Raw genomic sequence first — 72,089 nt, 5'->3', positions numbered from 1 at the left:
TGTTTCATGACACTTCTGTAAATGTCTTGTGAATAAATTCATCCCCTTCAGACACGAATTATGATGCACTGTCTGCAAATGCGTCAAATGCGCATGGCATCATTTCAAGACGCTCACTATTACATTCCAAGAAAGAAGACGAAGCAATGTGCTGTTTTGTGCGAGTTTCAGTAAAAAAATTAATTAGCGTATAACTCATTATCTAATTATTCTGAAATCCGTCAGCTTCAATGCTTGCATAAAAAGAATCAACTATTAGGCCCGAAACGCATGCACACTTGCTTTTTCGGTTGTATTCGTGTCGACCGGAGAAAAAAAATACTCTTGACGTTGGTCTTGGAACGCGGCACGTCGAACGATTGTCTAACATGGTAGTGTCTCCAGCAAAGTGATCATCTGCAGCAATACGCAGGACAATGAAGTTAACTTACCGCTAGTTGTCCCATCAGGAAGCGGGCACGAATGTGCACACTGAGTTTTAGGTCATTTGAAGAAACACGTGGCGTGGGACGCGCATCCAAAGTTCGAGTCCCCAAACGAGGACGCCGTGTCGCAAAGGGTTATAAAAAGAGTCATCGCACCCGATTATTTCTTATTTTTCGAAATGTAACCACTATAGCAGCGCGGTGATTCGGGCTTTGCGCAGAAAAACCTGGGCGCAGGCGATCAAATCCCGGCCGCTACTGTCACTTAGCGATGGGGGAGGAACGGAAAAATTCTGCCTACTGACTAAGCATCTGTGTCCATGGCTGCCTCACCGCTCACTCACGCACTCACGAAAAAAAAACAGCGTGGCTACGCAAAAATAGAACTGATAACAGCCGAAGAATACGCTGTCTGATTACTTGTACTGATATTCTGCTCTCAAAATATAAGCAAGTAGCCCTGGCTAACAAAGAGCGCGTCACGTTGAAAGAGATAGGTAGAAAATATTTGCGCACAGTGCGAAAATAGACAGGCCATAGATTTAAGGAGGGATGCGTCTTCAACGTAGCGCTGCTGTCGATCGCTGGTGACGTAGCGTAAGTGTCGCGAAGAGGCTCTTGGCCACGCGCTCGCGTGGTCCGCAAACTTTTGTGGTTGACTGTACAATTACAACCACGGCGGCCACATTCCATTGGGGGCAGAATGCAAAAGCGCTCATGCACTGTGAATTCCGGGCACGTTAAAGAGCCCTAGCTGCTGAAAATTAAACTGCAGTTTCCCATTACCGTGTATCTCATAATAAGATCTCAGTTTTCGGCACATAAACCCTAAAAATTAAATTTTACGTCACAGAACTACATTTACATTCGACCCTGTTGAGTACATCCACTGAACTTGTTACCTTATTGATGTGCTCTGTTTAGTAGCCAATCCTTTTTTTTAGATTTACTAATGGTCATAATCCAGTGTGACAATTCCTGCTATTCCTTAACACAGGAAACCAGCTATCGCTTAAGCATGCGAGCTGTCAACAGAAGGAAAATCCACATTGCAGAACATGGGACGAAAGAAGTCGAGGTTTTGACGGAAGCCCGTCTGGTCGGGAGGCATCATGAAGAAGGGTAAAAAAGGACACCGACCACTGAAAGAATGCAAGAAAAGACGTTTCGGCTCCCGTGACGGAAGCCTTGTTCACAATCTGTAAGCCTTGTTCACAATCTGAACAACAGATTGTGAACAAGGCCGCCATCAGGGGAGCCGAAACGTCTTTTCTTGGATTCTTTCAGTGGTCGGTGTCCTTTTTTTACCCTTCTTCATGGGACGAAAGAGTGAGGCCTTGCATTACAACCAGGACATAAACCCTGAGGGTCTGCCTAAAACAGAAGCAAGCATAAAGCCAGAAGAAATTATCTGGTATTTCTTTCCTGCATTAAAATCTTTCGTCAATTGCTGCACACAAAGAAGTCGCGATCTATCACGACGACTTTTCGCAAGCCATTGGGAGTCAATTGACTCATGCAGAAGGGTTGACCCTTATATTGTGGCTCTACTCACGAAAAAGAGGATCTTAGCACAGAAAAAGAGAGTAACCTTGCTGTGACTCACTTTTGACCCTTTTTTTCTTAGAGTGTTGCTGAGCGCAGCAGTGTCATTCGCGAGTTTCTCGATGGTCGTGTAAACGGCCACCACGCATTGTTCGTTGAGAAACAAGGCGATCACGGTAGTCAATATGTCTGAGAAAACGGTGTGGATTCGTTTGGCCAACTCTAAGGCCGAATCGCCTCTCGCAGATGGCACCACCGATGAGATGCAACTGGCTATGTCTTCAGTGTCTAATGCATCGTCTTCAATTTTCAATGAGATTTCGAAAGAGAGGCCATACCGCTTGTCGGTCTTTAGGTCTGGCGTGAGGCCAAGCAAGGCGGGTGTCGCGAGGTTGCACTCTAATGAGATGCCCAATAGGTACTCCATCAGGTCCGAGTTCCGGGGAAGCGTTAACGAGGGCCACTCGAAGTTGAACTTTTTGAATACGTCGAACAGAACCTGCGAGGGTCTGCCTAAAACAGAAGCAAGCATAAAGCCACAAGAAATTATCTGGTATTTCTTCCCTGCATTAAAATCTTTCGTCAGTTACTGCACACAAAGATCACTAGCTCAGCTGCAGGCGTCAACATCTCTCCGTTTGCGTGATTCGCGAAACTCTGCTTTGGCTTAGGCAGCAAAGTGGGCAAGAATGTAGATACAAGAACAAATGCATGTTCGCTATATTCATGCATCTCTCTTCACATCTACTGCACTGCATAAGCTTCTATGTCTACAATACAACAAATTTCGATTATTAGCCCATCTTTGCTTATTAAAGTCAGCTGATACCAACGGCTCTCGGTGAAGGTAATATTTTAGTTGCATTGAAAAAATTAGCCCCATATACCAATGTGGTTACATTTCGCCTCGAAAGTCCCTATTGAATTTTGGTTAACATGCGGCTCCCGCTGGTGTTACAGGTGTATGTTTTGTGAGCAGAAGGGCTCCACCAAGTTCTCGAAACTTTGCTTTCTGTTCCCTTATCTGACCCGATGCTTTGTCACTCCCGAAAGTGAGCATCTGTCTTGAGCACTATTATCATCATGCTGACTTCTCTGCGTTCCCACAATATATTATCATCTCTCCGTTTTTCTCCATAAAAAAACTTTGCTAGCATAGCATATTAACTCTAACAAACTAAGCCTAGTGATTTTAAGATATTTCATATGTGGCAATAGCAGGACAACTAGAAGGGCGTCGAATTTCTTTTACCTTTACATTATCTGTGCTGCTTGCCATTGTCCATCTGCCTGAGCTACAAATATTGTCACGGGCGCTGCCAATGAAGACACTACCGACAGTGCCGAATGCGTAGAAACATACATTCCTGGACATTACTGACCATCTTGAATGCCGCTGAATCATATTATATACACTGTAAATAAAGTTCACTCTTTCGTTTGTCCTTAAAACTTTGGTAATCTTGCATGCTCTTCAGCGCGCTAGGCTGAGTTACGCAGCGGTTGCTCCGTGGCTAACTTTGCGATGCCCAAAAAATGCGAAAATTATTCCAAGATATTAGCATCTGTGCTTTCCGTCATCCGGATACAACCGCAAGATGCAGGCACCTTTCCCGGTAGTGACTGCACCGATGTTGATGAATGACTTCAGATGTGGTGGAGCTCGCACAGCCACTGGGACCTAATTCTTATGCTAATTACGTGGTCTTCTAAGTCGTCGATCTCGCACTCCCACTTCATCGCAGTCCTTCGCAAAACTAACGGCCGCTGCTCATGAATGAGGTTGCGATGCATAAGATGTGCTAATAAACCACACACACACATATATATATATATATATATATATATATATATATATACCTGCTCTTTCTGCGACAACTGCCTCTACCTAATAAATGTTGGGGATTCGAGAGAAAATGGCACCTCTCGCGGGCAAGACTTGCAGCAAGGCGGACAATAGTAAACTCCTCGTCGGGTAAATTTCTGGTCTAAGTAAGCTTGAACCGTCAGTAGCCACTAGACGTTTGTAGACGATAATAAGCTCGTAACTTGACTTCTCGAGCAGACCGGAAGGCTTGATTTCAAGCACGCTCGCACGAATACTTGTTGAATTTAGCTTATGAACCAAATACATCTTGTCCTTGTGATGTAAATACGACATATTGACCGTGTTTTTGTTATGGTTTTCGAATTAACCTTCAAAATTTTGAGCAAGACTCAAACTCTTTATGTACCGCATGTTGCTTCCTTTGTTCCAAGGGGGTGGCGGGGCTAGTCAAGCTGCAGCTATGCAGCGTTTACCCTGCTATCCTCACCATAAATGGTACATTATGCGGTGTTACAAATGTACTGATGTGGTGAAATAAAACAAATGTCAAACCGAGTACATCAGGAGTCCATCTCAATACGTCTTAAGGTCTCAATAAGTGACGTCGTGGAGGGACATGTGACATTCCATAGCAGGCTGGCCAGAAAGCCATGTCTGCCAGCGAATGATTGGCTATCTTGGCTAGAGTGCCGCGCATGCTTCGTTGCCTTCACCCGAAAAAAATGAAGTAACAGTGACTGTCCCGGTCGACAACGAATTAATATGAACCTGCATCGACGGACCGTATTTAGAGCCAGCTAGTCACTGCACAGTTTTCTTGCTTTTATTCCGTCTTTTTTATCATGTCATGTACATTTATGGCTGGGTTACGCGTGCTTCTGACGTCCTTGGCATGCGTATTGCGCTCCAAATAACTCGGACCTATTCATGCCAGCGTGCTTTAACTAAAGTGCGGTAGCTAGTTGGGCGAGTCGGTGCGTTTGCACCTTTACTTACAGTGCGAACGAATCAACAGGGACCAAGAAGAAAGACAGCGCTCGTGTGACGTCTTTTTGATTTGTCCGTGTTGATTGCTTTGCACTGTAAGTAAAGATGCTTTAACTAAGACTCTTGTTTGCGCTGCTAAAGGCAGCATAATTTGAGCGCGCCATTAGCTGCGAACGTCCACTTGTCATTGTCGAACGGGCTAATGATGATAACATGTTTATAGGCTGGTAAATTATACGAACAGAAGGTACCTCGTAGAGAATCCTTTATTCTGAGAGTATTATTCTGTCTTGACTAATCTCCAGTTTTTATTATTTAGAAGCATATTTTAGGTTTAGAAGTAGACCTAATTCTTTTATTAGGAAATAAAGCGCAACTGCATGTGGGGGTCAGGTTTCTTAACGACTAGATTTCACTGCCTATTATAGATACCGCTTAGACTGGAAGGGGGCAATAGCTGTCGGTGAGATGTCCTATAAGAAATTGGAAGGAATTTTTGGTTTCAGTAACTTGTGCCTTGTAAATCTCAACCAAAGGATCACAACAGCAGTCTGATAAGATTTTTATGAAATATGATATAGTTTCAAGAACGAGAAAGAAATATTGGCTCTCGAGTATGGCCTTTTTATTTACTCCGTGCTATTGGGTGTAATGCGAATAAGGTATACATTATAGCACATGCAATGTTTTTATTTTAGGTAGTGATTTATTAAGTTTTCTTAGGATGGAAGTATTCTGTTATTGCAGTGCACGTATTCGAGTATTAGATCTTCACTTTCTTGAGCAATTTTATCCAGAAGAATGTAATTATTGAGTCGAGATTTGGTGATCCTATGAGGAAAAAAAAGCTCCAAGCATGTGGGCAACAGGTCAGCTGAGATGAGCATTGAAGCAAAAAGAACGCTGTGGTAACCCTAAGATTTTACAGCGGAGCTCTCTATGGCTAGGGTTCCAGGCATTTTTCGTGTCCGTCAACACACCTGCGCGTGCAAAAACTCAGCTGCCTAATTTGATGCAAAATAGCTTTATTCTATGCAAAAGATTCTCACTTCTATATCATCACTTCGATATGCATTTTCAGGATATTAGTTATGTTCAAAATTATTATACTCTCATGTACGTAGATAATAAGGGTTTCTCAAATATTTGCCACTGTGTGACCCGCGTCGGCGATGTGTCAACCCTCTTGTCATTGTTCCAAACACTTGCGTGCCTTGTTTCCTTGCGCTCTCCCGGCGTGGCGGTCCCGTCGCGCGTGTCTACTTTCCGCCGGGTGGCGGTCCCATCGCGTGTGTCAAGTTTCCTACGGCTCCACGAGGTGGCGGTAGTTATCCACGCGAATATATGCCGCCTATCAAGACCGCCGATCAAAATAATAGTGTGTGTGCGTGTGTCTTTCTTCGGGATGACCACCGTCACCGCTCAAGAGATATAAAATTGGCCCATACCTGTGATCTAAATTCTGTGTCACCACAATGTCGTGTGCTAAACTGCTTCGCTAATAATCCACCATCACAGCAGTGCAATGGCGGGTAATTTTTTACGAAGCCGTCAGATTGACTTGAATATTGCCCAGAAGGCTCGTATCCCCGTAACGTGGTAACTAGCTAGAGGAAAATTCGTTCGCCGAATTCGGAAAAGCGTTAAAGATTTGTTAAGCGAAATGCGGAAAGGACAGAAAGCACATCCCTCAAAGCTACTGAAAGACGTGGGTGACGTCATTTCGCCCACGACTGGTGTTAGTCTTCACGTTCCAAACAAGAATTTTGAGTGAATCGATCATAACACAAAGATGGTGATCGTCTGCACATCTCGTGGCCTGTTACTGGCTCTGTGCATGCAAACCAAATGGGCGCTTCTATTGGAGCGTTATGAGTGCAGATCGCAAGAAAAGATACAGACAATGCCGTGGGCTGCGCCCTTTTTACCAAGAACTACGTGTCTCTAGTGGTACCGGTCATTTGGCGTTATATATATATATATATATATATATATATATATGTTGTGTGTGCGTGTGTGTGCGTGTATAGAGATGTGCATGCTGTAGTACGTGTGTGCGTGCGTGCGCGGGGTTGTCGTCTTGGCGTGTGTGTGCGCGTGCCTTAATATACACTCAGACATATATATTCTTGCCACCCGGCCAGCAAATAAAGAAAAGGCCTGCCGGCCTACAAGCTCTACAGCGTCCGCTCGGGCAGATAGGCCCAAAACAACTGCGCAGACACTGCGTGAGCTGGCACCCAGAGCCACGGCGGTGGCGATATATATATCAGAGGCAACATCGGCACCACCGACGCCCCAGATAGGCTGTAGGCCTACATCCAAGAGCCTACGGAGCTACAGCCTACGTACAGCCACCTTAGGCTGTAGGTAGGCTGTAGTTTCCTTCCGCTCTCCTGGCGTGGCGGTCCCGTCGCGCGTGTCCGGTTGCCTCAGGCTCCCCTCGGGGGGGGGGGGGGGGGGTAAACTTTAACGTGAATGTATGCCGCCAATCGAGACTGCCGATCAAAACAAAGTGGGTGTACATGTGCCTTTCTTCGGGATGACCGCCGTCACAACAGAAGGAAAATAAAAGTACCTCATACCTTTGATCTAAATTCTGTCACCCTTATGCCGTGTCCTAAAGTGCCCCACTGGTAATCCATCGTCACAGTAGCGGAATGGCGCACGATTTTCTTTCTTTCTTGCAAGATGCCCTGCCAGTCCGCACTGCAACTAGGTGGTGTTGCATGTATTCTAGGAAATTATTCGAATGGTTGTTGTAAGGCTTTCGAAGCCCTGTTACATTATTGTTCACATGTTTGACTTACGTGTTGTTGAATATGAAATTTAAGGCCCGCACGTTAAATTTATTACGAAGCAGGATTGTAAAATATCTGTTTTAGAACATCACTGACGAAACACTCCTGGTATTTGCGGGCTGATCATTTCTACGCTTAACAGAATTTCAAAAAATAATATGGGCTGTTGTAGATTACATAATTCCAGTTATTGAGCTGGATTATTCAGAGAGGGAGATACTACTTGCACAAGAAATTGAAACACATATTGACCTAAATAGGGAAACAATTCACTGACGATTATGATATGCGAAATTGGAGCGTAGATGTATACACGTTTTCATTTCGCGATATACAGCTAAAGCTCGATATAACGAACTTCAATATAACGAAATTATCGATGTAGTGAAGTATTTCACTTTTCATTAACTATTGTTCATAGAACACCATGTACATATAACCTTAACGTAACGAAGCATGTTTAAACAGGATTTCACTATAACTAAATTTCACTGCGGCCGCAAAGGAATACCGAGAAAATAGACAGTTTTAGTTGGGCGTCCTCAATCATCCACGTACGCAGCGCGCGAGGTTGCGCGAACGCAGAGAAACGCGTGCGCACGAAACGGCAATAGTTGGCCGGACGCAAAAGTTGAGAAGTGGATTATTGACTTGCACGCGCAGGATCCGGTAGTGTTCTACTCAGCGCCGCCATACGCCAGCTTCTGAAACTGTGTAGCCAATATGAGCCCCCACGAAGTCAAACCAAATGCAAGTCAAGCCACAATTGCCTATCTGCCACGAAAATCTCGCAGAGTCCCCCGAGTGACGCCATTATGGTCACGTTTTTGAGCACTGCAATGCAGCCAATACTGTCAAGCGTTCTCTGGGACCGTCACCTGCTGTCGGTTTTGTCACGGGGAGAAATCGATGACCTTATGTTGAGCAGCGAGGAACGACGACTTCTCAGAGGCGACGACTCCTTGGACGACCTCGAGTATGAACTGAGGCGCAGAAGGGAGCCAGAACTGTTGCGGTACCGTTCACGATACGGACTCCTCGACGTTGTGCGGATTGACGCTACGTTTTTCAAGCTGCACTTTCGTTTGGCAGAAAGTAAATTTCGGGGAACTGGCAAGTGCTCTTATAGTGTCGGGAGCAGTTATCAGCGCGCAGAACGTCACTGTTCTAGGGAGCACGGCAATGTGTCTTGCTCTTCGGCGGCTCGGGTATTCGAACAGATGATGTGACATAGAGGAAACTTTTGGCCTGCACCCCTCCGTGATGTCTTCTGTGGCGACAAAAATTTTTCGACACATTACCACCAATTTCGGCCACCTTCTTCTGTATGACTGCAACAAGCACAGTTGGTTATCTCGCCGCTGTGTTGGCGCACTTGCAGATGTAGATCCGCTTTTTTGCTTTCTATTCACACACTACTGCTTCCGAGCTTAGCACGCTGCAACTTTGACGTTGAGTCATAAGGCGCAGTTTGTCTTGCATATCTTGTAAGCAAGTTGATTGTAATGTTGATCTAACAAACTGACGCTTAAAAAACACTTTGGTACAATCTCAGCGCAACTTGGTACGTCGTGTTGTGTTTCTCTTTCGACCCTCGTCAGTTTAGTGCTACCTATTAAACCTGAACAAATAGTAACTTCTCCACTTCACTACTCTTCTAAAAAGAGGCGTCTTCTTTTATGATTACAGAATAAAAGCAATCAGTAACAAATGCACGAGTTCGTTTGTTCTTTTATTATTGCAAATGCCGGTGGTGTCTTGCCCATGAATATTTTTGAAATGAAGTGTTGTCCTACGTTGACACACGTTTTTTCAGAGCACTTGTTGGAACGCTGCAGCTTGTTTATGTAAGTAAAAAATAATTTTAAGTGGCAATCTCTTTTCATTGTTTTCTGCTGCAGGCAGTGAAAAGAAAAAGAGCACCTCTCCACAAATTATGGGGGCTCATCGACGAAACGGCTCGACCGATTTGCCGACCGAAACAAAACCAGGAATCCTACTACTCGGGCCACAAGAGATGACACTCACTGTGTGAAATACCAGTCTCTTGTGTGGCTGAATTGCATGATTTGCCTACTGAATGGGCTTTACCCCGGAAGGTGACACGATGCAGGCGAGTAAGCTTTCTGCTCTTATCACGGAGAAAAAGGTAGGTATTTACACCTACATTACAAGAACAACGTCACCCCAACAACATTACTACTCGAGTCATGGCAGTGGATTGTGCCTCTTTTTTTCGTGGAACGAATTACACGCCTTACGTTCTATCTCCCTAAACATTAGCTGACGCGGGGGGTTTTCTGTCACATTCTCACTTCTTGCATGAGTATTACACGAGGTGAAAATCTTTAACTTAATCTGCTTGTCAATCCTTCACCCATGCAGCAGTTTGAGTTACTATGGCATTTGGCTAAATTTTTTAGCCTTTCCTTTTTTTCGTTTTGGTGCAGAATTTTTTCAAAGCAGTGACATTCGAAGCTGAAACGGCTGGTTAAAGACGTGGATTTCGTCATATAAGGTGACCCAACGTATCCCCAGCTGCCACTCATAATGAAACCATACGGTGGAATCGTGCTCACACCAGCACAGCAAGCATTCAACCATGGGATGAGCGCCGTTCGCCAAGCCGTTGAGTGGGGCTTTGGCAAAAAAGTTGCAGAATTTGCATTGCTGGAATTTCAGAAAAATCAGAAGCTTTTGAGGCAGCATATAGCTGAAATGTACAAATCTGCCACAGTTCTAGTTAACTGCACACATGTTTGTATAGGTCCGGACAGGCCGCCAATGGAAACTGAACCTGGCAACGTTCAACACGCGCATCCTCTCGAGTGAGGCTAGCTTAGCAGGACTATTTGAGAAATTATCAGGCATTGCCTGTGATATAATTGGCCTTAGTGAGGTTAGAAGAACTGGTGAGGCTTACATAGTGCTGACTAACGGCCACGTCCTCTGCTACAGAGGTCTTCCTGATAGGAGAGAATCCAGGGTAGGATTTCTAGTCCATAACAACATACCGGACAACATTGATGAATTCTACATCACTGATGAGAGGGTAGCAGTCGTCGTAATAAAGCTGAATAGGAGGTACAAAATGAAGGTAGTACAAGCCTACGCCCCAACCTCCAGTAACGATGATGAAGAAATGGAACAGTTTTATGAAGATGTTGCATAAGCAATGAGAAAGGTGCAAACCCAGTATACTGTAGTCATGGGCGACTTCAATGCAAGAGTGGGGAAAAAGCAGGTTGGTGAGCAAGCAATTGGCAACTACGGCATCAATTCTAGGAATGCAAGAGGGGAGATGTTGGTAGAATTCGCAGAAAGGAACAGGCTCCGAATAATGAATACATTCTTCAGGAAGTGCAGCAACAGGAAGTGGACCTGGAAAAGCCCTAATGGAGAAACATGCAATGAAATAGATTTCATACTCTCTGCTGATCCAAGCAAAGTGCAGAATGTAGAAGTGTTAGGTAAGGTAAAGTGCAGTGAGCATAGGTTAGTGAGGCTTAGGATTTCTCCTAATTTGAAAAGAGAAAGAGTGAAATTAGTCAAGAGGAAACAGACCAACCTAGAAGCAGTAAGGGTAAAAGCAGACCAATTCGGGCTGGTGTTCGAGCGCGAACAAATATGCAGCTTTAGAACAGGAAGATGAAGATAACATAGACGTAATGAATGAAACCGTAACTAGGCTGATCTCAGAAGCAGCAATTGATGTGGGAAGTAAGGCACCAAGGCAACCAGTAGGTAAGCTCTCCCAAGAAACCAAGGACCTAATAAAGAAACGACAAAACATGAAAGTGCCCAACTTAAGAGATCAGATAGAATTCGCTGAACTGTCAAAACTGATCAACAACAAGAAAGTAAGGGATATTCAAAATTATAACGTGGGAAAGATTGAGGAAGCCGCAAAATATGGACGCAGCATGAAATCAGTAAGAAGAGAGCTTGGCATAGGACAAGGCAAGATGCAGGCACTGAAAGATAAGCATGATAATATCATCAGCAATTTCGATTATATAGAAAAAGGTCACAGTTTCGCCCTAAGGGCGAAGCAATGAATGCGACAGCAACACAGCAATGTCATACAAAGTAAGGTGAGCGGCTTTGGTAGCAATATGAATTGTAGTAAACATGAGCTGATTAAGTAAGCAGGTGTGCTGCGGCGTAAGTAGACCGACATGAAGAGAGACTCGATGACCACGAGAAGACGCGTGTGAAACGGTGGTGTTGATGAGAAGCGCTTCCCGTGGGCAACGCGTGCGAAGGGACACACCTGTAGCGCTGCACTACCAATCCGGGCAGCATTGCATGTGTAGCGTGCGTTGGAAAATGTCGCCCGACTAGTACTAACTGAATGAACAAGCGTGGTGTGAGCGCGCACAAACAAACATGAATAGATCACACTGAATGACTGCAGACAATGACTGTCAAAACGCTGGCAGCAAGCATACGCCGCAGCGGGCGAAGGTACGTGCGGTCTATCGCTTCCACGGAAACTGAGCGGCGAATGCACAGCGCATAAAGGTCAGAGCCGTGTGGCTTTTCTGTGCCCCGGAGTTGAAAAAAAAATAAATAAAAAGGGGCAAACCCGCACCACCAAAGAGGTATGGCAGGTATAAGACCAATAGGAAATAAATGAAAAGGGGTTACAGAAGCAACCCAAACAGAGATTTAAAGAAAGCCAATTAAAAGAGAAAAAAAGTGGTCTCGGAGACAAAGCAGTTCAAAATGAAAGGCGAAGTGCCGGCGCTCAGTGAATACTAAGTAAAAAGGCTGAACGCAGAAGGCTGGAGATAGAGACGGTGCGGACGAGCGACGAGCGCGGTTGTTGGCAGAGTAGTAGTGCGCCCCCTCCCCCCCCCCCGCTCCCTCCGGCGCTGGCTTCCTGCTTCCTTGCTTGCGCGTGGGAGATGCAGTGATTTCGCTCTCCGTGATAGCGCGCGTCCCGGCACGCTTCCGCTCGGGCATACGGCGCGCGGCGAAGATTTTATCTATACGGAACCTCACGGCGACAGGCGACGACGACGGCAACGGCGACGGCGACGACGACGGCGACGCCGACGGCAGAAATCCGGTTGAAGTGTCCATATAATTGCTATCGCAATAAAACAGCGGAAGAGTTCTATACTGACCTGTACAGTGCCCACAACAGCCAAGCTACTTTCATTCGAAATAGTGATGAACCGGATACAGAGGTTCCTTCTATAACTAGCGATGAAGTTAGAACTATTAGAAGGGCCTTGAAACACATGACCAGGCGAAAAGCTGCTGGATAAGATGGAATAACAGTAGATTTAATCAAAGATGGAGGAAATCTCATGCTTGAAAACCTTGCGGTTCTTTATACGCAATGCCTCACCACTTCAAGTGTACCAGAGAGCTGGAACAACGCCAACATTATACTTATCCATAAGAAGGAAGACATTAAGAATTGAAGAATTACAGACACATTGGCTTGCTTTCAGTATTGTATAAAATATTCACCAAGATATTTTTCAATAGAGTCAGGGCAACACTTGACTTCAGCGAACCAAGAGAACAGGCTACGATGGAACATATCCATGTAATCAATGAGGTAATCGAGAAATCTGCGGAGTACAATCAACCTCTCTATATGGCTTTCACAGATTATGAAAAGGCATTTGATTCAGTAGAGATACCAGCAGTCATAGAGGCATTGCGTAATCAAGGAGTTGAGGAGGCATACATCAATATCTTAGCAAATACCTACAAGGATTCCACAGCTACCTTGGTTCTCCACAAGAAAAGTAGAAAGTTACCTATCAAGAAAGGGGTCAGGCAAGGAGACACAATCTCTTCAATGCTATTCACTGCATGCTTAGAAGAAGTATTCAAGCTCTTAGACTGGGAAGGCTTAGGAGTGAGGATCAACGGCGAATATCTCAGCAACCTTCGGTTTGCAGATGGCATTGTCCTATTCAGCAACACTAGAGACGAATTACAACAAAGGATTGAGGACCTTAATCGAGAAAGTGTAATAATTGGGTTGAAGGTGAATATGCAGAAGACAAAGATAATGTTCAATAGCCTGGCAAGGGAACAAGCATTCAGGATCGCCAGTCAGCCTCTAGAGTATGTAAAGGAGTACGTTTATCTAGGTCAATTACTCACAGGGGACCCTGATCATGAGAAAGAAATGTACAGAAGAATAAAATTGGGTTGCAGTGCATACGGCAGGCATTGCCTAATCCTTAATGGGAGCTTGCCGCTTTCGTTGAAAAGAAAAGTGTACAACCATTGCATTCTACCGGTGCTAACATATGGTGCAGAAATTTGGAGGTTAACATAGAAGATCGAGAACAAGTTAAGGACCACACAAAGAGAGATGGAACGAAAAATCTTAGGAGTAACGTTAAGAGACAGGAAGAGAGCGGTGTGGATCAGAAAAAATACGGGGATAGCCGATATTCTAGTTGACATTAAGCGGAAGAAATGGAGCTGGGTAGGACATGCAATGCGCAGGATGGATAACCGGTGGACCATTAGGGTTACAGAATGGATACCATGAGAAGGGAAGCCCAATCGAGGACGGCAGAAAACCAGGTGGGATGATGAACTTAGGAAATTTGCAGGCGCAAATTGGAATACGCTAGCGCAAGACAGGGGTAATTGGAGATCGCAGGGAGAGGCCTTCGTCCTGCAGTGGACATAAATATAGGCTGATGGTGATGTTTGTATGGCAGCCAGGTGACGCAATATTTTGCCTTGCAGCCACCTTCTCTACAGCAGTACTTGAAACCACGCTTCACATAATTTATGGTGCGTGCACATTATTTATTTATACGCCAATTGCTATGTGCACACAGCTGTCTTAACCCAGGGTGTAGCATATTCTGTGATTTTTGTTATCTAAGTATGTGATCAAAGTTTACTTTTAATTTGTTCTGCTAGGCTTGTGTCAGCCCTGCGGTTATCACACTGGCTAAAAACACTTTGTATATTTTTGCTTCGTCTTATCATTGCGCAAAGTGGCACATTTATGCATGCAGGATGTAACTACACGACCACAATACCACCCTGAGTTCTTGCTAACAAAATAACACTAAGGTCATAACAGTGTGTATCCAACTGTGTGCCACTGCCTGAGTTCTAAGCATACATTATGTGAGCAGCAGCTGGCCAAAACTGCTATGCTGCTTTCATATTATCACCGCTCGCTGGATACAAGAGCGGAGAGCGGTATTTAATTCAGACAATTAGAACAGGTGCTCAGTTCAGGCTTCTTAACACCTCGCTCGCACACTCAAGGTCTTCGTCTTGGCCTTCAGCGTGGTTACGCACAGATAGCATCGTGGCATTTGTCCCCCTCCAGAAGGAGCATCGTCCCAATGCTCGGCGGGTAGCACCCAGTGTCCAGAAAACCAGAGAGTGTCCATGTCATTAAGAAAAATAAGGCTTCATGCGCACCACGTGAAGAGTCTCAGGTTGGTCCTGACAGCGTGTCGGTCAGGATGGGCTGTCAGGAACGACCTCATAGTTAACGTCGCTAAGGCGTCGTAGAACCTTGTATGGTCCGAAGTGTCGGCGTAGAAGTTTCTCCGCGAGGCCTCGGCGGCGTCATCATCATCATCATCATCAGCTTATCTTATGTCCACTGCAGGACGAAGGCCTCTCCCTGCGATCTCCAATTACCCCTGTCTTGCGCTAGCGTATTCCAACTTGCGCCTGCAAATTTTTTAACTTCATCATCCCATCTGGTTTTCTGCCGACCTCGACTGCACTTCCCTTCTCTTGGTATCCATTCTGTAACCCTAATGGTCCACCGGTTATCCATCTTACGCATTACATGGCCTGCCCAGCTCCATTTCTTCCGCTTAATGTCAACTAGAATATCGGCTATCCCCGTTTGTTCTCTGATCCACACTGCTCTCTTCCTGTCGCTCTCGGCGGCGTACTGGAGTCCAAACCCAGACTCTTTGGCCGGGCTGGTAGACAATGCATCGATGATGTTGATTGGAACGTCGGGCATCATGGTCCACCTGGCTAGTTATGGAAACGCGCGCGAGCTGTCTTGCTTCTTTGGCGCGCTCTGTAATATCTGTGGCGTCAGCCTCGAAATCGCTGGAATCATGAGGCAGCATAGCATCCAGCATTGTAGTCACTTCTTCACCATGGAGGAGTCTGAATGGCGCCATTCTTGCTGTTTCTTGCCGAGCCGTATTATAAGCAAAAGTTATATAGGGTAATATTTGGTCCCAGTTCTTGTGTTCCAGATCGACATACGAGGTACATGCACAGCATGTCTGCGAGAGTCTTGTTGGGGCGCTCCGTAAGTTCATTGCTTTGCGGGTGATAGGCTGTAGTCCTTCTGTGCGCCGTGCCACTGAGCGTGAGTACAGTTCGCAAAAGTTTCAGCCGTGAACGCGGTTCCCCTGTCGGTTACGATAACCGCTGCAGGACGACGTTTTCGATGAAGAATTGTGCGGCCTCGGCTGCTGTGGTGCTCGGAAGTGCCTTAGTTTCCGCATATCGCGTGAGGTAATCTGTCGCAACTATGATCCACTTACTTCCGGCAGCAGATATTGGGAATGGGCCCAAAATGTCCATCCAAATTTGTGCAAACATTTTTCCGGCACTGAAACGGGATGTAATGTCTGGCAGGTTTCGTATGTGGCACTTTTTGTCGCTGACAGCCAAGGCACGTTCGAACGTAGTGCTTCACCTGTGCTGCGAGCCATGGCCAGTAGTGCTTCTCTTTGATCCGTGCTAATGTTCTTGTTAATTGTCGGAGTCGTGAAAACCAGAGTCGGCAGAAAACCAGATGGGATGATGAAGTCAGGAAATTTGCAGGCGCTAGTTGGAATACGCTAGCGCAAGACAGGATTAATTGGAGATTAACCCTGTCTGGCAGCAAACAGTGAACCTGTTTGCTACCAACTTCGGTCAATGGGTATGCGCCTGTAGGTATGGGCCGCTCTTTGATGAAAATAACGACGCCAACTTGCGTAACTAAATATGTGCCACTGTTAATGTGCCAGTATACAATGATGAAAAAGATCCCTTCAATATTCTCCGATTCGGAGAAGAATCTAACGCTCTCGCAAGTGTTAGTCAAGGACAGCAAGCCGATGCTTTAGCAGGCTGCACCACAAGTGCACTGGGTATCTGCTGCTTTTCAATGAGCGCATTTTACGGAAACGCTTTTGCGAGCTCCGCAATGAATGTACTTGGCATAAGCCGCTCTTCGATGAACCATTCGCGAACTTGGGTCACTGAGTATGAGCTACTGAGTGTGCAGCAAGCGAGGTAACCAATGTCAGCGTCCGCCGTAGCTCGCCGCGCGCCGCATTCACCGCACGCCAGGCTTCTCGTTTCGGGCTCAGCATGCAGACTTCTGCTAATCTGTTCCAAATTTCGACATTCTCAAAGTAGCTTAAATGTTTTGTCACTGGAAGAGTTTCAGAGTCAGGCCCGTAGCCAGGGGGGCCCCCCGAAATTTTGATGGGGGGGGGGGGATGTTCTCCAGCAGAGCTCTCGCTACCCCGCTGCGCAAAGAAACTTGTCAACAGCTGCTCACCGTGTGCAAGACTGAGCAGATCTTTCCGTGCCCATGTCCTACAGCGCTGAGTACATTGGCCGAACGGGCCACTGCGTACGCGACCCGGAGCATCACTAAAGAACAGAGGACGCCGCACCCGACAGTCGGCGCCCGATAAACAGAGAGGGGCGGCTGCGCTCCCGACTTTGCCGCCACTGCGACGCTTCCGCCGTCCCCCCGCCTCTTTCTTCAGCCACCGTCGCCGCGTTTAGCCCCGGTACCAGCAGAATCGCGGTAGACAGCCTAGTAGCAACAGCCGACCATTCAGCGCCAGATGCAGGGTGAAGCTCTTCTTGAGTGTGCCTCAAATAAAACGAATATTTCCACTCTTCGTCTGTTTATTTTTGGCTCTGAGTAACGCTGTTTTATTTGGATAGCTATTCTATGGACGCTCCAAGCGGATTTCTGCCGTCGCTGTCAGAGTGAGGTTCCGTATAAAGTCCAAGGGCAATAACATCGTCGCCGCACGCCGTATGCTGTATGTGCGAGGGAGGCACATACAGCGCGCGAGGGAGGCGCGCTATCAAGGAGAGCGAATGCACGGCGCAGAGCCAACGCGACGTCTCCGTCGCGCGAAAGGCCGTAGGGGGATGGAAGCGAGGGAGAAGGGGTGCCGTTGTGCTCCGGAAATAACTACGCATTTAGTGACCCGGCGCGAGTGGATCTGGCGAATCAATCTCGCGTGCGAAAGGTGCAAAGTGGGAAGGCAGCGCGGGAGGGAGCGGTGCGGCTTCTATTTGCCAACAACTGCGCACTTGTACTTTCCGCTGCTGCGAGCGGTCGCGCCTACCGTATCGTGAAAGCGATCTGCTCACAGCTCCTATCTTTGTATAGACGAGGCAACCTAAAGGTTGCCCGCGCGGCACCAGCGCCGCCCACTCCCCTGGCGGAAGATGGAAATGTCGAAGGTCGCCGCCGGGCCAGCGCGCGCCCGTGTTCTCTACGGCGCGAGCGACCGCGTGCGTTGTTTTCGTGACGGCGAGCGCGACCTCATCAACCAGGAAAGGCGGCACGCAATACTGCTGTGTTGTTGATTGCCACAAGAGTCTCGAAAAGTCGAAAGCCGCCCGTGAAGTTCTACAGAATTCAGGAGAGGTGGTACGAGGAGGACAAACGACAAGCGTGGATAACTGCAGTGCGCCGAGTCAAGTAAGTCATGTACTTTCGCATTCGCGTGCAATATCACGGCCGCTCAATAAAAACGGAATAGTAATATGCCGGTATTTAGCGCATGGCCGTTTGTTTGGACATGTCGCGTAGTTGAATCGTACCGTGACATCCTCCGTGTTAGCTTAGCGGTAAATGCATACGTGTTGCGCCGCTAAGTTCGACGACGCGAGCTCGATTCCCGGCCACGGCGGCTGCATTTCGATGTGGTTGAAATGCAGAGAAAGCCCATGAAACCTAATTTAGGTGTAAGCTAAAGAATCCCAGGTGGTCCGAAATAATCCAGAGTGCACCACTACAGTCTGCCTCATAATCAAATGGCTGTTTTCGCACGTAAAACCCCATAATTTATTAGGTTTACGCTGCTGAGTAAAGGAAATTTAAAACAGGTATCAGATCAAGGAAAAACTTCAATGATTCAACGTGGCGGCAGGAAGAGAGAGTGGCAAGCTCAAGATTTCAAAGATGGGAAGCATTCAAATGGAAACCATTGGAGTATGGCTGTGACAACTTATGACAGAAAACTTGAGCTGAATTAGAACTCGTGGTTTTGGGGCGTAAAACCCCCGAATTTAATTGATTGTACTGTTCGTTCACTCGCGATCGGCAAGGATGAGCTGAAGAGAATTAAACGCTGCAACTTAAATTGCTAGTTGTGTAGGCAACAAAAGGGGCCGCGTGCTACTTTGTGTGGTAGCAATCTGTACTTAATGCAAGCTGCGGTCGTCGCGTGCGTCGGTAATGGTGCATCCAGACGAAGGACCGAATCCGGATTTTTAGCGGACGCGGACGACTATGCCACGGACCGTCCGGCTGCAGGCGCATCCACACGGCGGACGAAGCCCTAGCAGACGACAGCGCCACCGAGCCGGATTACTCTCGACCGCAGCCTCTGCGCTGGCTAGCAGCAGACTGGTTTGAGAGTTTCTTCCTACAAAATGGAGGCCAGCAAAAAGCGACGTTTGGCCGCGATGGCTGTTGTTCTGTTCGAGATTGACAAGGACTTTGATTTGTTTCCACGGAAACGGCGTTGTTGGCGGAAAGACTGGATGGGAAGGAAATAATTGGGGGGGGGGGGGGGGGTGCAAAACCTGCTCTACGAAGAGCTCCTGAAGACTGACCTCGACGAATACCGGCGGCTGCTTCGTGTAAGCAGAGAGCAGTTTCTGCAACTGCTGTCGCGCGTGGGGCCCCGCATACGAAGGGAGGATACTGTTATGCGCCGTTCTATATCAGCGGAAACCACGGTGCAAGAAATATACTCTTACACCGTGCTGCAGGTCAAACTGCGGTACCTTGCTTCAGGTAAGTATCACACGTTTCCAAGTTATTACAGAGATCGCCGTGGTAAATGTATATCGGTTGAAAACTGAGCTTGGTGCTGATCGAAGGCCGCTACACATGTGTCTTTAAGTGCGTTCGTGTGGTAGTGTACAAGCTCAATCGCGCCCGAAATATTCAATGCAGATCCAGAGGGTTCACGTTGAAGGGGTATCACGAGTGCGCACAAGTTTTGTATGGCCGTGCTGTCAGCACTGACTTTCTGCATAAACATGCATGAGATAATATTGATCTGTTTACACTAACTACACCACTGAGTGTGATTGGTTTTCGCTGATACTCTATTCATTTACTGCTCTGAAACAACCAGATATCAGATGTATTTGTACACGTCCTACTTTTTTTTGTAGTCTGCTAGCGAGCAGTTGACTGAGATTTTTTTTTTTCTTTGCAGGAGAGTCACTATTCCCTGATTGTGACGGTGTCCGCATAATCTGCACGGCTGAGGTCCCACAAAGTGGGAAACTCTTCCACGATGTGGTTGAAATAAAAGGCGGCATAATCGCACACATTCATTGCTCATAGAAATGAACGAAACCAGGAGCTATGAAGCACTGAAACCAGGTGCCAGCAAACAAAGTACTGATGCTGACTGCAATGCGGCTGTCCTCGAGCAGGAGAGAAGTGTACTGGTTGCCAGACACTGCGTGTTTATAAGCTAAAGCTGTGGCTTTACCCCGCCAGAATCCGGATGTGAAAAACGGCTTGGCATTATCCGTCCGCGCGCCTCCCGGACGAGGCGCGGACGAGGCAAATCGCTGATGTGAGGTCACGTGACGCGCCGTCCGGCTCTCCAAATCCGGATTCGGCCCTTCGTCTGGATGCACCATAAGCGGCAGATCGGAAAGCATCTGCCCGAGACGTGCGCGTTATGTTTGTTGCTTGGCCATGCTTTCTAGGTTCTCAATATCCGAGCATGCTTTAAAGTAATTGCCACCTTGCACATTCTTCCTGCTTCACTCTTCCTGCCAAGAATTTTGGTTTCGTGTAGTAGCCGGCCATCGGCGTGAGCTTACTTTAGCTGCGGGAGGGCATTCGCCCGACGAGAAACTAAATTTCCTTTGATGAGGCATGTATCGCTAATTCTTACGCTCGTGCTGGTAGTCCCAATGTAATCGCTGGTTACCGTGATCTGGGTTCGTTTTCATTTCGCGGAGCAGTTTGTGCGAGCGATTTCTTATGAGCAGTGAAAAGATACCTTGCTCACTAATGCAATCAGTTAACATGACTCTAACATCTGCATTAAATAACGCATGATATATATTAAATATTTATACAGCATGATATAAGGCATTATGCGTATATGTAGCAATTACATCGTTAATTAATTTTATTGGCTCATTGATGCCTAATGCATGTGTTCCTTCTGCGCTGACAGTGCTGATGCCACTCCCTGGGAGCCAAATTGACAGCAGCCGTGTGTGCACGCCCAGCGACCAACGAAACCAAGCGCAATCGTCACCATCTCTGCACAACTCTGCAAGCATACATGACCGCTTTCTGATTGCACAAAGAGAAAGAAACGTGACTAAATTACTGAACTCGCTTTGTACCTGTAACTCGATATCGTATACAATCTTGTTGGACACCTGCGACACGCACTTGGCTTTCATTGTCACATCACCGCCCACAATTTGTTCAACGCCATACACGTGTGGAAGCAGACGCTCCCTTTTCTTGAGGTCGCCGCCACGAAAAAAGCTGTTGGCGTCGGCAACCTTCTTGAAACCGCATTGCAGTCTCTGCATCGCTGTTCAGCAAGCAGGCGATCTGCCGCCGTCGAAAACGGAGCGCCGTGAGCACGAGCAGCGGAGGAAAGCGCGGGCGAAACAATGTAAACAAAGCGGAGACTGCACCACGGCGCGCCCGCGCTGCTGGACATTTCCACATTGGGGGTGCTGTCAGGAGGCGCAGTAGCGCCTTCTGGCGATCGTTTTCTCGTCTAAGCGCTGTGCTTTTGCCGCTCAGTTTCCGTTGAAGCCATAGACCGCACGAACCTTCGCGCGCTTGCTGCATCTGCGCTTGCTCACGCCAGCGTTTCGACAGCGGTTGTCTGCGGTCATCAAGCTTGATCCATTCATTTTTTCTTGTGCGCGTTGACACCATGCTTGTTATATCAGTTATAAGTAAATGTGCCCAAGTTTATAGAGCCGATAAAACTACTATTCTTACTACGTATATCTCTGTACTAATTTCCTATTGCCATTGATGATTCGCCTTTCGGGCGAAACAACTTTTTATTTTTAATAATGGAAGCTAATCAGATGAACCGTCCATATAAAAGTATTTTACTTTTAGGAAAATTCATTTCAAAACCAAAAATATAAAACTAATAATAAAATAGTACTTAAAGAGTCGCATAATTTACATACCGCGATTTTTTACCGAAAATGATCACTGAAAAGTAGGTGCTTTCCTCAAATAGTCAAGGCCTACGCGCTTGTTCAGAACCGTTTCGTATCGTTTTTGTAGAAGTAATCCTATCGTTGAAATCGCAAATAATTAAAATCGCCCTCTAAAAATAACTACTTTGTATATTGGGGATCCTAATAGTTTATACTTGCAGATGTTCTGTGCAAAGTGAAAATAGTGTTATACGTTAGCGCTGAGAAGTTCTTGCACGTTTTTTTAGTACGTTTGTTGTTTGCAGCTTGCCCTTCTACAGCATGAGTAATCCAAATATGTCATGAAATTTCAGAAAACTTCGACGATGACTCACTTGTAGGATGTTCATTTCGCACAAGCGAATAAACTGATAAGTAAAGATCATGGAACACATTGTTAACTTTCGAAGCGGCGACCTTGCTGTACGCCTGAAATAATATCGAAGAATGGTTCTTAGTTCTGTCATCGCGTGTATTTTTGCTATCACAGGCAGACGCTGTTATTGGTCCCGATTTTCCGAACTCTAGAAAAATACGACTGGATTGTTTCATGACTGTATTTAATTCTGATAGTGTATAAGAAGCTCATATGGTTTAGCTTTTGAGGTTACATTAAACATAAACATGGAAGAAGACATTTGACAATAACTACCATGAATTTGAATAATGTAACATGGAGTCATATGATACGGCAACTTCTGACGTCGGCAGTAAGACATGAACCAAGACATTTGGTAAAACATTTGGTTCGAATAAGTAGGCAGAGAAGCCTATGGCTCGAACAACTTAAACATGTGATTGCTGGCAGAAATAAAACACCAATGATTTCTATCACTTTTTGTTGAAAAACGATACACTGTCAACGCGGGGTGTTTGAGAGCCTTGAGGTATCGCTGGTAGTTACGCTACTTTGCGGATGTCATTCTCTTCTCCATGAGAAAAATTTGTTCAAATGTGACCATTTCATTACGTTTGACAAATACCATAGTACAATTATTACGCTCGCCAACATAGGCACTGAACATGAGACTTCCCCGAAGACAGCATCGCTGCACAAATTTTACAGCTATTGCCTATGCTACGTGACTTCTCAACTTGTTGAAAATAACAGCGTACCCTTGCTTAAAATTGCACGCGTAACGTTTAGGTAAGTGTGATAAAGTACCACAAAGCTTGTAGCATTAACAGTATATCTGTTTCAACCTATTGTGGTAAACTTTGAAAATGGAAATGAGGTTCTCTTCCTAATAACTCAGTATTCTGGAACTCTAAAACACCTCACAAAATGGTTACATGCGTAATATGTTGCAATCGTTGCGGCTGTCGGATTAGTTTTGTGATTTCAGAACACACCACAGCAATTCAGCCTTGCGAGCCAATGCTGGATTTTGCCATATTTTTAAAATGCGGCTCTATACTTACGCAGGTGTTATTTTTCACTTTTTGCAATGTTTCGGTATAACGTTTTTTTTTCAGACCCACCAATATCTAAGTCTCCTCGGTCCCAATTTTCATTCTAGAAATCTCCATTGCTATACCAATTTTCCCACACCAAACAAAAAAGAAAAAAAGATCCAGTACTTATTAACATAATATTTCTTGCTTTAAAGGCAAGCCACTCTGTCCAACTGGTTATCCATTTGAATAGTGCCTCCAACTTATTTTTCCATAATATTTGCAGTAAATAAACAAAGAAAAGTTACTTAATAGCACCATTAGAAAAAGCTATGTTTGTATTCCCGGTATAGTAACAGTGTGCCTCCTATAGTGCGCGCAGACTCTTGCGTCAATGTCGCCCTTTATATTTGACTAGGAATGAGAAGACTGTTTCTTGGAGGAGATATGTCAAGGGCTACCGAGAAATGTCAAACAAAGAGCCTTACGAACCGTGCGCTTATTCGCACACGTATTTCTGCTGAACCTTCTCTTCCTTAGCGACAGTACGGTGGTGCTGAAGGCGTTTTAAAATTAATACGCTGAAATGAACTTCCTTGGGATCATTTATGTGGTAACTGTTTTGTGTAATGCATCTCCTCTGCCATACGAAGATGATCCGAAGCATTTTAACATTCAACAGATTCGCTTCGTAAGTTCATTGCTTCTGTATTGTTCTCGAGCGTTCTAATTCCATCGTATATATATTAGTAAAGTGAGAGCAAGACACCGTTTTCAGCTATATTACACAAGATAATTTCTTGTGAACAAGGTATGCTAATACGTTGTAACCTCACCAAAATATTGAACCCTATTTTTTGCTACATTCACAATTTCGTGAATAAGTTCATTGGAGCTAGGGACAATATGCTGATAGCAATTTGCCGGGGGTTTTCTGCCGGCAATACCGGTGCATTAACTTATTGCATTTTTATGCACCATGCTTTATGATAGCGATATGTCGATATCATGGAGTTATTGTAAACGTCTGCATGTTATAAGGGATTAAGGCTACTAATAATTACCCTGTGCATATATTAAAGCGAAAGCCTGAGATTGCTCATTGGTCGAAAAAGCCAGCAGATCCTACGCCCTGTGGAAATCGATGTTATGCGAAGCAGTGTGCGGGGAGCCTACCAAGTTAACGAAACAACGTAGGCGGCTCTTTCATGTCCTACATTACGTCATGTCATGACATTCATGTCATGAGTCCTCAGGAGTCCCATTACTTACGCCTAAGAGACCTTAGGGCGAAAGCCTTAGTCATACTCGCGACTATGACTTCTACCACCATCCTTTAGTGTTTCGTTCACTTTAGTGTTTCGGTCCATATAAGCTTTGCTGCAACACGGAACGTAATTTATTCTGGTCATATTCTGGGCATCTACTGAAAGAAAGCCAATTCTCTGTGTTAATTTCGGATGTTTGTGTAACAACTCATAAACTGAATGACAGCTTATACTAGAGCACTGCACGGGCTCGGGCTTACCCAAAAGGCCGGGCCGGGTAGGGCAGTTTTTTTCATGGGCTCGAGCCAGGCTCAGTCATGGCATGTGCTTTTTGACCCGGGCCCGGGCCGGGCTCGGACTTTCTGGTGGTATGCATGTAACGTGCATCGAGTTATCCTCGCGCATCTCGACTCTGAAAAACATGTCAATTTCGGTTTCGGGCCGGGTTCGGGCCGGTTTCGAGCCGGGCTCGGGCCGGGCTCAGGCCTAAGGTGTACATGGGTGGCGGCCCGGGCCGGGCGGGTAACGTAGATTATTTCCGGGCCCGGGTCTCACCATAAAATTTTAGGTCGGGCTCGGGCGGGCAGCCGAACGTTAAAACGGGCGCGGACCAGGCCCGGGCTGAAAAAAACGGCCCGTGCAGTACTCTAGCTCATACTACTAGATCTGAAACTACAGGAGGGCACTCGGAGACTTTACGATTTAACTGTACCGATGGATAAATTTATTATGCCCGAGGTCTGATTGCATAGCTTATAAAAAGAGCTACTAGATTCTCTATTCGCGTTTTATTTATGCCTGAAAGTACGTTGTAACGAACCCAAAATGACCACCAGACAAGTGAGCATTTCATTGCAGAAAGTAATCACTGTCAACAGTAATTATAAACCACGGACACCTAGATCGGTTCACAGAATGCTGAATTTTATGATAAGCTATCTTGTGCTCGAGGAAATATAAATGGCCGATTTATTTTCAAGGTAAGTGTAGAAATGATATCGATTTATTTCAATGTAAGGGACCCAGACCTAGTCAAGCCGATTTTATGACTTTTTGTCTGTGCCCCTGTCATCTGTACTTTGTATAGATACGAAATAAAGTTCAAGTCGCGCACAATAAGCTCATGCATTAGTATTACATTTTGGCACCATACAAATGCAGCAGTCGCCGTAAGAAATGAGCAGTAGTAGGCGTAGCGATTGGCGGGTACTTACTGCTATTTTATCGTTATTCTATGTAACCTTATATTTGATTTTTGTCTGCATTTAGATGACTCGAACGAGGGAAAAGCTTTACGTCATGTATCAAGACTACCCGCCAGAGATTGGTGATTACTGTCACTCCATGCAAAAACAATACCCATATGGAAAGCATAGCCTCGTGTACAACTTTCGCTTTTTGGATTATTCTATCTTGCCAGGCTTTCTGTAAGTGCTTCTGATTTCTTATCTATTACCTTCCGATAAGCCAAGACGGAAATACTTTCTTTTTTTCTGGCAGGATAGCATTCAACACGACGCTGACCACTTCAATAACAACCCACCATCCGAGGGAAAATGCTGCGACATACAGAATTTGCAATGGTATGATGTAATGTTTTGGTGACGGTGAAGACTGACTCATCAATACTTAGTTGAGAATCTGCCTCTTTAAGGCCCGACCACATCCAGCGTTTGCCCGGCGTTTTCTGGCGTATTCGTCACCCGGCGTTGCTGAGCGGCGACGCTGAGGGAGGCGCCAAGCCGAAACATCATGCTCAAGAAACACCAGAGATAGAGTGACCTAGAATTTTGGTGAGTGTCCAAAGGGCCTCGCGAATGCATGGGAGGAGCGAGGACCTTTTCTTGTGAACTCCCGCGCCGCGGCGCTGCTGTACCGGTCCCGTGGGCTTTCTCCGCTGCGGAAGCCGCGCCAAGGCGGCGGGCGTCTGCTACGAGCCTGATATTTTGGTTGCTATTAGCCAACATCGCGATAATTTGGGATATATTAAGTACCACGTCACCGCAAGGTAATACCGCAGTGACTCACCGCACTGAGAACGTGCTTGCCGGCTGTGAATACGGGTATTTTGTCTATATCTTTCGAGCTCGCTTGGTCCGCTCTCACGCAGCTGTTTGAGTAACGCATTCCGCGCGCTTACTTCATTTAGTTATGCGTGGAATGAGCAACGTGAACGAGCTGCAGAAGAAAATAAGCTGGAGATTGCGATGATAACCAGAAGAATGTGGCAGATATGGCTAGCTCATGCTAACGCTTTTACACCCTATCGTTACCTTTCTTTTATTTCATGCTTTATTTCGTTTCCTATCTTTTATCGTTTCCTTTCTTTTATTTCATGATTTGTTTTACAAGACGGCCTCCCACGCTCTGATGTTTCTGTATTAAGGCGAAATCCTTAACTGGCTCTTCGGAAACGGAATGCGTCTGTCGGCGGGGCCACGGTACCATAAATAAATGCAAACCGCGTAACTCTAGCGTCTCGTTCACTTGGTATGTATACCAAAATATAGCGTGGAAAGGCTCAAATGTGTGGCTAAGATGACTGATGGGTCATGGCATTAGTAACTTGACATACTTGCATTCAGGTCGTGATTAACGACAGCAATATGACGTGTGGTGCAAACCCGCATTTCACGGCCAGAAATACCTCTGATGGTGTGGGTGTGACGATAAGAACGTGTTGAATGCCAATCTCGATCTCAACGTGTCGAACTTACCCATATTGTCACGTACGAGTTTGTACCGCTGTGGACAAAATGACGTTGGTTGGGGAAGAAGAGGCTGAAGTGTCTCGGAGCTTGGTAGATGGTGTCACCCTGGCCACAGAGCTACAACCCTCTGTATATATTGTAAATACATATATTTTCTCCCCGTAACATTTTGGTGGAGGTGCGGGGTAATCTCGCCACAAGCCGGCCCTGGATCTTCGCAGCGGGCGTCACATCGGTTCCGCTGTTATGGCTACTGACGCTGCCTCCGCGCTGACGCTGCCTCCGCCGCTCAGACACTGGCGGAAGTGGTACTAACCCAGCTACGTCACCCGGGAATCTTCACTGGCACTGGCAAGGTCGACGTCGAAGACTGGCCGACGTCGTATGAGCGCGTCGGTAAGCACAACAAGTGGAATGCCACACATTTGCTGGCCAACCTGATCTTTTACTTGGGAGGAACCGCGAAGGTATGGTTCGAGACGCATGAAACCGAAATTACAAGCTGGGACTCCTGCAAGGAAAAGCTACGCGATCTTTTCGGAAGGCCTGTGGGACGTCAAATGGAGGCCAAGCAAGAGCTAGCGTCTCGTGTCCAGACACCAACCGAATCATACGTCGCGTATATTTAAGACGTTCTGGCTCTCTGCCGTAAAGCTGACGCGGACATGCTAGAGGCCGATAGGGTTGGACACATCTTGAAGGGCATCGCAGACGATGCGTTCAACCTCCTGCTTTGCAGGAACTGCTCAACGGTTGAATCCATCATAAAGGAATGCCGGAATTTTGAGCAAGCGAAGAGCAAACGCATCGTACAACGCTTCGACCGACTTCCCAATACGGCTGCCACTTCCTCCTGCAACGACCCTCCGGCATCACATCCGCCTGCCACGCCAAGCTTGACACAGGTCATCCGCCACGAACTTGAGGCTATGGCTCCAAGTTCTCACTGTCCCCATACGCACGACAACATGACCATCTCGCTCATTCAAGCTGTTGTCCGCCAAGAAATTGCCAACATGGACATCCAGTCTGCCGTCCGCCCACGTCCCACCCCTACCACTCCTGTAATTGCCTCTGCTGCACCTCGCCAGTCGTTCCCGAGTCGATATCGGAACCCATCTGAGTGGCGAACACCGGATGACAGGCCGATTTGCTTTGCTTGCTCCCGGGTCGGTCACATCTCCCGCCACTGCCGTAGTAGTCGCTGGTACTCCTCGCCTCGACCATACGATGATCGCCGCTTCAACCGAGACCTTCGGTCTCTGTCGCCCCTTTCTGAACCATACCATGCCGGCCTTCCCTCTCGGGGAAACACCACTAGCCGCTCGCCCTCGCCGCAACGCCGTCAGTCCCGCTCGCCTACACCTCGACGCCCCTCGTCCCCGTCCTACGCGGGCCGCTTCTCGGGAAACTAAGCAATGCAGCCCCCGGAGGTGAGGCTGCGTTGACGACTCGGACTGCAAAACCTCTGCCGACGCCTGCTGCTCGACCGAACCTTGTTGAAATTTTTGTTGATGATGTACCCGTTCAAGCCCTCATCGACACTGGCGCTCAGGTGTCGGTTATGCGATCAGATCTTCGTAGCCGTCTCCGTAAAGTCCTGACACCTGCCGAGTCGCCTGCCGTCCGAGTGGCTAATGGCAGTACAACAGCCGTGATGGGAATGTGCGCCGCCCGTGTTACCATTGCTGGTCGTCCTGTGTTAGTCCTGTTCACTGTACTGGCCGAGTGTCCCCACGAAGTGATTCTTGGAATCGACTTCCTGACTACTCATTCAGCACTTATTGACTGTGCAACCGGCACCCTTCGCCTTGAACTGCCCCATTACTTTGCCGACCCGACCGAAGACCACAAGTCCCGACTTCGTTCTGCTGAATTTGTTTGCCTGCAACCTGATGCTGCGACCTACGTCCTCATGTCGCCTTCTCCTCCACTTCGAGATGGTCCTTACGTGGTTTCCCCCCTTTGCGACGTTCTCCTGGCACGCCAAATTGCACTACCCAGCTCATTGTCACTCTTGTTAACAATCGAGCGTGGCTTCCCATTCTGAACTTTGGTTCGTGTCTGCAAGTGCTTCCTGAGGGTGTATCTCTCGCTTTGCTGTCCCCTTTGGAAGAGTGTGGAGTAGCTGCTCTTACGCCCGAACCACGATTCGACACTGCTGCAGCTTCCGACCATCCTACTTCAAGCAACGACAAGTTTACGCCCATGATAGCTACTGACCTACGGCCTGCTTACGCCGACGCCCTTCGCCGTATTCTGATGTCCTATGAAGACATCTTTGATTTTGGAAATCGCCCGCTAGGTCGCACCCGTGTCGTCACCCATCCCATCCTCACTGGTGACGCTCCTCCTATACACCGGAGGCCCTACCGTGTGTCAGCAGCTGAACGCCAGGTGATCCAAACGGAGGTGGACAAAATGCTCTCCAAAGATATTATCGAGCCTTCCTGCAGTCCGTGGGCGTCACCTGTCGTTTTGGTTAAAAAGAAGGACCATACCTGGAGATTTTGTATCGATTACCGTCACCTGAATAAGATTACGAAAAAGGATGTGTATCCACTTCCGCGTATTGATGACGCGCTGGACTGCATACACGGTGCCAGTTATTTTTCATCGATTGATTTGCGCTCCGGCTACTGGCAAATCGCAGTGGATGAACGAGATCGCGAAAAGACCGCCTTCGTCACCCCAGATGGTCTCTACCAATTTAAAGTGATGCCTTTTGGACTGTGTAATGCCCCTGCTACCTTCGAGCGCATGATGGACTCTCTTCTGCGCGGATTCAAATGGACCACATGCCTCTGCTACCTTGATGACGTCATAGTTTTTTCACCGACGTTTGAGAGCCACCTTCACCGACTCTCAGCTATCCTTGATGTTTTTAGACGTGCCGGCCTACAACTCAATTCTGCAAAATGCCATTTCGGCCGCCGCCAAATACGAGTACTTGGTCACTTGGTTGACGCTTCTGGCGCCCAGCCTGATCCTGACAAAGTTCGTGCCGTTGGGGAGTTTCCCCTTCCGCGTTCTCCTACCGATGTCCGCAGTTTTCTAGGGCTGTGTTCCTATTTTCGGCGATTTATCCAGAACTTTGCCGAAATCGCTCGTCTTCTCACAGACCTTCTGAAAAAGGACACCACTTTTTGTTGGGGACCGGACCAGGCTGAAGCATTTTCAACGCTTATCAGTCGCCTTACCAATCCACCCGTGTTGGGTCATTTTGATCCGCATGCCTACACCGAAGTTCGCACTGATGCAAGCGGCCATGGCATTGGCGCTATCTTGTCCCAATGACAGCGGGACACCAATCGCGTGATCGCGTATGCTGGCCGTCTTCTTTCTGCACCAGAGCGAAACTACTCGATAACAGAACGTGAATGCTTGGCCCTTGTTTGGTCCATTGCTAAGTTCCGCCCTTACCTGTTCGGTCGACATTTCACCGTCGTGACAGATCATCATGCCTTATGTTGGCTATCCTCACTCAGAGACCCGACAGGCCGTCTTGGCCGCTGGGCTTTACGCCTGCAAGAGTACACGTTTTCCGTGTCCTACAAATCTGGGCGGTTACATAAGGACGCCGACTGCCTCTCCCGCTACCCTGTCGACCCACCGGATGGCACCGAAACCGATACAGATACCTGCGTTTTGTCGATCTCCGACTTCTCACGCATCGCCGACGAGCAGCGTCATGACCCATATTCGCGATCCATCATCGAACGCATTACCTCGGAGCAACAGGACGCTTCTCTCCGTATGTTTGTTCTCCAGGACGGGACCTTATATCGACGCAATATGAATCCTCATGGTGCGGAACTGCTCCTCGTCGTTCCCCAGCATCTGCGCTCGACAATTCTCTCGCAGTTACACGATGCGCCTACCGCTGGTCATTTGGGTGTCTCCCGTACATATGACCGTGTGCGCAGACGATTTTTCTGGCCTGGGCTATATCGCTCTGTTCGAAGCTACGTCGCTGCCTGCGAACTTTGCCAACGCCGCAAGAAGCCTCCATTGTCTCCCGCTGGCCACCTTCAGCCTATAGATATCCCCAGTGAGCCATTTTTCCGCGTCGGCCTGGACCTCCTTGGCCCATTTCCTACCTCATCCTCGGGCAACAAGTGGGTGGCTGTTGTGACGGACTATACCACGCGTTATGCCATAACGCGGGCCCTCCCTACAAGCTGCGTAACTGATGTGGCTGATTTTCTCCTCCATGAAGTCATCCTACATCATGGTGCCCCACGTCAGCTACTCACCGATAGAGGCCCCTGTTTTCTTTCTAAGGTTGTCGACGACCTTCTTCGTTCTTGCTCAACGTCCCACAAGTTCACGACGGCTTACCACCTACAGACAAACGGACTTACCGAGCGTCTCAACCGTACACTTACGGACATGCTCTCCATGTACGTGAGTGATGATCACCGGGATTGGGACTGCACCTTACCTTTCGTGACGTTTGCATACAATTCGTCGCGACACGATATTACTGGTTATTCCCCGTTCTATCTACTATATGGTCGTCACCCTCTCCTGCCTCTTGACTCACTGCTCCCTTCTGACGCCACCACTACCACGTTCTATGCTCACGACGCCAATGTTCGCGCGGCCGCAGCACGTCGTATTGCCCGTGACCGTCTTCTGGCATCTCAGACTATCCAGAAGCACCGTTACGACAGTCATCGTCGGGACGCTCATTTCAGCCCTGGGTCCCTTGTTCTGCTTTGGGTACCCTCCCGTCGCGTCGGCCTTTGCGAAAAACTGCTGCCACGATACGTCGGGCCATACCGAGTTCTTCGCCAAGTCACCAGCCTCACATATGAGATCTCACCTGTGAATTCAAAGTCTTCTACCACCCCAGGAACTGATATCGTGCACGTTTCGCGACTAAAGCCCTATAACTCGCACGCTGATTCGACACCCTAAGAAGCATCGAGACGATGCTTCTGCCGCCGGGGGGTTCATGTCACGTACGAGTTTGTACCGCTGTGGACAAAATGACGTTGGTTGGGGAAGAAGAGGCTGAAGTGTCTCGGAGCTCGGTAGATGGTGTCACCCTGGCCACAGAGCTACAACCCTCTGTATATATTGTAAATACATATATTTTCTCCCCGTAACAATATATTATGAAAAACTGAGAGCACAGGTAAAGGGTAACAATAGTGATGATAATTTCTGGGGTTTTACATCCAAAAATCACAATATGGCTATGAGAGACGCCGTATTGGAGGGCTCCGATAATTTCGACCGCCTGGTGTTCTTTAACGTGCACCTATAATATATATGTACTCGGGTGTTTTAGGCATTTCACCTCCATCAAAATGTAAGAAACCGTGGCCGGGAATTGAACCCGCGTCCTCGAGCTTAGCAGCCCAACCTACCAAAGCCACTAAGTTATCACGGCGTGCAGGTAAAGGGTACACTGTAAACACAAATGAGCCCGAATGGGGGTTTTTATGGTTTAATACCTTTTAAACCTCCATCGCCCAATACATTTACTCCTTCACCATGGAGGAAAAAAACATAAAACCATGATTTTACCTCCTTCGCGAAATGATGGAGTAAAAAAACGGAATGACCTGATATCACTCCATTTACAAAATGGAGTTTATCACTGCGAAAACCTCGTGTCGTCAAATGGAGTGAAAATGTATTTCCTGCGTGCACTGTAAACACAACTTACAGGCGGCATAGGTAAGAGATACGAGGCGAAACCTTTTTAAAATCCTCAGCGCCAAATCTTATTTCATCAGCGCGATCGTATTCAATATAAAAACGTGAATTCATCCCAACACTCATAGATGTACTAAAATCGGTCTTAAAATGGAGTTTTCTCCCTCACGAGAAATCTCATATGTAAATGGAGTAAAATCGAGGCTAGAGAGACAGTCGGGTCCTTTACGGCTCTGCAATTTTTTCTTCTTTCGTGCACTTCAACTCATCGATACTACTTTGGATAATCAGCGGCCGTTTCTACAAGCCTTTGGCGTCATCATGGCAGCAACGACACCTTGATGTCTTCCTCAGCGCGCCGCACACGACGGAGATTCCGACCGCCTCGTGGACGACGGCATGAAGGCTCGATTTTGGGCCTAACATCCATCGACTGCTCTAGGCCGGGCAGCCGCAATCTCATTCACGCACGCCCGACGAGCCCCATCCAGCGGAGCCAACCTCGCATCAGTCACCTCAGGTGAAACCTGGTGAACGTGGTGAAACGATTTTTCGAGCGCGATGTAGATAGATAGTGGTATTTGCATTCGGAGCTGTGGAATTTACTTGTGCTCTAATGGACGCCTTGGTCTCAGCGTGCACGAATAATATTGTTCGAGAATGGCGGGCGATGCTGCATGAACCAGGTGAGCCTGAACGTTTCGGCCGTCGCGTTATATGTTACACGTATCGAAGGAGGTGTCTCTAATGTGGCGCTACCGCTTTCTTTAGCAACTCGCTTCACGCTGAGAATGCCACTAGAATAATACAATGTGGGCAGATATTATGACGAAAAAATAGCGTGTCTGTGCTTGGGTGTGAGTGCGGTCGGAAAGGGCGCATGCGCAGTTTGCCTGAGTGTGTGCACGTGTGAGCACGTGCGTTTTTACTGTGTGTGTACGTCGCTGCTTTTTCGTGAAATCTTACGCATGAAAGCTTTCATGTGTGTCCGTGTGCAGGTAGTTTTGTTGCAGCAGCGCTTGCATACACTTGCTTGTGGGGTTTTGACATCGGTCAGCGCGCAGGCAGGCACAGACGCGCCACTAATTCCAAGGCGACGCGAAGCATGGGGACTGCAAGTAAGTTGGGGAGGCGAGAACAATCGTCATCTCTCGTCACTCCGACAGGCGTTTGGCAGGTTTTGGGCACTGACCCCACCGCAATGCGGCGTGTCCATTTTCGCTAGCGTGCCTGCGTGTTCTCCCTCTCCCGGCGAGGAGGATACCATTCAGGCACCCTAAAAGTGGTATGGTCAATTGGCGCGATCATTAACTTACACGTCGGTTAGGCAGTCAAATTTTCTGTACGTGTTGTTTGGGCGTGCTCACTTGTTGACTTCTGTCGTCAATGATTTAGGAAGACTCCATCTCCATCGAATTTTGAAATATGGGATTATCTACGGACTTCTCACAATGGCACATATAGAGTAAAAACCATTTGCAAAAATGTGTAGGTAGGCTGCCGTGTTAAGGTGTTTTTCTTTCTTTTTTTGTAAGTGTATTGCATGTCTTGTTTTAAATGTGGTTCCCGCCAAGTTAAGGAGAGCAACAGTCTATATGGTTCACTCGAGTAATTGTTGTTACAGTTCGCTGCGCATCGTTTTGTCATTGAATGTTGTCCGCGCTTCCTTTTATCACTACATCTGCAATGTGTTGTCGTGTGCATTTGTTTATTGAATGTGCGTTATGTTGGACTCTTGGCCTTGCTGATGTATGGTATATACTTTATATTATTGTTAATTGATATGTATCATTTCAAGCAACATGCTCTTATTACGCGCAATTTTCCTTAAATGCGGTGTTTCCCTCTATGTTTTGTCTCCCGTGTGATGTTGTAATGCCTACAGATAATAAAATATGCAATGTACCGCTCGGAAAACCGCATTTTCTTTTCTTCATTAAATCATAACGTGCGTTGAAATGCTAACAAGAATGGCGAGAAATGCTAACAGGCGAGAATGTACTCCTGTCAAGTATTAATGGTCTAATGATATCAAGAAAAATCGTCGTGCAAACTTGTATCTTGTCAATGTCACATACTCTCGCGTACGTGAAAGCGCAAATGCGGGCGTTTCATTTGTGCTGAATTCGCGTTTCGATTTACGTTATTGAACAGAGTTGACTCGCCGAGAAAGGGCAGTTAATTAAATGGGTAGATAAATGCTCTTACTATAACTCAATTCTATATCAGTCTCCAGTGAAGTATTATAAATACATTCAAAATCTAACTAGGAAGGTGGAAAGCAATATAAGCTACAGTAAAGGTTGTTACCGGCACAAAACATAGCGTCTGCAGTACTTCATCAGTCATTGATAGGTGTTGTAAAGCCACGGCACGAAAGCTGCTGCTTCAATTCATTGCAGGAAAAAAAGTATAGATAATGTAGCAGGATCTCAAGAAACTCTCTTCAGAAATGGATTAGTATTTACTCGATTTGCTACACCTCCAGAACACTTTCCAGAAATGAAGTAATATTCACTCCAATTTAAACACTTAAAGTCACCCTCAAGAAATGAAGTAATATTCACTCCAATTAGGATACCTAAAAACCCCTTTCGGAAATGAAGTAATATTCACACCAATTTGAACACCGTAAAAACTCCCGAGAGAAATGAAGTAATATTTACTCTCATTTGAACACCATAAAAACTCTTGTGAGAGATGGAGTTAACTAAAACTCGATATTAATGGAATATAATAAACTCTCATTCGGGAATGCGCTAGGGGACGAGGCATTTACTCCCATGTGAGATTATTTGTGTTTAGTGTATACGCGAGAAATACACGCGACAAAAAACAACACACAACAAAATGAATGAAACGCCAACGCTGCAACATTGTGTGCGTACGCCTCATTTCATAATTACGAGCGAACGTCAGAAAACGAACGTGATGCTTTACGGATGTGCAACTCGTCTTTCGCCTTCTTGTGTTACAAGTGCGCAGAATTTTAACATGAAAGTAACTTTAGGAATATTTGGTTCGTACACAGCAAATATACTTACTGATAAATAATTACGTACTTGTAGTTACGTAATGAAAAAGACAACTAATCACCAGAACATAAACTTTTCATGTTTTGCTGATAGAAGGTAACTATTTTAAGGATATGTAGAATCAATAGCGGTATTTGCAGTGCAATAAAGACAGTAATTTTCAAGACGATTTTCCACTCAATATAATGCAAGCACAACATCGTCATGCGCCATGAACGCTTCTTTGTTTACGTAAAAAATCACACGTTAAGCAATAACTATGATATATATATATATATATATATATATATAATGAGAAGTTACATGTTGGTAATTTCAGAGAGGATGCACGGATTATTAAAGCAAGGCTATTGCAGCAATAACGTTTGCATAAAAATGAGCAAATGGCTAGGCCAGTAGTAGCTATCTATTCATTTCAATGTAGAAAAATATAAATTTGTTCACCTTTTTTTATGTTTATCTATTGGCTGGAACGGCTTTTCTTTTGAATGTCTGCATTTGAAACAAACTTCGCTCACTGTGAACCTTAAGGTACATCATGCGCAAAGTTTGTATTGAAGAGATAGCGTACAGCAAGAATTGTTCGTGCACCCTATCTCTGAAGCGAAATAGGCCAACAATATTGCGGCGTTAGGGCCGTCTCTGCTCCTTCTCTACTTTCCCTTACACCTTCTCACTGCGCTCTATTCACAATAAAGTATTGTCGAGGCTGAAACATACATGAATAAATAGATATGCATATGGCTCTAAACCACTATACTGACCGTGAGTGAAAAGCGCGTAGCGGTGAGCGAAGCGGTCACTGCAGGCGCGTATTTCACTTGACTCCGCCAGTAATTTACTTCTTTCGTTACTCTTATTCTTGCAAGCATGGTGCTATTGGCCGCGTACCCATGCGAATACCGTTTTTTTTTTTACGTTCTTTCCCTGCGCGGGCTCATTTAGGGCGTTTCTACGGACGCACAGTTACCGCATTGCCGTTCCCGAACTCTAGCACCGGAGCTAGTCCGCGCTGGTGAGTTTCACGCGTTAGTTTTCGCATTCCCTTACTGCCCAAGCACAAATAAAACGCTCAAAGATGGGTAAGCTCCATGCAGCACCACACTGCTGAAGTTAATAGACTTTAAAGGGATACGGATACAAACGTTGGCGCGTGGTTTTTTGCGTCGGAACAAAAGGTGAACTGTTGAAAATGACGAATACAACAAGCTGCTTTGAAAAAAGAAACGAGAAACATCTTTTTTTTGCGATTTTCTGTTGCACCTTGCCTCCAAGCGGCCGCCGGCAGAAGCTGAAATTTGACGTCGTAACACCCACCCGCGGCCAAGGTCGGCCACAGCTGTCGCAGTGTTTCCAGGGCTGTCAATCCCTTGTAGCATTTGTTTAACCCCTTTCGGCGATCTTCACGCGTGGTCCGTCTGAAACACTATCCCCGTCGGCGCTCCACAAAGGTGGTGCGTCTTACATGAGGCTTCCCGCGGTCGTCGCTCGGTATTGACGCGTTCGTCGCGCGGAAAGAAATGCCCAGACAATGCTGTTATAACAGCATCGTCAGTCGTAAGACGCCGTAGCACACGTTTCCCAGAGACGAGAAGGTGCGTAAACTTTGGATACCTGCCTATAGAGAGCTTTAGCTTGGCCGGTAATCGGGTAAAAGCGGGTGTTGGGGCGTTCGAGCGGAACCGTAAACGTGAGCTGCCGGTATGGTGCTGCCACCTGGTGGCGCAGAGCTCAAACAAACAAAAACGGCTAATATTGCAGTAACCAACTGTATTCTACTTCGCTGCTGGTGTAAATCTTCAGCAGCAACACGATTACGCCACTGCCGAAAATTTCCACCAGGAAATTATAAATAATTCCTGCGTAAGTGACTGACCGGCACTTCCACGGCCGCCTGCTCTTCTTCGTCGCTTGACGCGGAAGGCTCGTAACCGTAAGCGGTAATATTTCTTGCCAAGTTGGAATGGTCCTCGTCTTCAGACGTGTACTCATCGCTGGTTGACGCACCAGAACTCGAATCCATGCTCGCGATGGCGGCGTCGGCGCGCTTCGAATGACCGCGGCCGGCTATCCGACGAGGGTGTCGTGACGTCAGGCCTTCCAACTCCCGCGGGTCGGGCGGCGAGGCGCGCGCTCACAAAAACGCCAAAAATAAAGCCATCGGCTCAAAAATGAGCTAAGTGACTACTTCTTTTCGGTGTAATCACACACTGAGGATTCATTTTCACCATTTTCGTGAAATTTTCAGATTTGTGTCCGTATCCTTTTAAGTGCTTTGCGTGGAGACTGAACACAAAAATCTACAGCGCGTAGCAGACGACCCTCGCATCTCGCGTGCTTCGCGGGCGTGAAGAGCCCACGGGTCCGGAGCAGCAGCGGCGCGGAGCGGCAGTTCACAGAAAAAGGCCCTCGCCGGAGCCCGCGCTTTGAACACTCCCCTATATTCTAGGTCACTCTACCAGAGATCTCGCCGCCGGTACGGTGGCTAAAAGGGGGAGGTGGGAGCAACGCCGCCGTCGGAGAGCGCGGCGCGTGTTGCAGTGATTCATGATGCCGATTGGTGGCGCGCGCGTCGACGCTTAGATGCCTCTGCTGTAGTTCGGCTGCTGACGGAACTAGCGAGTGCACTCGGTTGGCATGGTTCTGTTCGGTTCTTGTTGCTCCACGCTCGTTTCTTCTCGCATTCACGCCGTGTAGTTGTGCCTCCTTGTAGCGACAATGTTTTTACACGTGCCATGCCGTAAGAAGCAATGACAAGTCGCATGAAACGACAGACGCACTGTTTTGCGCCGGGCTGCACAATAGGCTATGTTTCTGGTAGAAAATCAGGAAAAAAAACATCCCTTTTCTGGGTGTCTGATGACGATGAGACACTTAAAGCGTGACAGCGGGACTGAACCAAGATAATGTTGCTTGCCGTCGCTTGGAGATACTGGGATTATTTGGATTCCGGCTAATTACATATTTAGTCATAATAAATAAACTTGTCAAATATTATAATTAGATGAAAAGTGTCAATGAGAAAGTTGTAGAATAACATGAAAAACTCCCGATACAGCTTTATGTTTCCGCAGTCGTGCCCCAAATGCGAAGCCGATTCATGCTCTTTTGATCATATGCTCTGGCTGTGCCCAGCCATAGAAAACTCTATACTTGCCACAAAGGAACAGTGGGAGGAGTTCCTAAGAAGCGACCACTACTACATCCAGCTGCAGGCAGTCCAGAGGGCCCACGACATCGCAACGGGATTTCGCCTCCCGGTGCCATCGTGGGCGGAGCCACAGACTTGACCTCAGGGAGCTTTCGGCTCCCCCTGGCCAGTTTCTCAGGACCAATAAAAGTTCTTGTCACCATCATAGCTTTCTGTTCCTCAATATGTTCTACATAAAAGTGTTTTTACGAGCGTGAAAGAAGCCCACGAATACATGCAAGGTGCCTCGAGCGGCAGTTCACACGGCAATTTTACGTGTATTCGCGGGCGTCTTTTACACTCGGAAAAACGCTTTTATGTAGCACGTGTTAAGCAACAGAAAGCTCTATCGGGAGTTTTTCTTGTTGCTCTACAATTTTCAAATTGACACTTGATTTTCATGTAATTAAAATATTTCAGAAGTTGTATAATTAAGACTGTAATTAGGCGGAATGCAAAAAATAATCTCAGTATCTCCAAGCGACGGCAAGCAATATTATCTGTTTTTGTCCAGCTGCGTGGCATTTGCATATATTTAAATCTTGGCGCATGATAGTTGAGACACCCTGTATATTGAATCATATAATCAAGTTCTTTCTGTCGTCCTTTTGAGTATTCCTCATGGTCACCACCATTCTTCTTCATCGCATTGGCGACTAAAATAAGTTTGTTTACTTAATTTTTATGTGGAATGATTTCTAAATCGTCATATATTTATATTAACCAATTTGACGAGCAGGATGCAGTGCGGCGCAGTAATATGACCTAAGGATCTCTACCTAGCCTAGAAATAGGTGCAGCTTTCTCTACCCAGACAACTAGCACAATATTCTTTACATCAGCTAAAATCATTTTTTTTTGTTCACTCCTGACGATTCTGGAAAGCACGTAGAACGCGTGCGACCGAGACAAGGCGAAAAATCTTTGTGCCGGTCGTGACGTGCCTGAATCGAATGCATTTTTAACACTTAACCACTCATCAGACGATAACTGCTAGTCATTTATTGTCTCCCATACTAACAATGTATTACCTTAACGCTAGTTATGTCAAATATGCGACCGCTAATTGCGAACAAAAACGCCCGCTTCGAAACCCGCGGCACCAACCGCCGCGCCTCCGCGCCCAGGGAGCGATCTTTCTAGCGACTGCAGTGCCGCCGCTGCTGTCATGATTCCTTGCAACACTCCGCCGCCACCGTTGCTCTCACCTCCCCCTAATAGCCACCGTACTAGAGCGTACTAGACAATGGTCGAGTGGACCGAACCAGTGTTGCCAGGTCCGACGAGGCGGCGTAGCCAAAAGCTAGAGAAGTTGTAGCCCAAATGCAGCCAAACAGAAAAAAAGTGCAAAATGTTTCGTAGCCAATATAGCCATTTTTATTTGCAATTTTATTTGTGCGTACATTTTCACATTCGACTACGCCAATCTTTTTTTTGCACAACCCGTCGTAACAAAATGTCCGAGCCGCAGTGATGGTCGGCCCTTTACATCAACAAAAGCGACATTACGCTTGCACAGAACACTTTTCGGTTGGCCCCGGAAGCTCTTAAGTTCCAGCGAATTGCTGCAGAGGGCAAAATGAGTGCTTTTATTTTATGACAGACAGTACTAAGTTAATATTTTTAGTTATTTACAGTAATATGAACTACGAAATCTGCTTTTTAGCGGTCGTGAACACAAAATAATGTTCAGCGTCATCGATCTCTCACGTTATCTCTGGCTAAGGCGTAGAAGTTCAGCTGTCCAGCGATCTACGACAGCGACGTGCTCACGGCTTCTTTTTTGATGAGCTAAAACAAGTCTTTCGCGCTGCGATATCTCGCGTTATTTGTCGCATCGGTCTATCTGGTTTTCTCGTTTTTGTTTTTCAATTGACTTGGACCGGATTAGCTGGGACACACAATACCTATATAGTGTCAATTTCCATCAACCTGGCCGCCATCTTAGGTCTCTAGCACGCCAAGAACATGCGTTAAGAAAAGGGACAGGCAACAGATGCCACTCACTGTCTGAATTGGTATAAGCGGAGCTTTAAAAGATTACTGCGCAAACTAGCACACTAGTGGAAGAAGCGCGCAGTCGTTTTCGGCGACGAGCACCTCCCGAACTAACTCGCTCGAAGTGGTAAAAGCCGCGATGGCGCAAAAAGAACAACAAATTGATAACAGTGATAATGCTTTGAAAATCGGTTACTCTGAAAAGCAAACCATGTTGATGGCTAATAAAGTTTTAGACTAGGGCCCCTAAAGTTTGTGGCCCCAAAGAGCTTTGCGGGTGTTAGCGTTGGGGCATGCAGGTGTGAAGAGGTTTTAGAATAGGCGTTTTGCGTTTGCGAAAGCGTGTTGCATTTGCAGCGTCACTACGGCGTCAAAAAAAACTTATAAATATTAAAATAAAATATACGATTTTATTATAAGAAAAGTAATTCAGACTTTCGTGTTTTCGCTTTAATTACAATTTAGAACTTATTATATTAGCAGCATGCAACTTGTTGCGCTTAGTTTGAGGAACCAACTTTACGCACCTTCACCCAGCCAAGTCAATCCGTGATAGGCCTCTACGAGCCATGAAATCGACAATTGAATTCAGAATCAGTGGCGTATAATGAATCCATTTTCATAACACATGTTAGTTGAGAGAAATCGATAACCGCAATCACTTCTTTTAGCGTACGAACTTCACGGATTACCACGAATCGAGCCCAGTTGTGTACTAGTTGAGAGCCGTCCCTTCGATGGGCACCGCCACGTTTGTTGACGAAAGCTTTTGGGGCAGCTTTTGGGGCTCCCACTAAATCGATGAAATAGCGTGCCCTACGCTAAACCCAAACACAGTTCCCGTCTTGCGCATGCGCAGTGGCTTCGACGCTATTTCTTTGAGGCCCCAATACGTCTGAGACCGCTATTCTAAAACTCTAATAATTGCTGGGATTTTACGTGCCAAAACCACGATATTATTGGGAGGCACGACGCAGTGGGGGACTCCGGATTAATTGTGGCCACCTCGGGTTCTTTAACGTACACCTAAGTACACGGGTGTTCCTGCATTTCGCCTTGATCGAAATGCCGCCGCCGTGGCCGGGAATCAAACCCGCTTTCTCGAGCCAGCAGCGCGACACCTCACAAGCTAAGCTAACACAGTGGGTGAAGTTCGTGGGACATGTTGCACTGATATCATCGTGGCAAACATGTTTCGATATTAGCAGAATGAGTATCTGCATCCGCCACGTTACGGGCAAACCATCTAGAAGTAAAAGCACCAGAACCCACCTTTGGCTCGGGGTCTTGCTCCCGTTCTTTTTTATACGTTCTCGCACACCTGGCCCACTTCCCCATGCTTGGATTCTCCTCTCTGAGGAGGATTCGATCTCAGGTCCAACCTATCTAAATGAATCTCGAATGTAAGCACGAACAAAAATTCATCTAGCAGGAGAAGGGGAATGGCAGTAAAGCTTCGTGCGAGAAACGTGGAGTATGTCGAAAGCTGTGCCCGGCGCGATACTTCACCCAGAAGACATGGCCATGAACACACTGGAACGTGTCATCCACCCGTGCTTCCCTTCTTTCATGTCGGCGCCACGATCGCCCGATGGCCTCCACCCTGTGCTATTGCTCTCCCTTCCTGAGCATAGCCATGTTAGTACAGTGTACTGTGAAAAACACACTACTCCCAGGTTCATCCCGATGCCCGGGGATCGGGATCCTGACGTTCAAGCAGGGTTTAAGTTTAAGTGCATCAAAGATCAAAGCCACCGGCTCAGACAATGACGCAGAGTGGAAAGGAAAGGCAGGGGGTCATTTCGCCCACGCACACACGCACTGCCACGCGGCCGGCTCAGCCAGCTAAAACACAGCCTTCGAGATTCGCTTCTACCCGATCATAATAGCCACCTCTGGAGCGTGGATACGGGCGCCACTTATAGCCCAAACACAGCCAAGTCACAGATTTTCAATAGCCCAAATATAGCCACATAGCCAACTCATCCAAGTCGACGCCAAAAAAGTTGTCCCGTAGCCCAATTTGGCTATATATAGCCCAACCTGGCTACACTGGTCACCGAACGGCGCTCTCCCGCTGAGGCCCCGCGTGTGTAAAAATTGAGCGAGGGCGCTGCGAGCGAACTGGATTGGGGCGGAAACGCGCTCCGCGGTATATTCAACGTACTTTCGCTACGGGTGCCGAGGCCGATTGCGCATAGTACGCTCTTAAAATAGTGCTTTATTTCTACTGCAAATTTATGTTTACAGCATTTTGCCAAACATATATATTTGAGGCATGAATTTTTTCACACAACGTCTTCAATTTTGCTGTCGTTGTCATGCGCGTCGTCTGCTAGCGAGCGCGCGTTCGCTACGCGGATCCTGGCGGACGCCCAGTTTTTCTAGCAGAACGTCTGTGCAGTACATTTTTTTAAATGTTTTAGTTGCTTTGGTGCGCCCATGACTGTTGACGGCCGGTACCAAATGTAGGTTTAGCCAGGTGAACTGCTGTTTTTACCACTGTCTTCTAAAAGTAACTGGTATCTCTGCAACATGAGGGCTACGTAAGAAAATATTATTATTGATATCGTGTCATTTTACGCGCGCTTCTTGTTGGTGTATTGATCAGGGACAATGATCGAAGAAAATAAGAGTGAAATAAAGCAGGTTTACTAACTGTGTGGCGCGAAGAATGACCAATGTAGTTTTAGGTAATTAAATCAAAGGGTACATAGACATATATATTCAATATAGATATGTAAGGAAAGTTTCCAGTACCAAACACACTTATTAGTGAATACTGCACATGAAGCTCTCATTCACACAAATAATATTCATAGCAGGCAAAACCATCATATATATATATATATATATATATATATATATGCAAGCGTTGCTGATATACTGTACGACGCCGAATAGTCGTTTCCGTTCGAATGTATTGCATAACAGTACCATTGAAGTCTCAAAGGTGAGTGACCGATGCAAGTAGGGCTGTTAGTCCTAATGATTGTGCTGCCGGAGAGTCGTGGCTGCTGCGCAGAGGCACAGTTCCTGAGAAAATTAACGCACGGGTGTTAATAAGTCCTGCTTAACAAGTTCCTAGCTGTCATTCAACATAAACGCCGCGTTTGGGGGCAGCCTGTAAATCTGCTAATTTGATCCTGGCAAGGAAAACTTTTTTGACAGTCTCACCATGTTTGCTAACGTTGTATGGTGTTTGCAACCCATTAAAACTGGGTGCCCCATGACGCACCACACTTATCTTCTTCAACGTACGGAACAGATCTAGATCTGCACATATCTCTACGCGTATGTGAGGCATGTAGTTCCTTTAATTGTTTCATTATGGTCGTTATGCTAGTGCACCGGATAACTGAAAGCAGCCTTTTATAAATACAAGCTGCCGAGTTGAGCAGTCATAAATTTTCAATCAATCAATGAATCATTTTATTAATATTATACATTAAAACAGTTACAAACTAACAGTAATACAGAAGGAGGTCCCAAAGTAAAAACTGTCAGGGGGACCTCCTGTTAGTACATGCATAAAAATGTAGAGCATACGATTAGCAACTAAGGTAAAAATAGCGGGAAAATACAAATCAATATAACCAAAGTAAATGAATAAAAAAATATCACATCACCTAAGGATTGCGATTATGGAAAAATGCAAATAAACAAAATAGAAGTAATTAATCAATCATCCGGTAGTTGAAGATTACACAGAAAAGAGAAACAACAATTCTACTTTGAAATACATATGTAATTTCAAACATAGGAATAATTGAATAGGAATATAATGATTACATAACATCAACCGTGCGCAATTCAACACAGCAACAAACTTAATGTACATACATCCAATTGCCAATAATATTCCAGTATATACAGCCATTTGCCAGATACAGGAACACAAACCGAGAAAAACAATAAAAAGTTGATAAACCATAATGTATGCGCATATATATACACACATATATATATACATATATATATATACATATATATACACATATATATACACACACACATACTCACACACATACACATATATGTATTAGTTAACGTATGTTAGTAAAAACTGTTTTAGAAGCCGACGGAAACAGTGTAGCGAAGGGCTTGATTTAATATTGGATGGCAGAGAATTCCAAAACGAAATTGCAGAAAAGAAGGCTGTCATTTTACCGTAGTTAGTGTTTACTTTTGGAAGCAAGAGGTTATTATTTTGAGAAAACCGTGTGTTATTTGTATTGTAAAGTAGCGTTGGGGGAAGTAGCTCAGTAGGAATGTCACAGTTTCTACTTCTAAACAATAAAAGACCTAGTTTGAGTTGAAATGTGCAGGTTAATGGTAGAATTTCAAGAGTGCGATAAATGGGTGGCGCTGATGCGGTGAATGAACTATGGGCAATTATTCGGACTGCCCGGTTCTGAAGGTGATTGAGGGATGTCAGGTGTGTGGGGCATGTGTTGCCCCATGATGAAATACAGTAAGTAAGGTGACTGTTAATGAAAGCATAGTAAAGCGATTTTAGAATATTTTGTTGAAAGAAATGTCGTGTTCGAATGAGCACGCGGATGCCAAAAGCAATCTTCTTAATAAGAGAATTAATGTGAATGTTGTATTTAAGTTGAGAATCTAATGTAACACCTAGAAAAGTAATACAATTAGAGGGAGGAATGACGGAGTTGTCGATGTATAGTTCAGGGGTTATTGTAAGCATTTTTTGGGACGAGTGAAATAACATGAACTTTGTTTTAACAGGGTTTACATTTAGCAAGTTATCCTTACACCAAGAAACAACATTCCTGACATAGGCGTTTAACTTTCTTAGTAGACTGTTAATGTCTTTATCACTAATGAATATGGTTGTATCATCAGCATAGAGGATGCAGTCAGAAGAATTAAGTGATGATGGCAAGTCATTGATGTAGATAAGGAATAATAGAAGACCCAGAATTGATCCTTGTGGAACGCCCTGGTTAGTTGTTATTGGAGTTGATAAAACACTTCCGTAACTAACAACCTGGGTTCTGTTAGTGAGGTAGCTTTTCAAAAGGACTAAAGCAGGCCCACAAATTCCGAGGGATTCAAGTTTAGCATACAAAATGGGATGGTTAATAGTGTCGAAAGCTTTAGTTAAATCAACAAATACCGCCCCTGCCCATAGCCCATTATCGATAAACTGCTTTATGCTGTCAGTTAGTTTTATCAACGCTAACTCGGTTGAGAAGTTAGCACGAAAACCAAACTGCTTAGGTGTCAAAAGGCTAAATTTTGTTAGGTAGTTTGTTAGGCGATTAACAATGAGCTTCTCAATTACTTTGCTGAAAAATGGGAGGATGGTAATAGGGCGATAATTAGAAAAAACATGTCGATCGCCCTTTCTAAACACAGGTGTTACTTTTCCTTGTTTGAGACTCGTTGGAAAAACGCCGGTACGGAATGCAGTGTTAATAATATCAGAAAGAACAAAAGATAACTCGCGAGCAACAAGTTTGATTTTAGATGGATAAATCGAATCTAGGCCACAGCCTGTGGTCTTCAGACTTATTATAGTGCGAAGAACTTCATCTGGTGAAGTGGGTTTTAGGAAAAAAGAGTGAGGCGAGCGAGACAACCTGGGCAAGTAAGTGACAACAGATGCAGGGCTCTTGAAAAATGATTCATTAAAAGAATTGGCGACAGCTATAGGATTAGTTATAGTGCTCGTGCCATCCGTAAATTCTGTTACAAGCGCCTCCTGTTGATTTAGATTTAAAAATTCTTTTATTACGTTCCAATTCTTTCTGCAGTCATTCCCATTGTCGAGCACTTTATTTTGGTAGTAGGTTCTTTTAGCCTGTTTCAGTAAGACGGTGAGAGTTTGTGAATACAATTTAAAACGGGCCCTTAGGACGAGGTTAAATGGCTGGAGTTTTACTTTTTTTGTAAAGATTATCTTTTTTATTTATACTGCGCAGTAGGCCTCTAGTGATCCACGGGTTTCTGGTGGTAGAATACCAACGAGATATGGAGGATACAGACGTACATGAGTTTATGGTATATGTTAGTTTCTCAGTCAAATTAATGATTGCTTTGGTAACACATGACTCATCAGATAACAGCCCCCAGTCAGAGCGGGATACCATATCCACAAATTTCACAGAATCAAAAGAACACTTATTAACCATTTTATTTTTACATTTATTTTGAGTATTCAATAAGAGAAAAACCGGATAATGGTCCGTCAGATTAAAATTCACCACACCAGATTTTTGATCAGACATGACGTTACTGAGTATGTGGTCAATAAGCGTATTCCGACCGGAAGGAGCACATCGCGTCGGAGAATCCAGTAGAGAATCCAAACCATGTCCACTGAAGCACTTAGAGTACTTAACACAGGAACTATCATTGATATTTATGATGTTAATGTTAATGTCCCCTACAATAATTACATTATAATTTTTCGTAACAAACGAGTCGAGTATACTGTCAAGTTCACCACAAAAGTCATCGTAAGATGACGATGGGGAACGGTAAATTGAGCCAATGAAGTTTTGTTAGACGGAAGAAAGTCATCGTCAAATTCAAGCCAAACTGATTCGCATTTAGCCATGGAAAATGTGATATCAGCACGCCGTTTATATGATAATGTGTTAGAAATAAATATAGCCGATCCACCGTGGCAGTCAGCCAGACGATGAGATAATTCTGTTTGATAGCCCGGTATGGAAAATAGGTTTTCATCAGCTGCAGATAGCCATGTTTCTGATAGGCATATGAGTGAGAAGTGGTGATTGGTTAAAGTAAGAAAATTAACCATATCATCAAAATTTTTTGGTAAGCTTCGGACGTTAAAATGTATGATGGAAATGCGAAAAGTGGACGAACTACTAAGAAGTTGCTTCAGCTCGTTAACAGTGTGTGACGCCATGCTGGTTCACAATCAACAAGGCATGCGATAGTGCTTTTACGTAAAAATGGCCAGATCATCGACTCCAGAGATGCGGTAGACTCGACTGTCTGTAGACTTTCTTGCTTTGATACGGCAGTTATCGACCCAAAGGAACTGCCACTGCTTTTCTTTCTTAAGAGCCAGTGCTTGAGCAAACAGCCGCTTGTTCTCCGGAGTCAGGTGATCGTTCACGAATATGGGCTTATCCTGATTCGTTATGCCAATGGACCTGGTTGACAGACGCGCCTTCCTAGCCTTTGTAGCAAATTCAGTCTTCTTTTGTCGAGAACAGAAACGCGCAATAATGTTCGGGCCACCTTTAGCAGGGACCCTGTGCACAACATCAATCTCTGCAGGACTCACGGGACAACCAATTTTTTCTGCGATCTGTTGTAGAATTGCTTGACAGCGCTCGCCCTTTGTTTCCGGCACACCCTTGATTTCCACATTGTTCATGCGCGAGTATTGTTGCAATTCAGCAACCTGTTTTGTTAGCTGCTCGTTCGTTCGCGAGAGTTCCTTATTTTCTTTCACTAGAACTTCCTGCTTAGTCTTCATTATTTCAAAAAATTCGTTAAATAGGGCGACGCTGCTACGCAACTCTCCAACTTCCTTTCGCAATGCATCCGAATCTCTAGTTAGCTCAGCACAAGTTGGCATCTTGAAATGGCAGCAGTGGGTGCGGCAAGAATATATGAAATAAATTACTATGCAGTGATGCAAATGCGACCAACCTGCGTAGGTAACGGAATACGATCAGCGGAATGTTGCGTTGCCGCCACCTCAGCTGCCAAGTGAAGAATTCCGCGGTGATCCCAGCTTATATAGCTTCCAGTTGCTGATGATTCCTGGAGAGATGGACAGGTGGCGTTCGTCACAGGCGGCACGTGGCGCCTTGATGACAAAGCCAGTCCTCTTCTATCTTCGTGCAAGGCACACACGCCCTAAGTATAGTCAATAGATAAAGCGCTTCCGCTGGTTAGCGGTAGACTGCGCCGGATCCGCAGGAGCCTGCGTAGGTAACGGAAAACGATCAGCGGAATGTTGCGTTGCCGCCACCTCAGCTGCCAAGTGAATTTGGGAACGACATTACATTTATGTATGAAATATAGGGTATGCGTGACATGTTCTTCTCGGAAATCAGACTCCAGAACAATTTATTTTGTTCCCTAGAAAAAAGCCGAATAACGCAGCCACATGCTTTTCTCTTTTTTTATTTAAACGGATTCTTGGGTTTTACGTGGAGAAACCACCATATGATTATGAGGTTTTGTTTTCACCACCTGGGTTTCTTTAACGTGCACCTAAATAGAATTACACGAGTCTTTTCCCATTTTGTTCCCATCGAATTCCGCGACCTGGATTGAACCCGCGAGCTCCAGTTTAGCAGCCCAACGCCGTATCCTCTATATTTAGGCTACCGCGCCAGCTTTCTCTCTTTCTTACCTTCTTTTTTTTTGAAGTATTGAGTGGCGAAAAAAATTCACGTGCGGCTTACGGCCAAATATTAGCATATATAATGACTAACTAAAACTGTTTTCGACGCTCGAGGTCCGACCGCAATAAATGACCCCGTATCAATTACTCCGCATTCTCTTACGCGAGGAAGGCGGAAACTTGAATGTTGCGATGAAGTTTACTCTTTTGTCTATAACAATGCTTCCCGTATATCTGGGTAGAAGGCGCCGGATGGGGCAGATATGCTTTACTTGTTTGAAGCGGCAACCAGGAAGGTTACATATGTTTCTCCGTCTGCGTTTCGCAAGACCTACTGATGGAAAACTATATGCGCAACAATTGCATACGAGAGACACATGCTGCTTGAAGAACGAGAAAAATATTTGTTCTCCAAAGGGAACCCTATTCTGGACCGATTAAAGTTGTTTCTCTCACTCACTTCTCCAAAGGGTACCGTACAATAACATAGTAGAATGAAAGCCGACACTGCGGCCGCAATGCACGCGCATCACCGAGCAGCATTAAAAAAATAAAATAAAGAAGAGAAAGCAGGGAATTTATTCTTAAGGCATAAATAGATGTCATACGCAATTATGAACACAATTTGAGCGGTCTGAACGCAAATACCAGAGCGCGAAGTAGTACGAATGACCCTGCCGAGCTGTATCACCAGCAGTTTCCAACGGCGCGACCTTGATACGGCCAAATCCACTTCGATCGCACCGCCGCCACAGTATTTTTCCACATCGGGCGCCTTACTGCAAAGCATGCGCCGCCCCAGCCGCTCGTATTCTAGTACAGTCTAACCGTACCGCCGGTATAGTGCCTGGAATATCATCATCATCATCATCATCAGCCTATATTTTATGTCCACTGCAGGACGAAGGCCTCTCCCAGCGATCTCCAATTACCCCTGTTTTGCGCTAGCGTATTCCAACTTGCACCTGCAAATTTCCTAACTTCATCATCCCATCTGGTTTTCTGCCGACCTCGACTGCGCTTCCCTTCTCTTGGTATCCATTCTGTAACCCTAATGGTCCACCGGTTATCCATCCTACGCATTACATGGCCTGCCCAGCTCCATTTCTTCCGCTTAATGTCAACTAGAATATCGGCTATCCCCGTTTGTTTTCTGATCCACACCGCTCTCTTCCTGTCTCTTAACGTTAGTCCTAAGATTTTTCGTTCCATCGCTCTTTGTGCGGTCCTTAACTTGTTCTCGAGCTTCTTTGTTAACCTCCAAGTTTCTGCCCCATATGTTAGCACCTGTAGAATGCAATGATTGTACACTTTTCTTTTCAACGACAGTGGTAAGCTCCCAGTTAGGATTTGGTAATACCTGCCGTATGCACTCCAACCCAATTTTATTCTTCTGTAAATTTCTTTCTCGTGATCAGGGTCCCCTGTGAGTAATTGACCTAGATAAACGTACTCCTTTACAGACTCTAGAGGCTGACTGGTGATCCTGAATTCTTGTTCCCTTGCCAGGCTATTGAACATTATCTTTGTCTTCTGCATATTCATCTTCAACCCAATTCCCCTGGAATATACTCAAGTATATTCCAGCCACTGTACCTTCGTGCAGTGCCTAGAATCCGCCGGTGCCGCCGCCGGAAGCGGCTCGATGAGCGCTGTCCAATCAGCGCATGGCCTTGGCCGCGCTGCTGGCAACTTTTGCAAACGACTTCCGCAGCGACCAGTTCGCGCGCGCGCCACCATGGTGCGCCAGTCTTTCGTCGGCGATGCGGCGCCGTCTGAGAAAGCATCCGCTCGTACCTTCGAGCGCGCAGCCGTGAATGTTTTTTTTTTTTCTTTCTCTCTCTGTGTGTGTGTGTGTGTGTGTGCCGTAGAACTATAAGCAGGGCATAAAAACTTTAATCGGGAACATTTCTCATAGTTTACTTGAATGATATTGCACACTACTTCTGGTTAGATCTTTCTGGTCACATTGTGCGACGCTGGCGCTGTTTGCCTGCGTCGCTGGGTGACCTCTCCGGCGCCGTTGATTCAACGACGCTGACAGACGCAACGGCAGGAGACGGCGGTAAAAACGCTGAATGTGGGCCGGGCTTTATTGTGCGGACCTGTGCCCGGCAGAGCAACAACCACTCAGCACAATGATAGACGCGAGCACACTCATCGATAGTCGGAAAATGTGATCTGCGGGTCATGCGCGTCTGGTTTTATACATTATTCATGTAAGGTTATAGCGTAAAGGTTGGTGCCGTACGCCTTCCATAGAGTACAACAGTATTAGTATCGCGTATACACCTTGATATCACAAGGTTCGACTACAGCATAGGCAACTGATAGAATCAACTATAGGATTCGAGGGAGTTCCCGATAATGAGGGCACGCCTTGCGCTGAGGGATAAACGAAGTTTTTATTGCGTGAAAAGCGGCCTCCGAAAGAAGGATAAAGAGCGTATGCCTGTCAATATTTTTAAACAAACAAATATTACAGATGCCAAGGAATCAATGAACTGAAAATAGGTCCACACATTTATACGTGTTGTACTTACACATTTAGATATTGACCGTGATACCTAATGTAAAATTATGTAAAAAATGCATGCAGAGGAATACCATATATTTCAGGAGAGGTGACATATGTAAAGAAAAAACTACAGGACTAATAAATAGAAACAAACTAATTGTAAAACAGAAAATGTACGTGTAGGTCTCTTTTTCCCAGGTTTTTTATACAGCATGCTTCTGATAAGAATTTTTTCTAATAAAGCATATCCCGACTCCCCACATGACCGCTCCCTGCACTTTTGTATTTTCTCACTCAAGGACAGGATCATTATTTATCTTGTTTACTCGAACACGTGCTCCCCTGTATCAGTTTTCTCTTTAAACATGACTCAGCGATGCTGTAGCTATTTTCTCGAGAACGAATACATGGCGTATTCGAGAGAGCTGCTGTTCCGCCCACATATTTTCTACAGAAAGCAACAACATTTTTGGAGGCTTTACTTACTCAATGATGTACAATATTGGCGTAACCTTATCGGATTTCAGGTTGCTTGGAATACAAACACAAGTTAATGTTCACTGATACTTACAAGGATTGTTTTATTCTTATTCAAAACCTGTATGCCGGTGGAAAAGGTAAGTTTCTTGCGCGTGATTTCTGTTACAGCGTTGGGGCTGCTAATACCCCTAGAAGCATTCCGAAACGTTAAATGGCAGTTTTACGTATACGGTTTTCTGAAAACAAAAAAAACTAATTATTCAATAAGTTCATATATTAAAAATATTAAAAATATTACGGGCAATAGGCAGGCAAATTGTGCTTTGTATGTGTGTGCCAAAAAGGAAAATGAATTAAAATTACTATACTTTCGTCTCTGTCCCGTTTAGAGGCGTTATGTGAAAGCTTCAAATGTTTCGCTAGTTTTCTGCACGGAATGAAAACGGATGAAAATTGTCATTTTGAAGAAATAAAGACTGCTCTATGGGTGATGGGCACCTGATGTTTGAATTGTCTACGGTAAATGTTCACCTTGGAAAATAATTGGTGAATACACGCCTTTTTACATTTGTCACAAGGTGTTAAACACATGTGATAGATTTTCCTCGATTTTTTCAGAAAGATATGCAAGGCGTGGTGTCTATATTTTGTAAAATAAGGCCGATGTAGTGCCTCACGAACAAATAATGTTTAAATTACACCCTTTGCAGAAAGTTACTTCTTCAAGCGTTCCAATGTGTCAGACTCCCATTATTGGCAATGTTTCCTACACTTCTAAAACAACGGCACAGGATAGCTGCTTCAAATTTCGTTAAAAATGATGGAAATCTTAAGTTCAGTTTGTGGCGAAACTTTTGATATTCCCGGAAAATTTGACACTATTCAAAAATTACTATAACCATGCGTGTTGTTCTAATTTTTATTTATCATACCAGGCTCGGTAGCGCCCAATGCACTTTGTTTATATTTAGTGAAAATGAAGGACAGGTTATGAGTAATGTGTGGGCAAAGTTGAACATGGCCGGCTGTGGCAACTACGGGTTATAAGTTCTCCAGAGCGTTACAAGTAGGTGGTACGAGCGGGGCGAAATTAGCCTGAAGCCCTGGCGTAACTACATGTATTTCCAAGATGACATCCAGCAAACTTGAGAAGAACACAATAGTAAAATTGAGCGCGAAGTGAAATGCATGTGTACCTCGTATAGCTTTTGTAATAATTTATTTAGAAAGTGATCAAAAGTGTGACACCAACATTATTGTTTTACGCTACCCAATGTCCCGAAACCACTATGCATTTTACAAAATTTATTTTCATAGAAAATCAGGGTGTCTAAACTATATTGTTTGAGAATAATTTGACGACCCTGATCTAATTGGGGAGCATTGCAAGTTATTACTGAAAGCTCATTTTTTCGGCTTTCCCATGCGAGTTGCAAGGTCTGCCTGGTGAACTAAACAAAAGGGACTTCTTTACTTTTGATTACAGAAAGGGCCAGGTAATGGGTAATGATTAGGCGATTAGGCTGGTGGGTTAATGGGGGCCGTTGGTAACATATTTACGTATACAGGTGCTCTAGATCAATGTAAGTGTCCCTGCAGAGTGCCGCAAAATTTAGTCGGTTGCCCTAACAAAACTACAAATGTCTACGAAATCAAGTACAGTGAAAACAGGTGGAACACTATGACAAATCTCTGTGTCAAGTTATATGCGTGTGAATCAAATAGAGGGCTTCGCAAAAATTATTTATTCGAGTTCTTCGAAAAATTTGTGCGGCTCCTCTCAAATATGCTTCCTAATGTGCTAAAATAGCACGGTAGAGGTGTGTTTACGAACAACGCACAATTCAGCCCACCACAGTGGAAAACTGTGAAAGCAAACGATTCAAATTTAGCAAGAATGAAGCGGGGGCGGTTGGGTGCAGGGGGCGAGACACTATGGGCAATGTTGTGGCTATGTAAAATGTGTGTGCACTATTTGCTGCTTTTGTAAAAATGCCTACGCAAGTGCGCCCAAGTTTACACAAGCCCTGCAGATAACATTTCCGAAGCGTTAAATGGGGCATCGTTTAAAAGGCAACGTTTTATTGTATTCAACTTAATTAAAGGCAGCACTAACTGTTGTTGCAAATGCTCCAAAGAAACGGTTTGACTGGAAATCGAGTTTTGATTCTTAAGGGTCACACAAGTCTGCTGTCTTCTTTTTTTCTCAACACCTGAATGCAAAAACTGCCATAGCATTAAAAACAATTTCTTTCGAAAACGTTGTTCTAGAATTCAAACTAGAATGCAGATCCATCCCATGATAAAATATACATATGTCACTGCGCGTCCGAACTACATGTATTGCAGTAACTGTGCAGCTGAAAGCGTCTACGATAAATGTCGTACTTTGGTGTTAGTCATAAAAAGTTGTTTCGCGTACGTGGTAGCAGAGACTCTGAACAAAACCAAGTTTGTTAAGAGGAGGTTAAAAAACAAGTTTGAAATGGCGATGTTTGGCGATGGTTTAAACAATCATTTACAATATCACTGCAGGTATACTACTAAGTCTCCCGTTCTTAAAAATCCTTTCTTCATATCTTTGAGCATAAACAAGTACACTTGGAAATAAGTAGGATCACGTTTATTAATATTTATGAATTGCAGAAGATCAAATGTGCATGGATGTGCGCGAATGCAAGTGGGCAAGCCACAGGAAGCAGCCGAACGAATTATAGTTGGACTGGTCCTCAAAGTATGTGCAGATTGAATTCGTATTCACAAAACATTTCCTGTTCAATACAAAATGTAAAATTACTGGCAGGACGTCGAGTGTTCCTTTCACTTATTTGGCGGAAGTGAGCTTGCGATGTTAACCTATTCGTGACATCCATTAACTAGGGTTCTTCTGTGAAACCCGGAAAAAATTCCAAGCAACGTTGTAATCTTGTTTCGAATTTTTTTGTGCAGGATGCCAGCTACTGCTAAGAGAACATGTTGTGAACAAGAAGATTTCAACAGAGTGCGAGCGAGTGTTCAAAAAGAATTGCAGAGGGAAAAAATTTAATCTTTACAAAGACGAATGCAATACATACAGTGATGTTGTGATGCCTCGCAGTTTATAAATTCCTGCACAATGGAGTGTATGTATTTGCTGGTGCAGATATATAATGCTGCAAGTTTTTTCTTTTTTAACCTTGAATGTGCAGCCGATAGTAAATAAAGAGAAATAAAGAGATCGAAGATATCGGGTGTTGTGTTCTGTTTATTATTAGCAAAATGCTTTACGGAAATTGTTGGCTTAGGAAGTCTACAAGCGAAAAGAAAAGAAAACAAAATAGATCATAGCTTCTGCATTTTGTCCAACAGCCATCCGTCAATGTAGCCATCATCTCATTTGTACGAATGCGCTTGTAGCCCTGGGTTTGCGAAATACTCTGTAGCGCCTGCCACACCCTGCCAAATGCTAGGCTTCTGCAATATAAAACACATAAGACAACGGAAGGCTGCACTCTTCAAGAGGTTGGGAGAATTTGTAGAGGCTTGGTTAGGAAGAATACACTAGCTAAAATTATCCCGATCTGAAAGCGTAAATGTACACTTAAAATTAAGGTGCTGTTTACTTGAGGTGCAAAACCATGCCTATATGCAAGAGATGCCATTTATTGCACGCCTATATGCAATAGATGTCATCTATTTTAGTCCACCAGTAGGTCCTCGGGATTTCTTTTCGGTCACCAATATTTTGAACCACAGGGATAGCCTAGTGGTAGAGCATCTACCTCGTATACGGAATGTAGTGGGTTCCCAGCCCTGTCCCACCGAGAATCCGCTTTTTTTTTAATGGGTAAATGTGTACAGTGGCGCGCTCGGCTACTTGTATGGATTCGCATCTCGAAAGGGGACCCTATAGCGATTATTTGCGCGTTCTATGAGCACTCCATGCCCAACGCAGATTGCTTTGCTGAAGAGCATCCACCGCACGTGCCTGAGGCAGACTAGATCTGCTACCGGGTTCCTACCGGTAAAATAAGTACAAGCACACTCCAGCCAAGGTTCGCCTCCATTATGGGACCTCAACCTTTGGAAAAAATCACAGCATATCCACGGGGTGAATGATGACGAGTGGGCGAAGCTCCGGAGGGAATCATTGGATCTCCCGCTTAAGGGGACGCTAGCACAAACGCGTTAGAAACGTGCAGTACTCTCTAGTAAGTGGGAGCGGCCACAGCGTCTTACGCAGCCATTTACACATGCCGGAACGTGCACCCCGTTTGCCGACGCCATCACATGACTGCTGAGAGAGTATACCCCCCGTATTCATAAACGCTCCTCGACTTGAACTTGACTTGCCACCGCTTTGGGAAGCGCGCTCGAAACGCGTTGAAGGTAAGGCGAAGAGGCCACAGCGTCTTACACCAGCTTCTTACACGGGCCTTAACGCGCTAGCACAAACGCGTTAGAAACGCGCTAGAAACGCGGCCTTTCGTTAATGTTGGGTATTTATTGCCATCGTGGTGCGTGTGTCCATGTCCGCTTCGTGGCGTAGTGGGCTAACTCCGCGCGCTCGGAAGCGAGGGGTCGCTGATTCGATTCCGCGCTACGGACACAACTTCGGAATTTTTTTCTCATTTTTCTCAGACTGGTTACACACTACTACTACGACGACGGGGACGGAACGGGTGCCGCTATAAGGAGCTTCGCCCCTAAAAGGGTGTTTCTCCTCAAGCCTTGGGCGTGCCCACCTTCCAGGTGCATTAGGACGCCACATGGGAATGGCTGTCATGGGAGCAGCACAAAGCTCCTTCTTCCTGTGATCACGAGGGCTTCGAAGTTACTAAATAGCGATCATTCACTGGAGCACAGGGGCTGTCGTTGTGGCTACTGATTTGGCCTTGATCTCTTTGCTGTTCTCAGGTCCGTGGTCGGTGGCAAGATGGCCTGAAGGAAGCTAGTAGGTCAGGGCCTCTTGTTGGTTACCATTGTCTTGGTGGTTCGAGTTTGGTTCACAATTTTCCGGGGGTGTTCAGAATATAAACACTTAAGCAGCTCCACCAGATATCTCTCAGTGGTCGTGAAGGATCGGGAAATAGCAAACGTCTAAGCAAAGAAAACTAAAATTAATTGGGAGAACGTGTGCCCAGAACAAGTTATACTACAACATTGTAATAGGGACAAGCACAGTCATCGATTATATATATATATATATATATATATATAGAAGGCTGGTGTACGCGTCAGACGTGTCTGCCTATTTATATATGACTCATCGTACATTCACGTGGAATTGCTGGTGCTCCTGCAGGTTCTATGAGTCACAGAATTATTTCAGTCGTGCATGAAATCTTATTACAGTGTTGCTAGTTATTAGCAGTAGTGTTGGCGACAACATGAACACGTTGATTCAGTGACAACGTTTGACAAAGTTTCGATGCAAGCGGGCGCCTCTTGCACCGCGCGATAATTTTAGCAATTGTTATCAGGCAACAAGAGGTGCCCCGAAAAAGGAGGTGTTTTAATATACGTGTATGCATAGCGCGTCGTTTGCCATAAGGCGCATTCCCCACTCGTCAAAAGTTTGTGTTCTTGGCTGTTGTACTTTATACGACGTACAAGCCTTAGAACGATCACACGAAAAACCACCAATTGTACGAAAGTGCAGAAGAACCTAATGTGTCCAATAAACAGTCCGTGTTGCGCAACTCACCCAATAGCAGAAATGAAAATGTTAATTGCCTGATGTCTAGTGTTTCATTTAAACATATAAAGAACATATAAACTTCGCATTGCGTATTGTTCCATCGCAACCTATTTCTTGTACGTACTCATTTAGGCGCTCGAAGGTTGAGATACAAGGCGCACTTTCGTGACGAATGGTAGATATGCCTTGCATACTTCTTTACTAAATTTTCGTATTCTATTGAAATTACGGAGCTATTCGAAGTTGGCGTGCAGTTTTTAATGCCTTTCAGCGACTAGGCTGTCTTTAGTGTTATCTAACGTCCTCGCGGAAAACAAAAATCCAACAAGTTTTATGGGACAGCAATATCGTCCCCGATATACCAAACTTAAAGCCTTAACACCTGCTGGTGTGTACACTCGTGCTATTGTTTTCCTCACGTTCTCATCTCAGAAAATTCTTTTGAAGTGTCTAGTCGTCGGACAATGAAAGACACAGGAGAGCTGAGTAATGGCTAGTTGGTTTTGAAATAGTACAGTGAACAGCAGAAGCGAAGGAGCAAATAATAAAACGGGGAAATGCTTGCTGTGCTCTGTTTTTTTAGAGCCCTGTCTTGTGTGCTTTACTCCCTGCTAATAACACTAACTTCATTGCTAAACGTGCTTCATTGGCGGACGTCTTCTAAAGACGAAAACAAATAACGCATGAGGTCTTTCGCAAGCATCTTCGGTTCCTCTGCTGTCAAAAGCAGAATTAATTTTGAACCAAAAAGAAAAAAGCAAGTCTAAAATATATAGCTAGGGCGAAAAGGAGGATTGTTCTGACGGACAACATCATGGAGAACATCTTACTTCTATCGCTCTTATGCGGTCTCCTTATAGCGGTTTCCTGTGACCAAACAACGACGAAAAAAAGTGAGCTTCCCCACACTCTTCTCTAACTCTTCCGTTTTGAATTAATAATTTCAATGTAGTATACACGAACTACTTATGGTTATAAGGTGATTCAAGCACATGCAAAATAAATTGCCGCCACCGACATTCACTAAAAAGATGTCTAAGTAAAACTAGGCTTTTAAGCAGTGGCAGTTCTGAGGTTTAATGTAGGTAGAGAGATAGGGTTTGAGTTTTGCAGATTTGACAGGCAACTATATCTCAATTCTAACAATGCACAACCCATTACTATACCCGAAAAACAATCAGCGCGTTCGCCAGTGTTTAGGACAGTTTTTGTTTTTGTCCGGTAGTGAGAACTTTTATTCCCCAAAACAACTTCGAAAGATCATTTAGCCTGGTATGTTTGCAGGGTACTTGATTTTCAATGGCAAAAAGAAACATCGCATTGCTGTAAATGGACTGCGAATGGAGACTTACTAGAAAATGTGATATTTCGGTGCCTTCGAGTTGCCCCTAAAAACGAAATATCACCGTTGTACTTAAAGGATGATGATGATGATATATGTTGTTTTCTGGCGCAAGGGCCAGCTATGGCCAAAGAGCGCCAAGACGTATTGTACTGAGTGAGCAATGGTATGATCAATGAGAGTGGGTAGGTGTAGGGTGGCTGTAAAGGGGCCTAAAATCCTGCGCACTAAAGGTGCGTAAAACAGACAAATTTAATAAAATCATGACAATGACGTGATAGGGGCACAATGAATATAGTATAAAAAGGTGTAAGCGATACAAGGCACTACTGCCTCACAGAGACCCTTAGGAGCAAGGGCCTGGAGGAGAGTGCATTTCAAATATGCGGTCGCAGCAGCGTCCTCTGAAAGAGGACACCGCTACGAATCTCTCGGGCGAAGAACTTGCAAAATGTCGATGTCATTTAAAAAGGCTAAAACTGAATCGTTCTGAAATATCGGGTCGTTATGTAAAAACATCGCTGGATGAAGGGGTATATTCTCTTTATAGGCTTGAACAAAGTGCTTTTTTCTTTCAGGTTCTATTATTGGACACTGTACTAGGATGTGAAGTACAGTAAGTGCTTCCCCACATCTAGTACAGGTCGGGGGTTCGCCTCCAGACAACAGGTAATTATGTGTGCCGTAAGTGTGTCCTATTCTGAGCCTACAGAACAGGACATCAATTCTTCTAGATTTCGTGGTCGATGGCCAGTTGCCTAAACGGGGCTTAATTAAATGAAGCTTGTTATGAGTCTGGCCGTCCCACAAACGTTGCCAGTGGACTCGAAGTCTCTTGCGTAGATATGGCTTCATATCGAGAACAGGGACGAGCATAGATGTGTTGCCAGCTTTTGCCTTGATGGATGTGGCAAGCTGGTCTGCCAGTACATTTCCCTCGATGTCTCGGTGTCCTGGCACCCAGCACACCACAACATGCTGCCCAGACGCATAAATACTACATATGATTGAATAAAGCGATACTATTACAGGATTTTTGTGCCTCTTAAGAGATTTTAAGGCTTTTACTACGCTCAGCGAGTCTGTGTAGATGATTGCTTTTGGTATTTTCGATTCTTTGATGTATTTAAGAGCCGACAGTATTGCATAAGCCTCTGCTGTGAAAATGCTCGTTAAGGGGTGCAGGGCGTCGGCATCTGAAAATGATGGACCAACCGCTGCATAAGAGACGCCAGCATGAGACTTTGATGCATCGGTGTAGAATTCCGGACAGGAGTATTTATGTTGCAATTCAAGGAAGTGCATTCGAATGTGTGTAACCGGGGCATGCTTCGTAACATGTAAAAAAGACAAATCACAGTCTACAATCTGCCACTGCCATGGTGAGACCTCTATAGTGGGTGTCATTAGACGATGTTCAAAGAGTGGGACATCCATTTCCTCAGCCAGACTTCTCACACGCAACGAGAAGGGCTCTCTTACTGCAGGTCGGTTATGAAAGAGGTGGGAGCTGGACAAATAATTTACGGTGGAATATGAGGGATGTTCACTGTTTGCATTCACTCTAAGGAAATACATAAAAGCTGTGTAGGTCCTCTGCAAGTGGAGTGACCACTCATTGGATTCCACGTAAAGGCTTTCTACAGGGCTTGTCCTAAAGGCACCTGTAGACAAGCGAATACCTAGATGGTGGACGGGGTCCAGCATCTTCAATGCGGTTGGGGTGGCTGACTGATAAATTATGGCCCCGTAGTCTAGGCGTGTTCGTATGAGGCTTTTATACAAGTTTAACAGACACTTTTTGTCACTACCCCATGTAGTGCGTGACAACACCTTTAAAATATTCATTGTCTTCATGCATTTGTTTTTTAGATGTTTTAGGTGTGGTATGAATGTTAGCTTTGTGTCAAGAATTATGCCTAAGAATTTGTGTTCCGTTTTTACAGGTAGACTCTGTCCTTGCAGGTCAATGTCGGGGTCAGGGTACAGTCCTCTCTTTCGAGAAAAAAGGACGCAGGTGCTCTTTTGTGGATTTAGGCAGAACCCATTCTCGTCTGCCCATTTAGCCACCCTGTTCAGACCAAGCTGAACCTGCCGCTCACAGATTGCAAGGTTGCATGATTTAAATCCAATCTGTACATCATCGACATACGTTGAATAAAACATGTTGCGTGGGATGTATAAACGCAAGGAATTCATTTTTATAATGAAGAGAGTGCAACTGAGCACCCCACCCTGTGGCACTCCGGTTTCCTGCACAAAAGGTCGTGATAATGCATTGCCAACTCGAACACGGAATGTGCGATTCAGCAGATAACTTTCAATGACATTTAACATATTACCACGTAGACCAAAGTGGGAGAGGTCTCTCAGTATTCCAAACCGCCATGTGGTGTCGTAGGCCTTTTCCATGTCTAGGAATACAGATAAAAAGAATTGTTTGTGAACAAAAGCTTCACGTATCTGTGCCTCAATACGTATCAAATGGTCAATGGTGGATCGACCCTCGCGAAAACCGCACTGGTATGGGTCAAACAGCTTGTTTGATTCTAGGAAATGTATCAGACGACGGTTTATCATTTTCTCGAAAGCTTTGCAGAGGCAGCTTGTTAGAGCTATGGGCCGGTAACTCGATACGGACGATGGATCCTTGCCCTGCTTCAGGATAGGGACCACTATGGCCTCTTTCCAGGCAGAGGGGATCTCGCCGGAGGTCCATATAGAGTTATAGAGACAGAGAAGGGTTTTCTTCGTTTCAGAGGGTAGGTTTTTCAACATGTCATATAGTATACGATCAGGGCCTGGGGCAGATTGGTTGCAACAGGTGAGTGATGCATGCAGCTCTGCTAGGGAGTAAGGTAGGTTATATGGCTCGTTTCCGGTGGTCTTTCGGTCCAGTTTTTGTTTTTCTATTACTGATTTGTATCTTTTAAACGCTGGAGAATAGTGTGATGAACTAGACACATGTTCAAAATGTGCACCCAGATGGTTCGCCTGGTCCTCCAGGCTGTCTCCCTGCGTGTGTACCAGGGGAGGCGGATGTGTTTGTCGTCCTCTTACTCTATTCACCCTGTTCCAAACCTTGGCCTCATCCGTGTACGAGTTGATATTTGATAAAAATGTTTGCCAGCTGTCTCTCCTGGCTTGTCTGCGTGTTCTCCTACCTTGGGACTTGATTTTCTTGAAACTGACAAGGTTTCAGCAGTAGGATAATCGCGAAGCTGCCTCCATGCTTTGTTCTGCTGCCTACGTGCGTTCCGGCATTGTTCATTCCACCAAGGAACACGGCGTTTGCTAGAAAGTCCACTTGTTTGGGGAATACACTTAGAAGCTGCGTCAATTATGAAATTAGTCAAATACTCGATGGCACCGTCGATTCCGAGCGATGAAATGTCAGCCCACGAGAGCTTACTGGTAAGTGCTTGGAATTTATCCCAGTCCGCTGCATTGACCTTCCAGCGAGGAGCATGTGGTGGAGATTCGTATTGTCTTGGTGCTCTCAGCAGTATTGGGAAATGGTCGCTCCCGTAAGGGTTTTTTATAACTTCCCATTCAAGTTCAGGCAATATGGATGGAGAAGCTATGCTGAGGTCTATAGAGGAAAATGTTTTGTTTGCAAGACAATAATATGTAGGTTCTTTTTTGTTAAGCAGACAAGCACCGGATGAGAAAAGAAAATCTTGAATTAGACGGCCTCGCGCATCGATGCGAGCGTCGCCCCACAGATTGTTGTGTGCATTGAGATCGCCCAGAACAAGATAGGGCTCTGGCAATTCGTCTATCAAGGACTGAAATTCGTGTTTGTGTAAGCGGTAATGTGGGGGTATGTATACCGAGCAAATGGTGATGAGTTTGTTAAGGAGCACCAGTCGAACTGCCACTGCTTCAAGGGGCGTTTGCAGCTGCAAACGTTGACATGCTATGCTTTCGTGAATCACAATGGCAACACCGCCTGATGATGCGAGACCATCATCGCGATCTTTACGAAACGTAACATACTGTCGAAGAAAGTTTGTATGCGTCGATTTTAAATGAGTTTCCTGTACACACAGCACTTTTGGATTGTGTTTGTGGAGAAGTTCTTGCACATCATCGAGGTTCCTAAGAAGGCCTCTGATGTTCCATTGTATAATTTGTGTGGCCATACTGAAAGTAAATGGGTGCTGTGTGTACTAAAAACAAAAAGGAAGTGTTGCATTAGATTACAGAGCCCTTTCCAGGCCCTGTAACGCGGGATTTGTCTTTTCTGAAGCGGTCGAGGGAACCTCGCCGCTCCTTAGGCGCTTGGTGCGCCGTCGGGGTGGGTGTGGTGTCCATTGCCTCTTGTGAAGCGCCGGACACGCGCTCTTGCGAGCGAGAAGTTTCACGAGAAAGTCTCGCCGCGAAGGACGAGACATTTGCGCCCACCAGCCCGGATGTCGATGGGGCTGCCTTTGGGCCTGAGCTGCGCCGGCTGTTGCCAGCACCAGCAGGGGCCGGTGAGGGTGAGGCAGCCTTGGCTGCACCCACCGTGGGAGCTGCTGGCGGGCCTGCGGGTTCGCTACGCGAAGCGCAGGCTGCCGCCGAGGACTGTTGTGGTGCCGGCAACCCTAGGGTAACCGGGCCTGTTCGCTGGTTGGGTGGAGTAGACTTCGCTACTTCCACCCTGGGGGCAGGAGCCACAAGCGACGGCTCGCTGCGCGCGGGCTGGGCAGGTGGCAGTAGCTGCTGCGACGCTGCCCCTCGACGCGCCGCATCAGCATAAGTGGTAGTGTGGAATGGTGAGCACCTTTTGCGTGCTTCCCTGAAGGATATGTTTTCGCGGACTTTCAGTGTTAGAATTTCTTTTTCTTTTTTCCAGCTTGGACAGGAGCGGGAGTATGCTGGATGGTCACCATCGCAATTAACGCAGTGAGGTGTGGCCTCACAATTGTCTGAGGCATGACCTTGTATTCCACACTTAGCACAGGTGAGTCGACCACGGCAGCTCTGCGAGCCATGGCCGAATCTTTGGCATTGGTAGCACCGCCTAGGATTTGGGATGTATGGTCTTACGGATGTCTTTGTGTAGCCTGTTTCAATGCTTTGTGGCAAAATGCTCAATTCAAAGGTAAGTATCAGGTGTTTCGTGCGAATTTCTTTATTGTCCCGTCTCATAACAATGCGCTGCACATTCGTGACATTTTGTTCCTTCCATCCTTCCAACAATTCGGTTTCAGATAGGTCGATGAGGTCTGCTTCAGATACTACCCCCCGTACTGTGTTCATGGATCGATGCGGTGAAACGGAAACTGGGATATCACCAAAAGTAACAAGCTTGCCGAGTCTGTTGTATTGCTCCTTATCCCGTAGCTCAAGCAGAAGATCCCCGCTTGGCATTTTGGTGACTTTGTAGCCAGGGCCTAGCGTGTTGGTTAAGCTTTTTGCAACTACAAATGGGGATATGGTTCTTGCTAGTTTTTCGGTTCTTTCACAATGTACTACTTGGAATCTGGGGAAAATGTCTTTTGGTCTGGTGAACAAGTTCAGAATCTCATCGGTGCGTCCCCTCTTCTGAGGGAGACGATCAAGAAGTCGGGGAAAAGCGGGTGTTCCCATAGCAGTCTGGTGTATTTCGGCAGCAATGGCAGCCACCCACCACGGAGTCCAACAAGGGGACGCTGCAGCACTTAACGTGTAAGGCTGCAGGCGCCAGCCGTACATTGCCGCTATAACCTTATATATAAACCCAAGGGAGGGCACCTACACAAGGTTAACCCAAGCCGCCTATGGAAATTGAGGAAGTAACAGAAGAGAAGAGATGACAGGACAGTGAAGACAGAAAAATAGAGCAGAGAAAGATCGGAGAGGGGGACAGGAAAAGGCGACCACCGATTTCCCCCGGGTGGGTCAGTCCGGGGGTGCCGTCTACGTGAAGCGGAGGCCAAAGAGGCGTGTTGCCTCCGCCGAGGGGCCATAAAGGTCCAAACACCCGGCATCGGCTCAACCTCCAGGATCCTCTTTTCCCCGGACACGGCTAAGCCGCGCACGGCTACACGCGGGAGGGGCCAACCCTCATGTGCTCGGGTCCGTGGTGTCGCAACACACCAAACGCCTGCTTACGCAGACGCCCCTGCGGGGGTACTTAAAGGGGTATCTTATTTCTTTTGTCGTTATTGCATCGAATAATATGCAATTGATGTTTTTGTTTTCTTTTAAATGTCGTGTTTTCTTATAGAGGTATCGTGATACGAAGAACTGCAGATATCATATAGAAAAAAATACATTAGGTAGGACTAGTGGTGGTACTGGTACGACTGGAATAAAACTCGCTAGGTCACAAATACACAAATAATTCAACAGGCACGAACTTCCTCATTACTTCAAGCTAATTCCTAGATGGAATGATAGAGGATGTGCTTCGAAACGCAGAGGAGCCAGACATAGATGGAGGTGCAGACTTATTCACGAGGACGCTCATGGCCATGTGTGAAATAAAGCACTGGGGTCAGCACAGAATATTGATTTATAGGGATTTCCAGAGGCAGATAGAAGACCATATTGGGACTGTAGTGTTCTGACAGTGTTTTGAGAGATGGTTCGCGTAGATCGACAACAGACGAGAGGACACTATTACAATGCTCAGGCAACTCCCTTTGAACCCGTCTGTTGCCTCCCACTACTCTTCTGTTAGAAAAAAATCTCAGTAATTGCATATTCACAGCAGAAGCTCAACAAGTGAAAAAAATGTCCCTAGCTGTGTGAAGCATCAGAGTCGTTTACACCATATGATGCCGCGTATAATAGGGGGCGAAATTTAAGAAAACCTCGTTTACCTAATTTACGTGCATGCAAAAAATCTAACGCGGTCAACTTTTTCCCCGAGGCTCCAAGTACGGCGCGCCTCATATTCTGATATTCATTTTCGGAAATAATACCCCAGATATTTTAACATATATATAGGGGAAGGTGATTTTTCACGTCAAATTATACCGCTGCTGTACTTTGTTCACGAAATATTTTTTCGTTTTTTTACAGCTATCGTCCTCTACAGCAGACCAGGAAGTAAGATTTGTTGATGATATTAGTATGTTTATTGTTTTATGTCAACACCGATAATTTGATGGTGAACAACGCGCATCGTTTATAAATTTCTCAACATTAGGGTTGCTCACTACTCATTTCCAGTCTTTTTACTATTGAACATTTCAAGTAATAAATATTATATGATAATGAATTCTTCAAGCTCATCCTGGGAGTTAATGGAAGAAAAAAAAAAGAACGTTTGTGTCCCGCAACCACAGACTTCACTATTCTAAACCGAAAATTTGGTCCCATGAAACACACTAGCAACAAGGCCAATATTTCAGCTGCTGCAATGTTTGGTTCACTCTAGACCTTTCTCTTCAACTATAGCGTTTGCTCTGAGTGTGCGAAATATATTATGACTATAAAGTATTCAATATCAGTAATTGTTGCCTGCTTGTGTTTTCAGGGATCCCCTTATGCAGGTATCCAAGAGGTAATAGATTTCTTTTTTTGTCCCATTTTATTGCGGTTAGCGTAATTTCCATACCTCGCGCACGTTCCGAAATTATTGTCTCCAACCGTTTTCCACACTGGTTAGTTCGTAACCTAATGAGCGTAGCTGAGGGCTGATGGGCTGGGAAAATCCCGTTTGAAACCAACCACAGTACCAATTTTGGTTACTGAGTATATGTTCTTCAATGAACTTCTTTCACAATACATTAGACTAATGCGTATGGGCCATTCATTTTGTGATGCTCACTTTGATATGGTGTTGCTACTTTCTTTTTCAAAGTAGTAAATTAGTCATTAGGGAGGTCAGTTTCGCTCTTGTGTGCTGCTGTTGTGTTTGTTCATGGTCGCGCGCGATTCAAATGGTACATCTCTTCTGTCAAGAACCTATTTTATACCATTTTTCTGTTTTTGTGTTGCTGAGAGTTGAACGAATGGCATGTTTAAATGCACCCGCTACAGTGGTAGCATGCTAAAACACCCCGCTATCATTCCCGTAAGCTTGGGTGTTTGCATGTTGACGCTATTGATGAACTCTCAGCTGGAACTAAAGTTAACTTCAGTCTGTAGGCCGAAGCCGAACGGCAAAAAAGAGCAGAGACAGGGAGAAAGCCTACGGTATTGGTTGACGAAAAGAAAGAATTTATTACTGGGATGTTTTGATAAACCAAACATTTTGACAGCACGATTCTTTGGATTCTTGTGAGAACATAATTTTCGAAAATTCCTGCATCTTCTTTCTAAAACTTTTCCTTCGTATATGAGAATCAAATTTTGTGGACATTTCTTTTACTGCCTCCTAAAAATTTCCAACTGCAGTGAACTCCTTCAAGTTAATAATACTGTAGCAAACTAATAAAAAAGATCACTGCCAAAGCACTCCGTAGAGATGGTTAACCAGCGAAGCTGAAACGTGTGGCCCCGGTGTTTCATCATCATCATCAGCCTATATTTATGTCCACTGCAGGACGAAGGCCTCTCCCTGCGATCTCCAATTACCCCTGTCTTGCGCTAGCGTATTCCAACTTGCGCCTGCGAATTTCCTAACCTCATCATCCCACCTGACTTTCTGCCGTCCTCGACTGCGCTTCCCTGCTCTTGGTATCCATTCTGTAACCCTAATGGTCCACCGGTTATCCATCCTACGCATTACATGGCCTGCCCAGCTCCATTTCTTCCGCTTAATGTCAACTAGAATATCGTCTACCCCCGTTTGTTCTCTGATCCACACCGCTCTCTTCCTGTCTCTTAACGTTAGTCCTAAGATTTTTCGTTCCATTGCTCTTTGTGCGGTCCTTAACTTGTTCTCGAGCTTCTTTGTTAACCTCCAAGTTTCTGCCCCGTATGTTAGCACCGGTAGAATGCAATGATTGTATACTTTTCTTTTCAACGACAGTGGTGAGCTCCCAGTCAGGATTTGGCAATGCCTGCCGTATGCACTCCAACCTCTATGCACTGAACCGTCGGGTTAATCCCGACGGTTCATTAAAGTATTCCTCAATTATTGGTTACGTCTTTGTGTTTATTAATGAGGTTACACACACGTTCGGCTGTGACGGAAGGAACGAGGTCGCTGACTGTATGCCCGCAGTCCGCCGTTGTCGCTTGCGTTCAATGATTCGAGTTGCTTGGCGGCGTGGTTAGCAGCATTCGCCCGCCAGTGCCGCTTGTGATTCTTCGAAATTGCTTCAGAATTACATCTGCCTGTTACAGTAAGACAATGAATGGCTCATGCCCCTTTAGGCAATGGCTCATACCACCGCGAACGCAGCCTCCCCATAACGACGACAGAGAAGTTAAATTCTATGCAGGAATGATGAGCGGCAATGGAGTCAGCTGCGGAAGAAGACGACGACGACGAACGCGGTAGCAGTGGCACGAGCGCGTGCCCAGTACGAGCATGAGCGCAACCAGAGGGGCGCCAACGAGCCAGCTGCGGAAGACGACGACAACGCTCGCGCCAATGCTGATGATGATAGTTTTCTGTACACAGGCGACGGACAGACACTTTTTCGTTTCGCTTAGCCATATAAAGCTTCGCTTTAAAAGACAGTCATAGTGGCGGGTGTACTATGACAAAAAAGAAAAAAATTGTTCATCCTCATTAGTTTAGGTATGTACTTAGTTCTAGTTTCCAATGTATAGCATACCGTTGTACGTTTTTGCGAAGTTTGAAAGATCTGCAACTAGTACTTACTGACTACCCATGCTAATTTGCTTTGAAATGGCTAGGTATTTTATCATTATAGAAAGCTCGAAATTAAATATACCAGGTAGTCATTTCCGAGTTTTCTTTTCAATATGACGGAAACTATATGGCTAAAAAATATCAAAACCACCAGAGGTGCATTTAAAATAATGTTTGCCAAACAATCCTAGCCTTGCTTTCAGAAATGACTTCTGAATACCGATTTTCAACAAGATGCCCCTCTTTTAGTGTCAGTATAACATATATAGAAGTCAGCCTTAAAATTCGAAACAAAGAACGGTGCATGAGCAGGTATACTAACCAAGCACTGGGGAAATAACACAATATATATATATATATATATATATATATATATATATGCGACCGACGTGTTTTCCACGTAGATCCTCTAAACAATTTGGGACCGCAAAGTAGGAACAACTTGGCACTTTCGAGAAAGGACCAGTTACTTTTTCGCTCAATGGATGAGCGACACGCAGCGGAGCTCAGAACGTCGTACGCCTCGTAATATTGTGCCAGAGTACTTGGGCGTGCTTGAGCCCCACTGAAGACGTCGGGGAAATTACCGGGGTCCAACTGGCCGTGTGTGCTTTCCACGTTGCGACTCCAAGCGTCGTGCCTTGCGGTGACAACCATTACTGATTCTTCGACTAAAGTTGCTTTGGCTGTAACAAGTGGCATTGTTGTAGATGTGTATCCTACCCAGAAAAGCAATATTCATAGTCCGAAAGGGAACTGTGGTGTCCTGAAGTAGGGGAAAATGCGAGAGGTGAAATGGTTGAGTGGTGTGAAGGTGTGATCATGCACTGGCTATCGGCCACGGAAGCTGCAAATGGCTGGTAATCAGTGGCCTTTTTGTGCTCAGCCGCAAGCTCTAGCGTCCTGAGATATGTGCCGCGAGAAACTAGTTCAATAGGTGTCCGTACAGTGGACTCTGTAGTATTGCTTCGGTTGTGCTTGCCTTGGATTTAGCACCACCTACGAAGCTATGCCATCGCCATTACAACGAACGATGGGAGATTTTCCGCGCGGTAGGCTCTTTCTCTATTACTCCTTCTCTCGTGGTTGACTTGCTGTTTGCGTCAGCTACGCTGAGGCCAAATGGATCTCCTGTCGGTGCAATAAGTGATGGGATGGGGGCCAAGAGGGGCCGACATAATAAAATCAAACAGCACAGCAGGCATAGAGCCGACACGTGGCCCAAGGTTGATGTCATAACACGCGGCACAAGGGATTTGGCAAAGATGTAGCAAAGCCTTGGCCACTAGGCAACGGATCACGAAGCTCATGCGGATATTTGTTCTGCCACTCTCAAGCTGCCGGAAGTCACCCCTTTTGGAGTGCTAGAAAGTGCGTCCGTCACCAAAAGTGGCGCCATCAATTGTGCCGTCGTGAACCATCGACATTCAGGTACGAGGATTGCGTGCAGCACGCTACATGGCCGTTCAGCGGCTTTCGGAACTTTGCTGCCCGCACTAATTGGCAGGAATTTGACCGCAAAGTTGTGACATGCTGCAAGCGGTCCCAGCGGAGGTATAGTAGCACACAACCAGTTACGACGGTCAAGGAAGCTCGCGAGGATTAGCAAGGAATGATTGGCAATCAATTGGGAGGTAGGGGCTCCCCCGCTATAATCATTTACTGCAATATCAAGCCCTCCCAAGACTTCACCTAGTGGGCAGACATGATTACCAATGCAAGTGGCCAGAAGCGTGTTTGCCACGATCGCTCAATAGTACAGCATTGCTCGCTCAATACTCAAGATCATGACTCGGCTCCATTGGCGGCAGTCTTCATTCCTATTTTAATAGCATTATCCTGATTAAGCATACATTCCAATTAAAACCATAGGTAACTCCACAGGGTTTCATTGGCTTCACTGCCACTTCGTTTCATGCAGTTGTAATAAAATAGAACAGTACTGTGCATACGTTTAGTGTGTGTAAGTGTACACACTGTTTATACTTTTCGGCAACACTTACAGAAGTTCGATGTACCGGTTACCATGAACTTGCAACGGCGTTCTGCCTTTTTCTTTTTTCAGACTGCTTGGAAAGAAAACTTCGGAAGAACTATCCTGGAGATACACCTTCAGTTCTACAGCAAATAAATGCGTGACATTACCTTTTGGAGGAGAGTCTCGCAAATGCAACCGATTGTCGACTAGACAACTATGCGAGCAGGCATGCGGCAAACATTAGTAGTATTCGAAGTAATTTGGATAATAATAAACCCTCTGCTGTTCAAAATTCCACATTTTGTATAAGTATTTTGTATCCAGCCACTTTTATTGCGCTTGCATAAAATTACGACACATGTCAATCTAGGTACGACATTGTCATGATGGTGACTTGCCTATTTTCGTCGCGCTTATCCGTGATTTATTACCTTTTTTTACATGAACGTTAAGCACTTTTATAAAGTACGCGGAAGTTTACTTCATCATCATCATCAGCCTATATTTATGACCACTGCAGGATGAAGGCTTCTCCGTACGATCTCCACTTACCCCTGTCTTGCACTAGGTTACTCCAACTTGCGCCTGCAAATTTTCTAAGTTCATCACCCCACCTAGTTTTCTGCCGTCCTCTGCGCTCTTGGTACCCATTCTGTTACTCTAATGGTCCACCGGTTATGCATCCTACGCACTACATGGCCTGCACAGCTACATTTTTTACTCATGTCAACTAGAATATC

The 72,089-nt window shown here is 45.5% G+C and overlaps 1 protein-coding gene across 1 annotated transcript; it reads left to right on the top strand.

Annotated features, from left to right (window-relative positions):
- The first annotated feature begins 25,975 nt into the window (after positions 1-25,975).
- Positions 25,976-57,460, top strand: LOC125939855 (uncharacterized). The gene is made up of 5 exons (XM_049655348.1): positions 25,976-26,127; positions 26,201-26,283; positions 52,712-52,801; positions 55,614-55,739; positions 57,396-57,460. Exons 1-5 carry the CDS (start codon positions 26,000-26,002, stop codon positions 57,458-57,460), a joined length of 492 nt encoding a protein of 163 aa, XP_049511305.1. The 5' UTR covers positions 25,976-25,999.
- Positions 57,461-72,089: the final 14,629 nt, after the last annotated feature.

This window comes from Dermacentor silvarum, chromosome 9, assembly GCF_013339745.2.
Source record: "Dermacentor silvarum isolate Dsil-2018 chromosome 9, BIME_Dsil_1.4, whole genome shotgun sequence".
In the NCBI taxonomy this organism is placed as follows: domain Eukaryota; kingdom Metazoa; phylum Arthropoda; class Arachnida; order Ixodida; family Ixodidae; genus Dermacentor; species Dermacentor silvarum.
Note: the sequence above shows the minus strand (reverse complement) of the source record. Positions and strands in the feature narration are given on the sequence as shown.

Coding starts and splice junctions, on each gene's coding strand:
- LOC125939855 (XM_049655348.1), top strand. CDS start 26,000: ATGTATCAAGACTACCCGCCAGAGATTGGTGATTACTGTCACTCCATG. Junction 26,128..26,200: donor TCTATCTTGCCAGGCTTTCT/GTAAGTGCTTCT, acceptor TTTTTCTGGCAG/GATAGCATTCAACACGACGC. Junction 55,740..57,395: donor AGACGAATGCAATACATACA/GTGATGTTGTGA, acceptor CCCACCTTCCAG/GTGCATTAGGACGCCACATG.